Source organism: Cenococcum geophilum, assembly GCF_001692895.1.
Source record: "Cenococcum geophilum 1.58 unplaced genomic scaffold K441scaffold_5, whole genome shotgun sequence".
Classification (NCBI taxonomy): domain Eukaryota; kingdom Fungi; phylum Ascomycota; class Dothideomycetes; order Gloniales; family Gloniaceae; genus Cenococcum; species Cenococcum geophilum.
The window spans coordinates 1855435-1925190 of NW_027137563.1; the positions used below are offsets into that span (position 1 = coordinate 1855435).

At 41.0% G+C, this 69756-nt stretch overlaps 13 protein-coding genes across 13 annotated transcripts; 7 read left to right on the forward strand and 6 right to left on the reverse strand.

Annotated features, from left to right (window-relative positions):
- Positions 1-7954: 7954 nt before the first annotated feature.
- K441DRAFT_628302 (uncharacterized protein) lies at positions 7955-10379 on the reverse strand (the record flags this gene model as incomplete). Its single annotated transcript, XM_067646191.1, has 2 exons — positions 7955-10197; positions 10284-10379. 2 exons carry the CDS (start codon positions 10377-10379, stop codon positions 8314-8316), a joined length of 1980 nt encoding a protein of 659 aa, XP_067508504.1. The 3' UTR covers positions 7955-8313.
- A 533-nt stretch (positions 10380-10912) lies between these two features.
- K441DRAFT_684519 (mitochondrial 54S ribosomal protein uL14m) lies at positions 10913-11500 on the forward strand (the record flags this gene model as incomplete). The annotated part of the gene is made up of 3 exons (XM_067651788.1): positions 10913-10927; positions 10992-11076; positions 11193-11500. The coding sequence occupies 3 exons, from the start codon at positions 10913-10915 to the stop codon at positions 11498-11500; spliced, it is 408 nt and encodes a 135-aa protein (XP_067508505.1).
- Positions 11501-11999: 499 nt separating this feature from the next.
- K441DRAFT_540530 (uncharacterized protein) lies at positions 12000-12545 on the reverse strand (the record flags this gene model as incomplete). Its single annotated transcript, XM_067642600.1, has 2 exons — positions 12000-12405; positions 12466-12545. The coding sequence occupies 2 exons, from the start codon at positions 12543-12545 to the stop codon at positions 12000-12002; spliced, it is 486 nt and encodes a 161-aa protein (XP_067508506.1).
- Positions 12546-12774: 229 nt separating this feature from the next.
- On the forward strand, positions 12775-13880 carry K441DRAFT_653416 (peptidyl-prolyl cis/trans isomerase). The gene is made up of 4 exons (XM_067647538.1): positions 12775-13049; positions 13133-13536; positions 13614-13730; positions 13821-13880. Exons 1-4 carry the CDS (start codon positions 13047-13049, stop codon positions 13828-13830), a joined length of 534 nt encoding a protein of 177 aa, XP_067508507.1. The 5' UTR covers positions 12775-13046; the 3' UTR covers positions 13831-13880.
- A 961-nt stretch (positions 13881-14841) lies between these two features.
- K441DRAFT_673980 (uncharacterized protein) lies at positions 14842-15729 on the forward strand (the record flags this gene model as incomplete). Its single annotated transcript, XM_067650697.1, has 1 exon — positions 14842-15729. One exon carries the CDS (start codon positions 14842-14844, stop codon positions 15727-15729), a length of 888 nt encoding a protein of 295 aa, XP_067508508.1.
- A 226-nt stretch (positions 15730-15955) lies between these two features.
- On the forward strand, positions 15956-16663 carry K441DRAFT_255243 (uncharacterized protein). Its single transcript, XM_067640798.1, has one exon. It carries the CDS (start codon positions 16091-16093, stop codon positions 16484-16486), a length of 396 nt encoding a protein of 131 aa, XP_067508509.1. The 5' UTR covers positions 15956-16090; the 3' UTR covers positions 16487-16663.
- Positions 16664-16739: 76 nt separating this feature from the next.
- On the reverse strand, positions 16740-17865 carry K441DRAFT_653420 (uncharacterized protein). The gene is made up of 2 exons (XM_067647539.1): positions 17360-17865; positions 16740-17288 (listed from the first exon to the last, which is right to left on the reverse strand). Exons 1-2 carry the CDS (start codon positions 17503-17505, stop codon positions 17099-17101), a joined length of 336 nt encoding a protein of 111 aa, XP_067508510.1. The 5' UTR covers positions 17506-17865; the 3' UTR covers positions 16740-17098.
- K441DRAFT_255227 (uncharacterized protein) lies at positions 17760-18390 on the reverse strand. The gene has a single exon (XM_067640797.1). It carries the CDS (start codon positions 18208-18210, stop codon positions 17854-17856), a length of 357 nt encoding a protein of 118 aa, XP_067508511.1. The 5' UTR covers positions 18211-18390; the 3' UTR covers positions 17760-17853.
- Positions 18391-22527: 4137 nt separating this feature from the next.
- On the reverse strand, positions 22528-27275 carry K441DRAFT_673983 (DUF1709-domain-containing protein; the record flags this gene model as incomplete). The annotated part of the gene is made up of 4 exons (XM_067650698.1): positions 22528-23160; positions 23244-23974; positions 24026-27131; positions 27186-27275. The coding sequence occupies 4 exons, from the start codon at positions 27273-27275 to the stop codon at positions 22528-22530; spliced, it is 4560 nt and encodes a 1519-aa protein (XP_067508512.1).
- Positions 27276-27819: 544 nt separating this feature from the next.
- On the forward strand, positions 27820-30319 carry K441DRAFT_653423 (P-loop containing nucleoside triphosphate hydrolase protein). Its single transcript, XM_067647540.1, has one exon. The coding sequence runs from the start codon at positions 28061-28063 to the stop codon at positions 29822-29824; it is 1764 nt and encodes a 587-aa protein (XP_067508513.1). The 5' UTR covers positions 27820-28060; the 3' UTR covers positions 29825-30319.
- Positions 30320-31546: 1227 nt separating this feature from the next.
- On the forward strand, positions 31547-33188 carry K441DRAFT_603219 (uncharacterized protein). The gene is made up of 2 exons (XM_067645294.1): positions 31547-31986; positions 32061-33188. The coding sequence occupies exons 1-2, from the start codon at positions 31816-31818 to the stop codon at positions 32940-32942; spliced, it is 1053 nt and encodes a 350-aa protein (XP_067508514.1). The 5' UTR covers positions 31547-31815; the 3' UTR covers positions 32943-33188.
- Positions 33189-33804: 616 nt separating this feature from the next.
- Positions 33805-34592, forward strand: K441DRAFT_653425 (uncharacterized protein). The gene is made up of 2 exons (XM_067647541.1): positions 33805-34145; positions 34224-34592. The coding sequence occupies exon 2, from the start codon at positions 34248-34250 to the stop codon at positions 34467-34469; it is 222 nt and encodes a 73-aa protein (XP_067508515.1). The 5' UTR covers positions 33805-34145; positions 34224-34247; the 3' UTR covers positions 34470-34592.
- Positions 34593-46232: 11640 nt separating this feature from the next.
- K441DRAFT_540535 (uncharacterized protein) lies at positions 46233-46430 on the reverse strand (the record flags this gene model as incomplete). Its single annotated transcript, XM_067642601.1, has 1 exon — positions 46233-46430. A coding segment is annotated over one exon (198 nt), but the record flags the coding sequence as incomplete, so codon positions are not given.
- Positions 46431-69756: the final 23326 nt, after the last annotated feature.

Genomic DNA, 69756 nt, shown 5'->3' on the forward strand with positions numbered 1-69756 from the left:
AAAAGCAGCTTACTAGGAGCATATAGACCTCAGAGATATTATATAAGAGGTAGAGGATAATTCCACTATAAAATAGGGAATATTAGTAGGGATTAAGACCCCACTAGATACAATATCTATCGCTTTATAAGATATAAGAGAAGTAGGACAGCGAGCCACTTCGGCACTTAATAAAGGCAAAAGGCTAAAGGCTTAAGATTCTTAAGACAAAATAAGAGATAACTAAGATTCTTAAGGCGAGATAAGGCAAGCTTAAGGACCTATAATAGACGATAACCAATAGGGCAGAGTAATGGCTTAGTTTAGTAATATATAAATAAGCTCAGGACGAAGTTTCCTAAAGATATAAGACTCTTAAGATAAGATAAGTGAGATTTAAGACTTTTAAGATAAGATGAGAATACTATAAAAGCCTAGTTAAACTAAGGCTGGAGCTAAGCTTAAGATAGAAGTAGGTTTAGAATTAAGAATCTTATAGGACTAAAATTTTAGTAATAGAATAAGGACCATTAAAGAAATTGTGAGTAAGGCTTAGCAATAAAATTAGAAAATTAATACTAAGATCAAGAAGCAAGAAAACTTTAAGAATCTATTTATAAGACGCAAACCAAAAGAAACTATAAAAGAATTTAGATAAAGAATTATCGCATAGCAAGAATAGAAACTAGATAAGAGATTTAGTATATTAGGACGTATAAGGGATAGAGTACTAGTATAAAGAATTACTAATAGGCCTAGGGTAGGTACACTAAGAGCTAAGTGGCTTACTAAACTAGAAAATAAAGAGGATTTAGGAATCCCTACTAGATTTAAAGAACAATATATAAAGGGCTGTTATAATATAGTAATAAGAAGATACTTCCTTATGGATAAGCCGTATACACTTTAATAGCTATACTAAAAGTGGTATAGGCAGCGATACAATAATAAGTAGGAAGATTTTTATATATAGTTGGATAAACGAGTTATTTAAGACCACCTAATTATAGAGAAGGCTATAACTTATATTAAAGGAGCCTTAATTATAATGTTAAAGGATCTAGAGGAATAATTAGAGGACTAGAGAAGCGAAAGATATATCTTAGTACCTATAAATAAAGTTATAACGTTTAGATTAGCACGGTAAAGGTTTAAACTTAAAGATAAAAATAAGTTAAGAGTTAACCTAAAGCACCTAGTATACTATACGCTATTATAGATTGTATGCGTGGATAATATATATAAAATGCATAAGAATCTAAAGGAAAAAAATTAGAAGTACCCTATAAGAATATATTAGGCGCTAGATAAGTAATAGTATAGAAATACTAAGTATATATATAGCTAGCATCTAATAGAAGTATAAAAGTTAGGGGACTTAATACTTTAACTAGGAAGATTCCTTATAGAAGAATATTTAGATAAATAATAGTGGTGGGAATACCTAGAGAATATATAGAAGATAAAAAGCGAACTAGGTATTAGCTAAAAAAAAACGAGCTAAGCGCGATAGGATTAAGTAGCTAATAGTTAGGAACAGTAGAGGCCTACGAAACCAGAGGGAGCTAGTAGTAAAGCCTTAGACCCTTAAAGGAATTTAAGGACAATACCTAAATTTATAAGTTAATTAGTAAGATTAGTAGTTTAAAGCACTAATAAATAGTAAAGTAGCGCGGAACCATATCTTACTAGTAGTAGTTAAGAGAATAGGATTACCTTATAGATAGAAGGAATAACCTTACCTATTAGTTACAATTTTAGGAGATCTAATAGCCTATAGAGGAGGGATTATCAACCTTAAAATAAGACCTATTTAGATAACTATTAAAGGGAGATAAATTAAGATGTCTTTTAATATCCTACTATTAGGACAGGATAAGGCAGTATTAGGAATACCTTAGTTATAGGAATATAATCTAAAGATTAATTAGATTATAGGTTAAGTTAATATTAGAGATACTTAACGCTATAAGATATAATAGTAAACTAAGTTAATATAGTACTAAGTTAGAGTAATATATAAAGAGACTAAGCGAAGCTTAAGTTATATACTAAAGAGATACTATAAGTATGGTAAGAAACTATAGAGCCTAGAAAGTAAAAAGCTAGTAGATTATATAGTATAGGACTATAAGTTAGAGTTAGAACTAGGAATAAGTCTAAGGTTCTTTCTAACCTATAAGCTTACTAAAGAAGAATCTAGAGCACTTAAAGAGTTTGTCTAAGAAAACTTATAAAAGGGATATATTAAACTATTATAGTCATTAGTAGGTTATCCAGTACTATTTATACTAAAGAAAAACAGGAAATTTAGGTTATATATTAACTATAGGCAGTTAAATAGTATTACTTAAAAGGATAGGTATCCTTTACCCTTAATTAGCAAAATCTAGGATTAGATAGGCAATATATAAATCTTTATAAAGATAGATTTAAGATAGGCATACCATTAAATTAGAATTAAGGAAGGCAATAAATAGAAGGTAGCCTTTAGGTTAAGAGAAGAACTATATAAACTATTAGTTATATAATTTGGGTTAATAAATGCACTAGTAATATTTTAAAAACGAATTAATAGTATATTAAGAGAACACCTTAATGAGTTTATTATGGTATACCTTAACAATATTATTATCTACTTAATAACTAAGGAAGAATATAGGGAATACGTTAAATGGGTTTTAAAGAGACTATAGGAAGAATAGATGCTAGTAGCAATTAAGAAATATAAGTTCTTTATAAGGAAGACCAATTTTGTTAAATTTATTATTAAACTAGGTTATATTAGCATGGACCTAAAGAAGATTAAAGCTATAGTAAGTTGGTAAGACCTAGAGAATATAATATAGTTAAGGTTATTTCTAGGGTTTTATAACTACTACAGAAGGTTTATAGCATAATAGTTAAAGAATATTAAACCATTCACTAGGCTTATAAAGAAAGAGGAACTATAGGTATAGGGAAATAAGTAGAGGAAGCTATTTAAAGAACTTAAGGAGTTATTTACTTAGAAGCTAATCCTTAAGATCTACTAACTAGGACTAGACACGGTTGTAAAAACGGATATATTAGACTATATACTAGGAGTATACTTACTATAGAAGTATAAGGATATATGGCACCCAGTATTATATTATAGTAGAAAGATAACACTACTAGAGTTAAACTATAACGTCTATAATAAGGAGTTATTAGGTATAGTTATAGTACTTAAGGAATAGAGAGCATTCTTATAAGGCGTAGAGAAACTATTTATAGTTAAGATAGATTATAAGAACCTAATAGGGTTCCTAATAATAAAAGAACTTAATTATAAATAAGTTAGATAGGTAGAGATGCTTACAGAATACTATTTTAAGATTTAGTATATTAAAGGAACTAAGAATATAAGAGTAGATATACTTAGCAGAAAAGCTAAACTATAAAATAATAAGAAGCTATTAGGAGTAATGCTATATAGAGATAAGGATAGATAGATTAAATATAATTACCCTAAACTAGTAGTAATTTAAGAGGATAATAAACTAGAAAGAGTCTATAAGATACTAAAAAGCTTTTAGGTATAGAGAATTCTAAAAATATAGCTAGAAGATTTATAGATGGATATATATAAAAATTGAAAAGCGAAGTATATCCTAAAGAGCATAGTAGAGTATTTCGTAGAAGATTTCTATAAGGGAATAACTTAAGGACATAATGGAGCAATAGGCTTAGTATTAAGACTTTAGGAAGAATATATTATTAACGGAATTTAGAATATTATAAAAAAAAGTAATAAAAGAGTGTTTAGATTATTAAAAAAAATAAACTAATAAGGCATAAGCCATACGGAGGGCTATAACCTATTAAAATACTAGAAAGACTATAGGAAGTCATATTATAGGACTTTATTATTAAGTTACTAAAGTTAAGAGATCCTATTACTGGACAAGATTATAACGCAATCTTAGTAATAGTAGATAAGCTTATAAAGTAGGGCTACTTTATAGCATATATAGAAGAAATATTAGCAGAAGATATTACTAAAATTTATATTAAAGAAGTATTTGTAAAATATAGAGCACTAAGTAAAATTATATTAGACAGAGATCCAAGATTTATAGTAGTATTTTAGGAAGTATTCTTAGCAGAGTAAGGAGTTAGAGTAGTAACTTCTACCGTATATTACCCGCAGACAGACGGTTAAATAGAAAGATTAAATTAGACGCTAGAATAGTATCTAAGATATTATATTAATTACACATAGAATAATTAGGTATTGTTATTACTAATTATATAGTTTATATATAATATAACACTATAGGAAGGAATAGGCATATTACTATTTAAGGCAAATTATAAATATAAGCCAAGAATATCGTTGTTACTATAGTAAGTAAAGAAAATAAGTAGCATAGCTAAAGAAAGAATAAAGACGTTAATAAATCTTTATATAGACCTTATAGAATTAGCAAAGAAAGTATAAGAGAGAATAAAAAAGTACTATAATACTAAGAGATCTAAGGAACTAGATCTTAAGGAGGGAGATAAAGTATAGCTACTATACAAATTTTTTAAGAGTTAACGACTAAGTAAGAAGTTAAACTATATTAGACTAGGACCTTTCGAAATTATATAAAGGATTTCACTAGTTATATTTAAGTTAAACCTACCAGCTAAAATAAAGATTTACCCTATATAGTATATCGCGATACTAGAGCCAGTATATAGAAATATTAAGCTACTAGTCTATAAAGCAGATATATATAAAGAATAAGAGGAAGACAAATAGTAAGTTTTAAGGATTATTAGTTATAAGGACATTAATAATAAAATATAGTATAAGGTTAAGTAGATAGGCTACACTAAGACTACCTAGAAGCTACTAGAGAATCTAAAAAACGCTATAAGAAAGGTATAGGAGTATTAGAAGAAATTAGGTTAGGCAGTATTAATAAAAAAGGATTACTAAAGAATAAGTTACCTAAGAGGAACCTAAGAAGAGCAGTTACTAAACTACTTAGATCTATTTCCTTCTCTATTAGAAGAAAATCCGTTCTTTTATTACTAAGTTCCTATAAACCTTATTTTATAAGTTTCTACTCCTTAAAACAAACCTTCTTACAAACCTTCTTAAGATGGAGTAATTAAGTAGACGCCGTAATATAGGCTTTAAGGGCCTTCTGCTCTATATTATAAGAACATTCTAACTTAATAAGGGCTTAAGATAGTTTACTATCTAGCCACGCAGCAGTAGATTAAATATAAAACCCTAAAATAAATTAGTTAAGAAACTAGACAACTATTAAAAGTAATAGGTTATATATATTTAGCATTAGAGATAAAGCAAACGTCGTAGAACGAATAAATATTTACTTTAGTGCACTCTAAGTAAGAGGATAGTTATTGCAAGAATAGACTCGCTAACGTAATATAAACTAATTCCTCTTTTAAACAGCGAGAATACGGAGATAGTATAATCTCACTAAGAGATAATATCGCAGCAATAGTATAAGCACGATATTACGCTTATAAAGAAGAAGAAGCTTTAGGTATAATAAGCAATAATATTAACCAAATTAATTAGACAGATATTACACCTTTAGTAAACAACTTAGAGATATTAAGCGTCTTTAAGGACGAAGATAAAAAGGAGGGAGATAGTATTATGGACGCTTTAAGTACAATATTATAACTACTAGGAGAGGAGTTAAAAGAAGCTAGTTAGTTAATATAGGCACGGTCTAAAATAGAGCCAATAGAGCTATATAATAAGGAATAGTAACTAAGGTTATATAACGTTGTATATAGTATATATAGTGTATAAAGGGAACGTACGTATAATATGTATAATACGTACCTTACGTATAAAGGGGATTTCTTAGGAGTACGGTTATATATTTAAAGGACTATAATCCTTACCTAAATAGTTCTCTCCTTTATAGTAAATCTTAGAATATAATTAGAGTTAATTTATTAGGCAACCACTCCACTAGTTATGTTTACATTATTAACTATTCTATACCTATATACCCAGCCCATTAATAAGTCTACCGTAGTTCCTGCTATAAGGCTTCGTTATATAAAAGAGTATACGATACTATACGTATTTCGTGCCCCTAGATATAACTTACTTATATTATTAAGTTAATACAAATAGTAGAGTTCTACCGGCTCTAAATATTAAGTTAATTAAAATTTACTATTTTAGGAATAGAAAATCGCTATTAACTTAGTTAAAAATAGTAAGTATAATTAATATTACTATAAATTACTACTATATATATAGTTTTATTTTATATATAATATTTTTAAAAATCTCTTATAACTCCTTAGCCTCTTAGCTATATAACTTAAGATTTTATATATAGATAGCTCTAATCTTAATTAATATTATTAAAGCTAATATACTTTTATTAAAAATTAGATTATTAATTAAATAATAAATAAAAGGGTTTAGCTTATATAAATAGCTTTTTATATAGTATATTAAATATATATAAGCTTATATTATTTTTTAAAATTTTTAAAATTTAAAATTTTAGGCCTATAATTAAAATTAGCTTATTAACTATTTTAATTTAATACTTTTATAACGCATTTATATATTTAGTAGCATTAATTATTATTTATTGCTTAACGTCTAATTTAAATCACTATTAGGCCTATATAGACTACTCCTTATATATATAGGGAGAAACTCTATTTAAGAAAACCCTATATTATACTTAATTTAAAAAAATTATATATTAAATACCTATATAAATTGATTGTTATTATTATTATTAAAAAGCTATATTTTGCTTATATTATCGTATATTTTTTTTATTAATAGCTATTAAGGTAGTATATAAAAATAATACCTAATTTAAAAATTTATTTATATATTATAAAGAAGTAAAGGGTAAATTAAATTAAATTAAAAATTAAACTTTTTTATAATATATATAACCCTAAACCTTCTATATATAATAGGAAATAAACCAAAATAATTAAGGAGTGTTTAATACTACTATAGTAAAAGAAAATGCCTATAAAAAGTAAGACTATATATAAAGTGGTAAAAATTAATAAGGCAGCCTAACGTCATAAACAGCGAAAGGCCACTTAAGTCGAAACAGCAAGACGCCACCTCGCGTAGCGAGGTGGTTGATTAAGTTTCTAGTATTTTTGCCACGCCTTCGCCAAAATTTTAGATTGGTGGTGTGTCGAGTTATAAAAATCGGGTCAACAAATGGCAAGGGTGGCTGCGCCAACTAAACTAAAGCCACCGGCAACTTACACACTACTTGCTATGTTAAAAGTACTGTAGGTCGTGGGTATAGGTAAAGTGCAGTGCCAAGAGCTGCAGAAAGTCCGTGTGCTGAGAAAATCTCGGATGCGGAAAGCGGAAGCCGATATTGCAAGTCCCTGTAAAGTGACGTGCATGNCGCTAAACTAAAAGCAGATGCATTATTTCCAGACTCCTACGCAAACAAGCTTAGAATTCCACTTCAAGTTAGAATATCACGTGTGTTTGACTTGTTCACCCCATATCACGAAAACAACACCAAGCGCCCATACCTAAATCAACACCTCGCATTTGCCTTGCTCTTAAGAGCCTGTAATAGTAGAATGTCGTCGCGGTCGCGGATCGCATTGATAACTCTACTCGGCGGGAGCTCTCAGCATTCGAGCGAAATACTGCACTACCCGTGGGCGGGCGCGGGCGCGGGCATGTTCGTAGAGGCAATCCACAGACGTCAAATAGAGGCAGCAGCACTCAATCTAGTTCTTGCAGCGCCTCGTAGAGCACTCCGTAGTCCTACCAGTCAATATTGGACGATCTTGAAGGTACGTATTGCACTTCGATTTGCGCGATTTAGGTATAAACAAGTCAAACACACGTGATATTCTAACTTGAAGTGGAAGGATCAAGCTTGTTTGCGTAGGGGTGTATGATTAGTAGTGACCTATTTTAACACTCGTTGCTCATTCGTCGCAGAACGAGATAGCGCAGGGCAATTAAATTTTCGAAAAATTTCTAATGCGCATTATGTAGTTCTAAAAATACAAAGGCGTAAGATAAAATGACGGGGTTTGCAGCATGAAACCCAGTGACAGGCATGAGACGCCCATGCCGCCACGCTTGAGACCAGCTTAGACAGATTACCCAGAAGCACTATTTGAAATGCCGATGATGACGAATCAACACCACTAACGCCAGCCTAGACATGCATTATACGTGAAAAATAGACCCGCAGATAAATCGAGCCATAGCCTAATGAGACAAATAGAGAAAGCTCGCCTGAAGATTGTGTTCCATTCCGTCCCAATATTTCTATTAAACGCCAGTAAAGTACCTATATGAGCCTCTCACATTGTCATCCTCCCCCTCCGCTTGCTGGACCTTTGCCCTGGGCTCTCAACCTCCATGCTCATAGTGCGTTCCCTCTCCCTTTCTTCTGTCTCGCGCTTCAGCAGCAACTGCTCTCTCAACGCGCGCTTGCCCTTTCGAATGCTTCTCTCCTCTTCTGGTTCGACAAAACGATGAATAGTTCTGTGATCCAGGATCCGCTCTTCCTTATCATGTTTGCCCTCCTTATCAGTCTTTGGCCACGCGTATCCATAGAGTTTTGAGTGCCGCTCACAGCGCGGACACTCGCTGCGAGTAAGATACGCGTCTTCCTGCACGAAGTCGGCCTCGCATGTGCGACAAGCCACCCAGCGACTGTATTTCGCGGAGAGCAGAAGCGGAGTTAGGGTATAGTCACCTGGGCGTCGCTGATAGGTTGACGTGCCCGACTCAATAGAGTCGAGCGTAGTTGGGGTGACGTTGCCAAGGGTCTCCGATCTGCGGCTTTGAGAGCGCGTCGTGCGAGAGACTGGGGGTGTTCTAGATCGCTTGCGAGCGACAACTTGACGGAGCACGTCATCCAGCTCGTAGCTAGAAGATAGTTCAGAGATATCCGAGGAAGCGTCATCGACAAGAGACGTAATTGCTGGATTCACTATGGCTATTGTTGAGACCTCGCTTGTAGTATCTGTTACCATACAAGTGACTTCTTTTTTGGTGATCTGTTGTGTACCTGTCATAGTGGTGTCTCCGTCAACCGAGGTTGCCTCAGTTGATGGAATTGATTGAGGTGATCCATCAGCAGTAGATGAAAAAGGAGAAGTAGATCGCGATATTTCTGCTTCCTCTAATGTGACAGTAAGAAGTCCGTCGCGTTGTTGGTTTCTTATATCTCTTGTCGCCGTTGCAGTTGATGATACATTTACTGTAGGGTCTTCGATGCTCGATAGAGGTATTTCTTGTCTGAGTGAGGATGTACTGCGCTCCTTCTTAATACTTGTCAGCCGTCCGGGTCGTCCTAATCGTCTTGATTCGACTGAAAGTGACGAAGGCGCAACTTGAGCTTCATCAACCCGCTGCCGTTTCCGTTGGTCTGGCGACGATGGCGACGAAGGCCGCGACGGATTTTCACTTTCTGAGAGGTATTTCCTCTTTTTCCTAAATGAATATGGGCCTTCCTGTAGAGCTTCTTCAGGCACAGGCGTGCCGTCTTCGCTCCCGGCCTTCTCGCTGATAGGCACCCAGCCATTAATCTGTTGCTTTTCGCATGATGCACAGAGACATTCTTCATTATCATCACCGAAATAGCCTTCGCCATATGACACTGTTATTTCCTCGCCAATATCAATGTTCTTGACTGAAACGATCTGCATCCCGTGTGGTCCTTTTGTAGATAACCTTGCATTGGCGTCGCAATCATGATTCGCAAACCGCGCAGGCCCCAAGAATAGCGATCGAGTCTTCTTGCGGCTAGATACAACAATACTGAAGTCGCGTCTTGTGAGATCTAAATTTTCTTCTTCTTCTTCGGTCATGGCAACCTGGATGCCACTGAGGTATTTAATCTCTTCTCCCTTCCTGATCTCTTTTCTTGCCGTGACAGACGCTTCATGTGTAGTAATCGTATAACGGTTCGTAGTAGTGACTTCAAAAGGACAATCTGGCATATACATGTTCACGTACTTGCGCAAATGGCGTTGGAAGTGTTCTTTCTCGTCAGCAGTCGAAAGCCGCTGTACGTAGTTGCGCAATCCCTGCAGCTGGAGTAGCTGCGTAACTGCTTTCGCCGCATCTTTTTCGATAATGACGGTTTTTCGAATAATATCCGCTATCTCTTCTTCGTGAATGCCGCGCGAAGCTGAATAGCGCGCGCGATTCTTGCGAATAGTGGTCCAGTAATACACCTGCGTCAAAAAGAGTAGAGTCAGCGTAAGTGACCGCGCATGGGTTTCTGTCGGGAGCGACCCTCGAGGATGTGAGATTGACTCACTCGGTCAACAAGCGCATCAGTGATTAGGTCGTCATATGAAGCAAGTTGCGAGAAGGTCAAGCCGCCCTTTTTGGCAAGGGTTTCTCTCAAAGCCATGGTCTCTTCGGCGATTTTGTGGACCATGAGAATACAAGGAAACCGCTATACTCGCTGGTCGACAAGGCGAAGGTCTGACAATCTGTTCCTTTGGGCGCAAAAGGGGGAGGTTGGGGGGTGACGTAGGAAAGGGAACGAGATTTACAAGGGTTGTGGAAGAAAACAGAACGCCATGCAGAGAGAAAAACCTAAAAGAAAAACACAAAGAGAGACGTGGCGAAGGAGCGACTGTTGCTGCTTTATGCACAGCTGAAATGCTGAATTGACGCGGTGAAGAGAATGCGTGAGACGCAGGCTGAGTCGCGGATGGGCGGCGAACACCCTGGCTCGAGGATTTGTTCTGGGGGCGCGATTCGAGGCGAGGCGCGGAGGAGGCGCGGCTGGGATTTTTCACCCGCAGAACAACTCGCGGAATCTTCCATTTCCGCCTCACCCTTCGCAGAGACGACAGCGAACAAGCAAACAGCACCACCACTGCAAGGGGCCGACGGTCAGGAGGGCTTTAGCAACTTGAGTTGTGGTAGTCTAGCAGAATGATACAGCTCAAGGTATGAGGTCCATTTATACAGGGCTGTGTGACAAAAACCGGTCAACTGACTAGGACTGAGCTAGACCCTCATCAATTGCATCGACAACTCCGGCGCCGCAATAGTCGAGTGCGTAAATGTTTTGCGATCAAAGAGGCCTGCCAAAGTTGGTGCGTGGCCATACCTTATCTCAACTGCAAGAACTGTCGAGACTTCTATCCTACCATTCCCCTTGGCACCTGTGCTCCATTATAAACTCGGCCTTTCGTTGACACGCCACCTCTAGGAGACCGCATAGTAGTGGTAGTTCAGAAACAGCGTAATTTCGGGCCTGAGTCTGGTCCAGGAGGCAGCGTCTCTATCGGCGCAGCGCACAAAGTACGGCGAGGTGATATACGGCATGCTGTTGTTGTTCGGACCGCGAAAAAATACCAACGGCCAGACGGAAGCGTGGTGAAATTTGACGACAATGCATGTGTGTTGATAAATAAGGCCGGGGAACCCATTGGTTCCAGGTTGAACGGTATTGTCGCATCGGAGTTACGGGATAAGAAGTGGTCCAAGATTTTGTCATTGGCACCGATGCATTTATAGGCGTGGAAATCTTTATGGGAAATGTTCAACTGTAGAAATAGTGTATTATGCTTTTGTATAGCATGTCTATGGATATCAAGACCCAAAATCGCTAGAGCACCAAGCAATAAAATTAATCATAATGAACCCTAAACTCCGTCTCAATGCCATATATTCCATATTGGACCGTTTGCGCCGGAGATGCTGAACGTTAAGGATACGTCTAGACTTGCCTATTGCCAAACATTTCCGCAGGCGCAACACACGTAGTAGAGTTTCTGATAGCCATAGCGTGGGTTAACTATGCTTGAATGAATATAAGAAAAGAGACAGGTAAACTCTCACCATTCCTGTTTCAGCAGTTCGCTGCTGTGATTGGAAGAAAACCGCCTCGTTCTCGCCACAAGTTGGACAGGGTTTTTGAATCCTGGGCAGCTATACGCAAGAAAAGACGACATAAGTTAGCCAAGCATAGCCCAAAGATGAGCGCAACAAGCGACGAAACAACGTGCGAGCACGCTCAGGTCTTTGAAAAGTGCTTGTTCTCCTGTTGAGGGGTTGAACTGTGATGTGGAGTGGAGGAGCGAGTAATGGGACCATAAAGAGCAGACTCTTCGTCGTCAGCTTCGATGTAGAAGCCATTTTCTGTCTCCTGGCCGCATATCTCGCAGAAGACCTCCTGTCCACACATTGTACAAAAGTCGGGAAGGGGGCCGGAAAGAGATGTGTCGGAAAGAGAGTCGGAAAGACCAACCGTTGGGTCCTGGCCGACGTCCTGGGTGATGCCGGCGGTGTCTCCAACCGTCGATGCTATCTCATGGCGCATAACACAGGCAGATGGGGCGGGCTCTGTAAAAGAGCAAGTGCGGCATGCGAAGAGCAGCTGACTGTTTTCCTTGTCTTCCTTAGGGAAGAGGAGGTTGGAACTGTTTTGGAGAGTTTAATTAGTAAATGCGCATAAAGATAGAATGATGCGGTTGACTCACCATTCTGAACAGAAGCGAAACAGAATCTTCTTGGGCGCCGCTTCTGCCGCAGTCTCAGAGGCTTCTGGTGATGCAGACATACTTTACGGCTGCTGAATGGGGAGTGACGAGTGCTTGGTGTTGCGGTGAGTGTGGAGGGTGCGGGGTTGGCGGGTAGCAGCAGAGGTTAGCGTTTGGGAATGCGGGCCTACACTTGTCGTATTAAAAGGGTTGGGAGTCGGTGCTGAGAAACTGAAGAAACTAAGAGGACGATGCGCGTGAGACAGCTTCTTGAAGAGGCTGTGAATGGCTTCAGAGTCATTTGGCGCTAGCAGCCGCAATCAGAATTAATTACGACACCTGACTCATCTACCCTTGGCGTGTAACTAATCACCTGGGCAGCGGAAGTGCCACTCGTGCCGCTCAACACCCCGCGAGCACAGACGAGGCTCACTGCGGCGAACCGTCCCACGAGTATTTGACAGCTCGAGTTCCACCGCTAGTCAAGTCGCCGCGGTTACGGCTTCATTGCACCGCTATCTCATCGAAGAGTCCTTTCCACACCTGTCCCCTTCCCTGACGAAAGAAATCGCATAGCTATGATGGTACGTCCCTACGCCTTTTTCCGATTAGTATCGTCTACTTGCCGCTCCAGTCATCAATTGTTGACTCACATCTCTTGTCGCAGGAGGAATCAGGTCTTCCATCAGGCTGGGAAGTCCGCCGCTCAAATACGAAGAACCTACCATACTACTTCTGCCCTGGAACCAAAGAGTCGAGATGGGAACCCCCAGCAGATACAGATCCAGAGAAGCTGAAGGTCTACATGGCGAAATTTCATAGCTCTAAAGGCCTGAATGCGGAAGGCCCCGGTAACCATGATGGAAAAATTCGATGCGCACACTTATTGATAAAGCATTACGGCAGTCGTCGACCTGCTAGTTGGCGTGAGGCTAAAATCACCCGCTCCAAGGAAGAGGCCATGAGCATTATTCTGGCTCACGAAGCGCGGATTCGAGCGGGAACGACAAGTTTGGGAGACCTTGCCATTACCGAATCTGACTGCAGTAGTGCGCGGAAGAGAGGTGACCTGTAAGTTGGGCCAGCGCCAGCGGGTCTGGCATATATTGATATAGGTTGGGCAGCACTCACTAACGAACTCGTGATAGGGGCTTCTTCGGTAGAGGTGATATGCAAAAGGAGTTTGAAGATGCTTCATTTGCACTCAAACCCGGTGAGGTTAGTAGGGTGGTGGAAACAGCCTCGGGATTGCACTTGATCGAGAGGTAAGCTTTTCTCTGCACGTTCGGAAGCTTTATCACCACTCGTCCACGTGGCATCACAGCTACTAATTTAAAAAACTTTGCTCTACTTAGACTTGAGTAGGTGTTCATGGTGCCGTCTTCGGCGTTTGGATTATGCTATGCGGTCGTCCAAATGGGTGTATGGAGCAATGCCAGTGGCACAAATATAACGCACCTTTCTTGCCCACGAGGTCCCAAGGGTTGGTTGGCGTGGTTCGGAGAGATAAGCCCATAAATGGCATAAACATTTTGGGGGCATGGGTCGTCATGAGGACATTGAAACCAAGTAATTACACGTGTTACTACGGAATCTACAACCTCTATCACGCAGTTTGTCAAACGATGCACCTCCTGTCTATTTTTGCTTATCCACCTACCACGCTATCATATGACTACTAACCAGGCGTCTAGCCTCCCCAGACTAAGGGTTTTTACGGAATGCAGATGCCGGTAGAGACTAAAAGGTATATCAATACCAAAGGCCCTCCCAACCAAGCGACGAGGAGCAGAAGATTTTTGCACCAACACAACGGGGCATCTTAGCCCAACACCAAGTATCAATTCTGCAGCGTAGATCCTGCAACGCCATTCCCTCTCGTGGCGTTCCCGGGATCGATTTACCCACCCGAGACAACCCGATCCTCGCCACGGCATCAAAAAGTCGGACAGACCAATTGTGTCTGACACTCCCGGTACCTGCTTTGCAAGACCATCACAACTCGAAAGATGGCCTAGACTCAACTCCGCCAAGTGCCACCCCGCATTGGCCCGTCACATCACGCCAGCCCTGCCTCTCCCGCTTGCAGCCGCTCTTCCAAAGGGTTTGGGCTTTCGGGTCCACGCATCGCCCTCCGATTCGGTCAGATCATCCTGACCAACGAGTTGCGTCAGGTTACTATCCACCCCGGAGCTGCGATAGAGTTTCCTAAAACCTTCATTTACCGCAAGACTCCCCCGCCACGACTGTTCTTCATCCCGCAGCAGCCCGCTAAGATCGCCCTCACGCCCCGATCGTCCTCACCACCTAGGCAACACCAATTGAGTCTCCGCCATCATCTCCGCCTCTGACAAAATTATTACTACCTGACCGGTCATGGCCGTCGCTCCTGCGTCTCCCTCTCATGGGAAACCCATCTATGCTTCTCCGACCAGCAGGAATCCCAATCACCAACGCCGCCCATCTGTGCGTCGTTCCTTCTCCGCTACATCCCCGATTCCGTCCACTCCCAAAATCGAGACTCCCCGGACTCCATGCCCTAGGGATGGAGATGCTTTCAGCTATAACCCAGCTCATCTCCCGGCGTGGTACATGCCACAAGACCTTTGGGCTTGCCTTCCCCGCCAACTTCTCGCAAGCTTAGCTGCCATGCAGCATGCCGGAGCTGCCGTCCTTACTGGCTTTGAGCGGCTTGAAAATCTGAGCGGGTCTCTAAATTCTGTGCCCGAGGAGAAATCTCAATTAGGCGGACCCGAGCTTGGAGATCGCTTCGCTACTACTATCGTCAAACCGCGCACTGCAAGCAACGCTAGCAGCGCGCGACACGACTCTGGCTTCTCCTCGCCAATATCAGCATCGCCACCTTCATCCGTCTCCTCTTCTCCTCTCCTCTCCTACAACCATCCAATCGCATCCATCTCTCCCCTATCGCTCTCTCCGACCATGANTGCTGCTGCCCAAACCAGTCATCATCACCGCCGCGCCTTCACTACTCCTCTCAACCCACACAATGCTTACTATGCTGCCGAGCTATCCTACTTGCGCACCGACTCGCTTCCACGCCTCCGACATTCCGCTCGCAGAGTCGAGACGGAATGGGCGGAGTGCAAGCGTGCTGACCGTGCGTTTGCAGACTCGGGCGCAGAGTTCGAGGCATGGTGGGTTGGGAAGAAGGAATTGGTCGGCAGTTTGGACGACAAGGGCAAGAGACTCAGCATGTCGGTGGGTGTCGGAGTGATGAGCATGGGGTGGTGGGGTGCATGAGTGCTAGTGAGGTGGTTTGTGGCAGTGAACCAAAATGCCCAGAGACGGAAGGGGGAACGCAGGCTAGAGTGGGTGGAGCTGATAGTGGTTAAGATACACGCATAGGGCAGGTGGGAAGGGGAAAAGTGCTGCGGGTCGAGGCTGTTTGGCGCTGCATGATGGGAGTATGACGAAAGAGAAAAGTTTAGATTTCCTACGTAATTTCTTGGGGCTTGTGTGACGATATTCCTTCTTCCATTCTTCATGACATCTATCTGGGCTTTAGTAAAGTAGCCGTGATGATTCTCTTTGTTTTAGTATCAGGATTGACTGAAGCTCGCGCTATGGAATATTTCCTTAACACTATCTTAAGAGCCTTAAGATGCCTTTCGTGCAACCACATGTCCTACTAAGCTCGTGCCCTGTGCTACTGATAGCTCTTTGCCCCTCATCCCTGACGGGAGCTGCCGCTGCCCCTTCATTCGACCCTCAAAAAGCAAGCCGAAATCCCAGCTATCTACTCGACCGTTGGGACGGGAAGAAAAAGAAAAGCTGGTGGCCTAAGATGCTCCATGTGGATGGTCAGCGACGTGGAAAGCTTGGCTCCGCATCAGGCGTGCTCAGACCATCAGGCGTGCTCAGACCATCAGGCGTGCTCAGACCATCAGGCGTGCTCAGACCATCAGTTCATATCGAAAGACACACTGCTTGCCCATCTGAGCCGCATACCCGTCTATCTCCTCGTGGATCGACGGAATTAACTTGTGGAGCCTACTAGGTATGTACATGCGACCTAAGATCTAGACAGTACCGGGACGAAGGAATTGGTTTTGTTTAATACAGCTTAGAGCGTAAGAAGTGGGGTAAATCTTAGGGTAAGATGAAGCTATGCTGCAGTATACAGTTTTGGGCCTGAAACCGTTCCAAGTTTCCCAAGCGATCGCTTTTCGTTTGCCAATGGGTGAGTACCATGGTCTTGGATCTAAGTGGACTGAAACGCTGCTTTGATATCTTTTTATCCACGTGGTCGTCTCCGAGCAGTGCTATTCTTCCTGCATTCAATCTAGGAGGAGCTATGCACGATCATACTTTTGCCCTTCCCTCTTCCATGCAATGCAGTGCAATGCGATGCAATGCAATGTCTCCGTGCGTTCCACCCTTCCATGACTTCCGAGGTTCCTTCATTTGCTTCACACGTTCGCTATTCAGTCTTCAACACCAACACTAATCACTCAGCGCTTCTAATCTCACGAAACCCGAAACTGCCCCAGTCACGCAAACTCCACCCCATGTCCATCCCGCTCCACAAGCCCGCAGGCCGCAGCGGCCCAACCCGCCTCCTGCACAGCCGTCCCAAAAAAGATTCCAACCCAACCTCACTACTGCATCGCTACCGTACTTCATAAGCCTCGAGCGCCTTCTCCATATCCGCTAGGCTCATGCGATCGCCATACGCGTCCATCAAGGCGGCATTGCGATCGCTCTTCTCGCTCTCGGCGGGGCTAGGCGAGCTGTGCAGGGGCGAGAGCGGTGTCGTGCTGAGGACGCCTAATACGACCAGGGAGGCTGCCAGAGCGGTGCTGAGGGGCGTGTTAGTTTGGCAGTTCAGGATTGGTTTGGGGTACGAGGAATGAGGGAAGGGGGTAAGTACATTTTTCCTGCTCGGCCGCCGGCTTTAGGAATGTTGGGCGTGGTTGGTGGTTTGGAGGTGTGGAATTGGGGCGGTGCGGGATAAACACGGGCAGCGGTGGAGAAGTGACGCGGTGGAAGAGGTGCGTTTTGAAGCATCGTGACCATGGTGGCGGCGGTGCGTGTCTTTGGATGGGTTTAGAGAACTGAGAAGGTTGGAATTATATTTGATATGTGCGGGCTGTCCTTGACATTCCCGATATAGAAATATCCGAGGTGAGGTAATTCTAGCACAAGCGCTTGACAATGCCAGGCACAGGTGAAAGTTTTTCACGAAATATCCCTCATGAAATTAGCCCTTAAGCTCTGAAAAGTCGTCGCTGTATGTGCCAGCAGCGTATATACGCAGCTCAAAGCTGCGGTCGCGTCATATGACATAGCTCTGTGCGGGGCGAACAGGTGACCCTCACACCATCATCTGAAGTCTCGCCTAATCCCGTAACGCTCTCCCGTAGATCAGAGCCTCACCGGCGGGTTAACGATCCTTAACCGGCCGATTTCGCACTGCAGCCTTGCCAAACGTGCGCGCATTGCACTGCGCCCACGTTGCACCGCGCCGCTGAGTTCAGTGCAGATAACGATGCGGCAGAGCGCTCTCATACGCGGAGCATTGGAACTGCGTAGGCTAATCCCGGGAGCTTGGTCTGCTGTGATGCTGGGCTTCGCGCGAGTTGGGCGCGTGCTGGGGGGACCTAGGGAGCGTTGGGCGATGGGGTCAGAAGGGGTGAAGTTGGAATGTTCCGGTTTCTGCCGAGAAGGCTTTTCCGGGAATGTCGGGAGCTGGTTCGCCAGCCCATCACAGACTACTTTCATTTTAATTCAGGATTGCATTGGTTTTGGGTTTAAGACGGACTTAACATTGCTGTTCGGGGGCTGAACAACCTGTTTGTATTGCTGGTGATAAGTATTACTAAGTGACTTTCGGAAAAGACCTTTATCCCTTGAACCGTCAATTATCGTCCTACGTTATCGATAAGGATTTGGCCAATCAGGACGCATAGATTTTTAGTGTTTTATGCACGGGCAATATCCTTATCGATAACGTAGTTCACTGACGGTTCAAGGGACAGTTTAGGGTTTCAATATAGGCTTTGCTGTAGCTGCTGAGAACATCAAGCCGTGCAGAGCATCTGACTAACAATCTAGTTGTAATCGAGCTTATGGCAGTAATATGCCCAGATATTTCCTCTACCGATTTAATATCAAATGGTATCTTTGGGAGAAGATGCAATTATGATATGCTCCTGTATCGTATTGTCGATCCAGGTCGGATTTTGGTGATTACCCCGTTCCCGTTCTAGTTGCCTATCACCTTATGATTTCATACTATTTCTATTACCTTTCTATTACCTATTACCCGATGTCGATTAAGTGGCAATGAGGTAACAGTTTCAAATCAACGTCAGTGTCGACGTCAGCCTTTGACACCTACTTAGTGTATATAATGAGGCTCTAGAGCCCCTTGCAATAAGACATAATTATCATTCTTTTTATCTTTTGGTCTTCCGATCGACACGTATAAACTAACAATCCTGGAAGCTGCCCGACCTAAAAATAGCTAGAGAACCCCCTGCAATACAAATAATTTTGGAGGCTATTCAGGGGGCACGGCAATCCCTCACTATGAAAAGCAAAACAAAACCCAATTTCCACGGTTCTAAATCGATACATAGTCGACCAAATAGGCACGTAGTGATTGAAAAGGGTTTCTAAGTCGATAGTTTTCTGATTCGCCTCGGCCAGTCACAGGGATGCGCAGCTATCCCTTACAGGCACATAAAAAATCTCTGTCATTTGCAGATGACAGCCAAAAAGGCGTAGACCCACTGGGGATCGAACCCAGGACCTTTCGCGCTTTGAAAGCTAATCACCCAGATGTGAAGCGAACGCTAGCGAATATTAGATAGAACATAAGGGGATGTTGGATGCAACATACTCATACCACTAGACCATGAGTCTTTATATTGAGGCAGAGATTCAGAAATTTTAATAAGTTCTTATATAGAAAAGCATTTTTGGACAAGAGCGTCTTGTAGGACTTCGAGGGAGGATTAGACTCTTCAAAGCAATTCCGACGTCGGGACGGAAAATCTTTATAGCTGTTCTTGCACCCTCAACGACTCCCCCACTCTCTACTCTCCTAAGTGCACATAACACCGCCATATGTTTTATTCAATTCTTCGCTAAGTGTGTGAGCTGAAGGTTGGGCGTACGACTAGGTTTCTGCGCCCATAATCTGTTTCCGTTACCTGAGATTCGGACTTTCCTTCAAGCTCTATTTGGCTGGCATTTTGGTTGTTTTACTAACGGCCTTTGTTCGACACTTATTGCAACTGCGAGTTGGGAGAAATGCTATGCTCCGTGTCTTATTCGATGATATAGTTTGTGACATATGCGAGGATTTCTTGTTCGAAGGTGGCGTTTGGACTTGTTGGCTTCCGTAGGCTATCATTAGCCTGTCAGAGCCGGAATGTCTTACGCTTTATCTCGGTTGGGTTGCTTTGCCTCGTAACCCAACGTATTGCTGGAGGCACTGCCATTGCTGGCGGTTCTGAAAGCATTACTTTCAGAAAGGCAATTTCTAATTTATCGGCAAGTTCATCCCATTCAGAGTATACGCTTCTTTACATTTGATTATTGATATTGTGTATTCATGACACCTCGCACCGCTTCTCATTTATAGTAAGCCAACCTAGCAACCCTGCTAGTGCATGCCTTACTAAATAGATGTTACTTTAAACCCCGAAAACCGCAATCATATGATAAAGTTCCAAAGCAATTCTACAAAGCTCTTTAATATCAAATAGACTCGGATGCATCCTCTGTATACGCATTCCTTAGTGGCACACCTCCGCGTTGAACCCTGCTCTGGGTACTCTGATGTCGAGAAGGCCCTGGTCTACGTGGTCTTCCTGGAGGACTCGCTCTCCGGTGCTGCGGTAATTCAGCGTGAACTGATTCAGTCAATACAAACGTAAAAATTGTTGTCTTTTTTCATGNAGCAGTGGCCCAATTACTTACTAGAACCTACGTCTATGTCAGTCCAATTATCATTGGGCTCGGGATCGGCATCGTTCAGACCGCCGTCGAGATCATGGGGCATGCTGTTCCTGCCACCATGCATTGTGAATTGAGAGTCGTCTTCGTATCCCCCTCCAGGCATAGGATTCCTCAGTATTTTCCCACCAGGTATATGACGGCCACCTCTTCTTCCTCCTCTTCCGTTTCTTTCTCTAGACTGCGTGCCGTTACCTCTTGTTCTCTCCATACCGCCGTAGGCGCCGTACGCAGGCATTTCGGAAGAGTCAAAAAGGTTCGAACCATTTCTAACCATGCCAAGCCGTTGTAAGCTGTATCCAGGACCCCTGCCAAAGATCCTGGCTCCTCTAGGGTCCCGTCGATTTGATGGTCTAATTCCCCCGGGGTCATCGTCACCATAAGACTTATTGTCATTGAAGGCGCCTCCAAGGCCCCCTCCTTGGTATTGCCTTCCTCGACCATTCCCACCTCTTTGAATCGCCTGAGACAACTGGCCTAACCCACCACTAATATGCCCTAACCCATCAGTAATATGATTCAACCGGTCATCCACCCCCCTCAACCCTTTATTCAACTTTCTACCCAATTTCTGAACTCTGATAGTTGCCTTTCGGGACCCATCATCCCCATCATCGTCGCTATCATCCCCACCCCTACCCCTACTCCCTCTCCTCCCATTCCCCCTCTTCCCTTTACCCTTACCCTCTTTACTTCTTCCCTTTCTACCGTCATCGCCGCACATTCCATTCCCATCACAATTCCTCCCCACCTCCTCCTTCAGCACATACCTATGCTCGCCATCCTCAGTTCTACCGTCCCCATACCGCGTGCGAAACAGCACCTGATTCCCCTTACGGCACCTACACTCGCGCGTGCAGAAACACGCATCCAGGAACGGATCCCCGGGGAACTGCTCCACCGGCCGCAGTGGCGGGTAGCCCCGGTGGTCATGTCCCAGCTCGCGGAAATCAGGAACTCGTTCTGCGCGCGGCGAGGCCATGCGTCGGGGGGGTCGAGCGGCGTGGCGGCGGGCGGGCGTGGCTGGGGCTGGGGCGTATATTGGGGCTACGCGTGGCGAGCGCGGGGGCGTTGGGGTATAGTAGCGGTTCGGGAGGATGTAGTAAGTGCCATCTCTGCCGTGGCGGTTGTTGTAGCGGTCGCCCCCGTCGGGATAGAGGGTGTGGGCGGGGACGAGGGCGTATGAGTAGGGCGGTTGGGCTTTTATAAGGGGGGCCAGGGGTTGGCAGGAGAAGGCGTTTCCCATGCCCGCCTGCTGGTCGTGAATTGGAGCAGAGCGGGAAGAGCAAGATTTGGGAGCTTGTTGGTAGAGTCGAGGCGTGTGCGCTGCGACTGAGTGGAAATTGACGTCCTGAAGTTCTGAGGCCAGACAAGTGGCAGTGTTAGGATGCTTAGGCACCAAACAATTTCATTGAATGGAAATCCGTGGACAACAGTATTAAGTAATATCGTTGCAGTCAGGAAAACAGAAAGATTTGCAAGTGGATAAAGAAACAGACGGGCTTGGTGTCTGTAATGCGGCATTATGTATGTGCTGGACCGTTTGCAGCTGAGGCAGACTAAGCCAGAAGGAAGACTTCAATGTAGGCTGCGGATCGATGTTGGGAATGCTGGGTAGAGGCTGTTTGTGAAGCAGTATGTTGAATGTTTGCTCTAGTATAGGGGTTGCACGAACGACACAACCTAAGCATTAAAGTCAGCAGAAGCTGCGACAATGCTATCAGGCAGATAGGCAAACTTTCATAACAGAGTAGCATATCAAATCACGAGAGACAGCTGCTCCAAGTATTATGAAGTAGTTTTGACAATGTATTGTTCATCCCCTGCATCATGTCTCATCCATTACACAGAGATCTCGTGAAACAGCCACCCGTCAGAACGCCCAAGATCCAAGACAAACAATAACAAGAATGGAAGGGGATTTGAAAATAAGAGAAGGGAAGCTGTACAGCCAAGACGTGTAAGACCAATTGCCAATAGAAACAATATGAATAGTAGTCCCAATGTTCAAACACTGCCGCGCAGCGACGTGTCCAAAAGGAAAGAAAGAGAAGAAGTGCGTTGAATGCCAGCTTAGAAGATCATTGACCGAACTTGATCCCTCCTCGCAGTTCTCCTAGGACTCGCATGCCGCGGACTCTTCTCTATGGGTGGTGGCGGCTGCTGTGTCTCCCGTTGATTCCATTTTTGCGGACTTGACGGCGCACTCTTGCTGCTCGCTCGCTCGTTCGGCTGAGGTTGAGATCGTGGACGATGCTGTCCGGCGTTCGCATTCGCGTGTTCTCTGAGTGCCTTTGCCTTTGCTTGTGCTAATTGCGGTGCCTGGTTCTTCTCTTTTCGTTCCTTCTCAAGAACCATCTCGGTCCAAGCCTTACTACCGCTAGCATCCTTACCCACTGTTTCAGAGAGCACCTTCATCCAACCCTCTTTTTGTTCTGCGTTATCAGCGTAGAAGTCGATGACCTCGCCATTGGCAAAGCGGATCCTGAAGCCTTCCTCAACGAACATGTAGCCCTCCTCTTCCTCAGCAAATGCTGATTTTCGACGGCCACCATTCTTGGAGGATGAAGGTTGTGTAAGCGCACTTCGATCATCAATGAGTTTACTAGCTTTGGCGAGATTAATCGTTGCGCGTGGCTGATGCGTGGCCTCGTGGTAGGCGGTGAGCTTTGTGCCGTTGAGACGGAAGAAACGGCGACGCCAATACTGCGCGAACGTCAGTATTATTCCGCATGAAGCGTCTTACTCATCTATGCAAAGTTACGCAGGACGCATAATCAGGTACTTACCGGACAATCGCCACCCTGCTGACTTAGGTGTCCCTCCCATGACCTCTCCTTGACCTCCTCTGCTTCTTTTAGCTGGCGTATGCAAGCATTCATGCTCTTAGGCATAGCCTCGTCCTTAGCACCCTTAGGCTTGGGAATATAAAGTAGCTGCAGTCTTAGTTTGGCAACACGGTACGGTGGTCGCCGCACAACGCCGCCGCGCTTACTCTTGACGCTACTGACGCCAGAATCATCCACAGCCCATTCGTTGAAACAGGGCACATCAACCTCAAAAGGACGGCCATATGCTTGATTTTCGTGGGTCTTGAGACAGACATAGGCACGAGCGAAAGAGCCATCTGGACCCACGAGATCGTGCAATAGGTCCCAAGCTGTCGGCTGCTGACTTGCACGTTTGGCCTGGAGCTCTTGTTGATGTCTCTGAGCGGCGCGTTCATTCTCTTCTTGCTGCTTACGTTCCTGCTCCTTACGCTTCCTAGGTGATGCAAGAAGGCGACTGAATGCGGAAGCCGATTTCTTGTGGTTGACAATCCTGGCCGGGGAAGTATGGACAAGCTGCGGTTGTGGGGGAGCCTCGAGTTTTGTTTGTAGAGTAAGTTGAAATTCGAGGTCGTTGAGAACGACCAGTTCGAATTCTTGACCGATAGGAGCGTTGCGGCCTAACTCAAGCCAGGATGTCGTTACGCAGTGCAAGCCGTTGTCGAGGGTAAGTTGAAACCATGTTTGCTCGGCTGTATTTTTGTTAGCAACCATGTTTCCACAAGTGCGGTAAAGATACTTACTTCTAGGCAAAGGCATTTCAAGATCCTTGACTCCAACAACTTTGACAAAAAGCCTACCTCGCTCTGTGCCTTCATCTGCGTCTTCCCCAACCATCTGCTGGCCTTCAACGAGCGTGCTTAGGCCAGCCTGAACATTGCTTTCTTGGCCGGGTAAAGGAGGGGCTGGACCGTTTGCTGCCCTTCTTGGGCCATTAGAGGCCTGACGGACGCTCTTTCGTCTGACCTTACTATTCCAAGGCTCGGTGGTCCAAGCAGGCTTGCGCTCAGCACTACCCTTCCGCGGGCTACTACCCGCAGATCTGGTACCTCTCGCAGCGGGGGTTGGGCCTTCACTCGTTGGCGACATAGGCGGCTGCTCATCGCTGAACTGCCGACTACTTGCAACAACAACCTTTGTGTTTTGCCTCATTAGATATCCTTTCTGCGTGCGTGTGTACTCGTTAGTGGAACTGTTCTGATAAGAGAAACCTTGTCCACAGATATATTCTGCTCCTGAATGACTCGAAGAAGCCGCTGCGGATGAAGTAGGGAATTGGCAATAAGAGGGAATTGGAAAGAGGTCTACCTTCTGGGCCTCAATGACACGATCAAACTCCTTGTCCAAACCGAAGCTCAGGTCATCAGATATCCCGCTGACTGAAATATCGAGCTTCATTCTATTACTCTCTCGACGCTTGAGGTTTTCCTTATTTGAGCCATCATTGTTCTCCTCGCCGGACTCGATTTCTGATCCATTAGAAATCTCCAGACTCATCGAAAGGCGGTTTGGGCTTCGCTCTGGAATAGGTGGTGGATGCTCGCCGCTGACTTGACGTCTCGCGGCTGCCATGCTAGCTGTGTCAGAGGGAGCCAGAGATGCACGAGTCTTCAATCCTGCACCAGGGGCTTTGATAGTTGCGATTGGCTCTGGAACAGACGGAGAATCTCGCTCTGGGGGCTCAATAACTGGATGGCAGATTACTGAATCAGGAGTCCCTGACTCTTCTTCTTCATCCGACCCTTGACCAGGGAACTTTGGAAGACGAAGCTGCTCCTTGGGAGTACTTGGTCGCTGAAGAAACTCTCGCATAGCTCCAATATGCTGCTCTGACTCGTTGGACGTAAGCTTTGGTACACTTGTAGTAGATGGGGTCATGTATGACTCAAGCTTGAGGTTGAAGTCGTCGTCTCCAAGGAATGACCCGAAATCGGGCAAGGTGTTGTGCTTCTGCTCGATCTCTTCTTTGATATCAGATTTGGGAGTTAGATAAATCTCAGGCTTGGGCGTTGGAGGACCATCGGATTCTGTGGTGCTATTGGATTTATGTTGATCTTCTTCCTCTTCGACTTGCTGTGCTGAGTATTGACTGGCACCATCGTCTTCCTGTTCGGACTCCTCATCTAGCTTATGGTGAATAACTGATGTTTCCCGATCATAGTCATCCATCCGAGAAAGAGACCTTTCTGGGCTATATATTTCTGTCATCGAATAAGCATCCAAAACGCTGTCAGCGTCGCTATCAGCCTTTGTTGGGGCATCTGGAACCTCAGTGTCAAAGTTTGAAGACGCCTCTCTAGAGGGAATTGGAACATCAGGATCAAGATCTGCAAGGTCTCCATAGCTACGTTCAGGGCTTGAAGCATGAGAAGAGTAATCGTAATCATATTCGTCAAAGTTGCGGCTCTTCACCCTCCGCAAGATGGACTCGCGTGAAATCCGTGGCGCTTTATAGTCTTCAAGCTCAGACGTATCAACATCATCCGCAGGATCTTCATGCACTTGAATGCCAAGACCAAGCTCCTTCTTTGGAGACTTCGAAGCAGCGTACGATTCGTTGTGGCTTTCCTGAGTTGGGGTGTCGGTGTTACGGTCTTCTAGCCCCATGAGACGAAGCCGGTCCTCAAGCGACATCGATGTATCTCGCATGTTCAGAATGCCTGATTTAGAAACTCCGGCAGCACGCGGGAGCAGCGGAAGCGACCGCTGAGCAGCACTGAAGTGTTCGGCAGTATCAGAGAGACCGACGCTCGAGCCGCGCTTACTGCTACTGCTTGATGACAGCATGCCAGGCAGTGGTGGTAGCGGCCGAGATTCACCCTCTGAATTGGCTGAACCGTGTCGTGCGTCTGTCTTCGCAGCCCCATTAGGTCTGGCATTTGGCATAGGACTGCTCTCCTTTCCGTCGAATGGATCTTCGAAAGTGTTCGCCAAGGAAGTATTGGCCACTTCAGGGCTCATATGCCGCCAATCTTCAGGAAGAACAACCGGTGTCTTGTCTGTGTCCTCCAAGGAGGCATCGAAGCTATCATCCCGATCCATTGAGGATCCGCGATCAAAGCTCTCATCGAACTCGTCGCCCGAGTCATAGCTGCCCTCTCGGGAACCGGAGGCCACCGATGACGGGTCTGGTGTTACCATCTCATATTCGTTGATTGTCGGCGGGGCAGCATCAAAGGTAACGCTCTTCGCATGACGGCGTAATGGGCGAGGTGTCTGGTGCTTGAACTGCTCTTCATCCTCTGACCAGACACTGGACTCGGGGTCATAAGCCTGTCCAATGGAACTGAAGCGTCCATTACTCGAGAGGGATGATTTCGTAGGTGATGGTTGCTCTCTACTAGGAGATGCCTGTTCTTTCGTGGGTGAGGCTGATGCTTGTTCTCGGGTAGGTGAGGAAGATAGAGATGGGGCAACAGGCGTTTTTGCGGGGGACTTGCTTGGACTGAGAAGAGGTATCTTGCTCAAACTCTCACCCCGCCGGTGTCCCTTGAAGTCTTCGTTATGTTTTCGAAGGCCATCCAATCCACGTCCACTGAAAGCGTTACCTTGAACTTGGACATTGAGAGGTCGGCCTGCAGCAAGCGGACGCTCGACAACTGGTACTGAAGTAGGATCATATTCATTCTTCTGTTCGCGTGCGAACATGCTGCTATTCTTAACACGCGACGCTTTCTTCAGATTCTCGATTGATGAGCGCTTAGGCGAAAGGGTATGATCCCGATCAAAGTCGTTCTCTGAACCAAAGCGACTTGGAGAAGTAGGGTCTCGCTCTTTCCAAAACAGGCGCGGGGAGTTGTTGAATACCGGAGAATCAAATGGGGATGAGTCACGAGTGAGCATCATTTTCTGGTGCTACGTTAGTCGGACAGCCCAAGGCTAAGGGATGCGGACCGGCAATACCTTCGTTGTTTGGTTGAAGCTGGGGGAGTTCCTTCTGCGCTCTGTGGAGCCAATCTCTGAAAGTGGACGCTGGAAGGCGCTTCCAGACATTTTGGATGGCGACACTGATGGCGTTGTTTTGTTTATGCGAAGAGGGAGTACCTTTGCAACAACACATATACATTAATCTTCAATGAAAACACATTAATTTTCATGAAGGACTTACTCCTTCAGAAGGCATATCCTTCGCTCAACAGGCCCGGTAAGGGTTGGCCACGTAAATCCAATCTCAATGCAACGACTGGAATGTGAGTGAAGAATGCGCGCGATCTTCTTCGAGGAGGTTTGGCGAAAGAGTGGTTGCTCGATAGATGCGCGCAATAAATGATGAGTAGTAAAGTGAGGGTAAATGAAGCCTGAAGGCAAGCCTACGGCGTAGTTGGAGGTTGAAAGAGATAGAGGTTGAGAATGTGTAGGTGTGAGTGGTGGGAGAGGACTTAACTGGCTTGATCCGCGCGCGGCCACCAAAACAACTTCGATTGCGGGTGTTGCTTGAGCAACGAGCCACTTTTTCTTCAGCCACAGTTTTAGCCCCATCTTGGCACATCGTCTCGGATTTTCTCCTGCCGTGTTCGCAAACTTCTTGACATCATCCATCTTATATAATATCTCTTGTTACGATTCCCCCGTTTTTGTACACTCGTTATAGGTGTCTAATTGCTTCTGTCCCTTCATTGTACAAAAGCATATAGACAAACATGCTCCGCCCATCCACCCGAATCTGTCCCTTCTGCGAAGTACGATCACTCTTTCATACCAGGCAATCAAGTATAATTCCAGCATCATGGCAACAATCGCGATCTTACGCTCAACTTGAGAGGCGAAGGCCATCCAGGATGGTCCTCTCCTCTAACGTTGCTCGTTCTTCGCCCAGGACCGCCCCGGATGGTAAACCGCCGAGAAGGAAATCCAGGGACCCATTCGCGGGTCTAAACCAGACTGAAGCGCGTATACCATTCCTCACAGAGAGGATATCACGGGGTGAACACCAGCGCCCGTCAGGAGGAAGGGAGCAGCGACCAGCAAGGAAGCGATCGACAGAACCTTTCAAGGCTTTGAAGATGCAGCGCTCATTGGCTGCAGTCCCTTACGGAACGCGATCTTCAATCAAGAGCAAGATCAGCGAGATTGATTCATTTGAGCAGTTCCCGCTTCTTCCGACCATCAAACAAGCAATTGAGGATGTTCTGCCAGGTCTGGGAGACGTCACGCCCACCCCAGCGCAACGGGTTGCGATACCAACTTTGCTAGGAGTAGAGAGTGAACGAATGCGTCGAAGAAATCCAGTGGAAAACAGCGGGATGGAACAATTCTTATTAGCAGCTGAGACCGGTTCGGGCAAAACGCTGGCGTACATGCTTCCCATCTTGGACGCTATCAAGCGAGCTGAGACGGCCGAAGCCGAGGAAGAGGTGCGAGAGAAGGCAGCAAAGGAGGCGGCTGGTGCGGAGAAGAAGAAGGATAGTATGTTTGAATTGGAGCCTCCTCCGCTATCAAATGAACCCCACCCCACCAGTGCACGACCGCGTGCCATCATACTAGTCCCCACTGCAGAACTAGTCGCACAAGTGGGCACAATCGCAAAATCTCTGTCTCACATTGTCAAGTTCAAGACCGCTCCTATATCCGCGGCCAAAACCGCAACAGTTATTCGGAACCTTCTTTTTTCCCCGAGGGGTGTGGATTTGGTGGTCAGTACTCCACACTTGCTAGCGAGCATTGCGGAGAGCAATCCGAACATTCTCAGCAGAGTGACCCACCTAGTTATCGACGAAGCTGATTCCCTCCTGGATCGATCCTTCTCTCCATTAACCTCCGAAATCATCGATAAATCTACCCCATCCCTCCGCCAACTAATTCTCTGCTCGGCCACCATTCCTCGTGGCCTAGACTCCTTTCTCCAAAAGCGCTTCCCTGACATCAAGCGGCTAGTAACACCAAATCTTCACGCTATTCCCCGCCGTGTCCAACTCGGTGTTGTTGACGTGAACAAAGAACCCTATCGCGGTAATAAAGATCTTGCCTGCGCAGACACCATCTGGGCCATTGGACGTGCGGCAGCCGAGTATGTTTCCGAAGGGAAGGAACGAATTGATATAAAGCGCATCATTGTCTTCGTCAATGAGCGTGAGAAAGCTCCCGAGGTAGCTGAATATCTAGTAACGAAAGGCATTGATGCCGTCGCCCTAAATCGCGACACATCAAGCGAGCGCCAATCGCGCATCTTAGCTTCATTCAAGGGCCTTGCAAAGGATGAAGAGATGCCAACTCTCGATCCTGCACAGACCGTACAGCCAAACTATATCCCTGCAAGCAAAACTGCTTCCAATTCCTCTGCCTCACCACGCCGCCGCCAACTGCTGAACACGAAAGTCATCGTGACAACAGACCTTGGCTCTCGCGGTATTGACACTCTTGCCGTACGCCATGTGATTCTCTATGACGTACCGCATACGACCATTGACTTTATTCACCGCCTCGGCCGCACAGGTCGCATGGGAAGACGAGGCAGGGGGATCGTGTTAGTCGGGCGAGGCGACCGGACGGACGTCGTGAAGGAGGTTCGGGAGGGGATGTTCAAGGGACAAGCACTAATCTAACCAAGGATTAACCAATGTAAAAGTATGTAGGATAGATGTGCAAATGTACATGATACAGAGCAACAGTACGATACCAGCGTCTTTATTATTCAAAAATAAATAAGCCCTTCTCTATCATCTTGTCGTAACCTACTCGGAGTTCTGTGTCTGGGTTCGTTGATTCAAACCCGCAGCTCCCCGCAACAAAGACATTGAGATATTTGCCTTCAGGTCAGAGGGCCTCATGGCTCAGATTTTTGTCTTCAGTGGCTCCGGCAAAAATTGCATGGCGGTACTTAACTTAGAAGAGCAATATACGTGGGGTTTTAGTGGGGTTTCAGAGGCCTACACAGCTTTCAGAATGATGACAGGCGTTGAGACTGTCAACGGTGAAACTGTTTTTGTCACTCTTTCTTTGTGCTACAGTGATCCTTATCTAAGTCAAGACTAGCTCTCGCCTCATGTTTCTATGTCAATTATTCCTCACCTTTGTATTCTTGCGACTTGATTCCAGCCAGTCCAGCCTCAGGTTTTTCTTTCCTATCTTCAGATGCGAGGTTTTTTAGTTTTGCGGATGACCCTAATGTCACCAGAAGGTTCGCTCAAAATTAGGACTAGACAAGCAGGACGGGAATTCGCGAGGCGGCGTGCAACGCTTCTAACGCTCTCTTTCCAAAACCAACTCAATAAATATTGGACAGCGGTAGAGGGACACCTCCCACTGATTGAGTTTAGTTCCTTCCTGATTAAGAGCCTTTTATATCCCTTGACCCGTCAATTCGCGTCCAACGGTTATCAATAAGAACTAGCCAATCAATCGAGCTGAATTTAACACCCGTACTGAGGAATATAAAGCTTTTGATTATATAGTAATTTGATATACACGCCTAATTTTGGGAGTTAAGTCGCTCGATATGAGGTTTCTAGCACCTATCTTTCCTGTAGAACCGTATTTTGCATTGTAGTAGGTAATTAATTGATGGAATCTATATAGATACACGCGTTGTTTAAAACTGGTATTTGCGCACGGACCACCTACTCATTGGACGCTGACGGGTCGAGGGATAGGAGTTAGTTGCTGCAAGTATTAGTGTATAATATATTGTAGCTTTTTGCCATTCAATTAATCGCTAAAAGTTAATGGAGGGACGCCGTACGCGCGCGCGGCTTCTGAACCAAATTAGCAGGAGCATTTTGTAAATTCTGCTCCTTTTGATCCATATTGAACGGGTGGTTGTGTATCCCGTCAGGGTACTACGTTATCGATAAAATTTTGGCCAATCAGAAAGCATAGATGAGTACGGTTCCTTGGTGTTATACGCACGGGCCATACTCTTATCGATAACATAGTGCCCTGATGGGTGATGGGTATCTGACTTTCGGTGTTCCCCCTGTGCGCGCAACACACAGCATTTTCGCTACGCACTAGAGAATTTCAAGCTTAACTCTTGTAATTAAGCTTAAAAAATTAAAGGCTTTGCCTTCCTTGCGGGTGCTCAGCTCTTTTGGCAAGCGCACAGTATCTACGCTGAATGGTTGTGTGACTAGCGATCACCGAAATTGCCGTGTGTGTTGCGCGCGCAAACAGGGGGGAAGGTCGGATACCCTATAGAAAATGTGGAGGCAAATTGGTGGCCGGGTTCAGGGGGTAGGTAACGTGGCGACAGCGCCCCTGCAGCCCTGGACGCGCAGGTACGAGCGCAGTCCGTCCATTAAAGTGCCACCCTCCATCTAAAACACCGCGTCCAAAACCTTATTCCTCAGACAGTTGCTCGGGAATCGGATGTCCCTCCCCGCAAACGCCATTTTCCAAACCATCAGCTGTCACTATAATGGACCAGGGGACCGCTCAGCCGGCTGCTCTCCAGATAATTGAGGGCAGCAGCTCCTCTTCTTCACATCTGCTGTAACTCGAGCTATCTTCAACCGTACGAGCGGGTTTGACGGGCCCCTTATCTCCATTCACGCCCACGCCCTTTGGGACTCTCTTCAATGGCTTATGACACGAAANCATGACGTCGTCAACAAAGGTGTCACCCTACGCTCGCGAACTTGCCATTACTCTTGCCGGCACAACTGCCGTCCTGCTTCCTCTATGCCTCGTAATGCTCTGCGCCCGGATATCCGTAAGGTATAAACAAGCAAACTTCGGATGGGGGGATGGATTTGTTATCGCTGGCTTCGTAAGGCGCTCCTAGTGAGGCGGTTGGGGAAGGCCAGGGACAACGTTTCGCTGACATGTATATGTATTTTGTAGACGCTTACAATCGTCGTCTGCATCTTACAGTTCAACCAGTACGCGTACTGCTTTAACAACGGCTTCACCCAGCCAGCAACGCTGTCACGCAGCGCGAAGGTATCCTTAGCTGGCGTCCTAGTCTGGGCTAGCGCCATGTTCTGCATCAAGACGAGCGTCGTGCTTTTACTCCTACGCTTTCAGCAGGCCTGTTGTTGGAGGGCTGTCCTCTGGGCAGTGGTCGCGTTGCAGGCGGCCACCGCGACTAGTAGCATCTTTTTCAGCTTAGTGCGGTGTCGGCCGCTGCAGGCGTTGTGGAAGCCGAATATTCCTGGCGCCAAGTGCGTACCGTTCAGTACAGTTTTGATTTTTACGAGTGTTAATGGGAGCGTCAACATCTTAGTTGACTTGACGCTGTCCTTGGCTCCACTATCCTTCATCGCTAAGCTTCAGAGGCCAGTTCCGGAGAAGGTCTTGCTGGCCGTCCTAATGGGGATGGGGCTGCTCGCCTCGGCTGCGTCAATACAAAAGACGATGCTGATAAAGGACTTAGCCAGCTCAAAAGATATTCTTACGCTGTCCCTTTTGCTTACCATCTACGGTAACGTCGAGCTTTTCGTCGGTACAATGGCCGCCTGCCTGCCCTACACGAAGCCAGCTGTCCAGCGGGTGCTGACCCGCGTCGGGGTTAACTTTTCCGTCCAGAACTCCTTCAGGCTTACACGGTGCATGCCGGGAACAGGCCCGAGATCAGACGGCAACCGCGGGCACGCGTCCGCGCCGTCCAGCCACCAGACCATCCTGGCTCAGAGCGAGGCTGGTGTTAGCGTTGGAAAGTCTCTGAGCGACACCGAGCCTGGCAGTTCGGGAGAATCTGCACGTACCATGCACGTCACCATATAGTGAGAGCGTCTAGCGTTGGGCAGGGAATCTAGTCCTTTCCTGGCTCTCGGTCATTTTCTTTCGGCCATTCAGCGGCCAGATTTGTACAGCTGCTCATGATGCTAAAGGTCCTTCAGGCTAAATCACTGTAAATAGCGGGTAGCGCACTCCTTTTCCATTTTCCTTTTCTTAAACTTTTGGTGGGAGCCAAGATAGTACTCTTTAATAAAGCGAATAAGAATACCGCAAAACGTAAGGAGTTGTGTCGACCCATAGATCTTTAGAAGTCGCATCACTGATGTTTGAGGCTCTAACTAATTAACCAAATACGTCTTAAATCAGACGATGCTGACGACGACTTCTTGATGTATCCCTTAGCACGTCAATTCGGGTCCAACTGTTATCGATAAGATCCAGCCAATCAATTGAACTGCATTGAACGCCCGTACTCAGGAATACGAAGCCCTTGATAGAGGCCAAACCCCATAGTATTTAATATATAAGCTTATTCCTTGAAGTTGAGTCGCTCAATGTGAGGTTACTAGCACTTATCCTTTCTGCAGAAATTCTAGCACGATTAGAAGGCATTGCGGTAGGTATTTGATTGCTGAAATCTATATACAGCGTCTCTTCAATTCCGGTGGTTAGCGCTTACTATTAAGCCACCAACTAACCCGAATTCAGTGATTCCGTCTTGGCAGCTGAATATCAAAAAGAGACTGCCGAACAACCTCACCTGATAGTCAATTTAAAGCTTTTCGACGCCTTTGCCAGCCGCATCGTGATTAGGTGTATTGGTGAACTCCACGCGGTAAGGAACCTGACTTAGGAAGTCTCTACTAATTAACAATACGTCTTCTAGTTTCCTACCCCTCTTCTAAGCCACCGACGCGTTATTTGTGATAATTCTTAACTTCCTTAAGCCTCTATTACGACCTTCCTTAAGCCTCTATTACGACCTTTATCTTATTCTTCTATTCTAGCATCCGGATAACCTTTTTGGTAGTAATAAAGTTTAAAAATGGCTTGCTTTTGTCCCGGGTGACTTATAGAAGTTAGAAATAGGCCCTTAGATGTGTTGATTACGCTGTTAAAACGGATATTAATGGCGGTAGTTATAGGTGAGGTTTCTGAGTTTGGATGAATATTAGGTCTTAGCGCGATTATAAGGGACTTTAGATGGCTTTGCAGATTTAAGTATAAAGACGTTTATCTGCGCCTATTGTAAGTTAATACCATCTATAGCACTTTTTATACTAAATTTGTATATTCCTATAATAAGTTCTAACTAAAATCTTTCAGATTCTATTCTTAAAGGTATCCACTATGCCATTTCCTGGGTATGATCCTTCCCGTACGGAAGGAACTCTAGAACCTACTTTACCTGATCCTTTTAGAGCTCTACTACGCCTTCCTAGCTTCTTTAGCTTCTTTAACTTCTTTAGTAATATAACTGTGCCAAATACTCCCTTTGCTGTTACGGACGCTTTAAGTACGATGTTACGACTACTTGGGGAAGAGTCGGAAGAAGCTAGTTGGTTAATATAAGCACGGTCCAGGATGGAACCCGTGGAACCATGTAATAAGGAATAGTAGCCGAAGTCACATAAGGTACTACGTAAGGAACGTAAGGAACAAAGGGAACTCACGTACCTTATGTATAAGACGTACATCACGTATAAGAAGGATTTCTTAGGAGTACGGTTGTGTATTTAAGGACCCTTAGTCCCTACCTAGATAGTTCCTTCNTNNTAGTNATTCTTAGAATACAATTANAGTTAATCTNTTGGGCAACNACTCCNCCAGTTNTTATTACNNTNTTAACTACTGTCTTTGCATTTCCTATATACCTAGCCTATTAATAGAACCCATTGTAGTTCCTGCTATAAGGTTCTGTTATATAATTACTACCTAGTTACGGTATTAAATACAGAAAGTTAAATAGTATGCCACTAAAAGCAGCCACTATAACGCCATTGACGGCGGTAACTACTTTAAGGTTAGGGGGTAACACTAGTATAGCGGACACTAACTCGCAACAACCTATAACGGTAGGACAATTATAAGAAATAGTGATTGATTAATAGAAAACAATATAATACTTAAAAATAGGCTTAATGGAATTGGAGCAGCAAAGGTTAAGTTACCATTAATTAAATAATTCTTAGGAGAGAGATTGAAGCTTAAAGGATTTCTAACGCAGATGCATTTTAAAGTTATATAAAAAGGGGCCAAGTTAGCTATAATAATGGATTAGATAGCCTACGCAGGACTATTCCTAACGGGTTGGGCACTTAAATGGTTTAAACCCTACTTAACAGAAATACAGACTAATGGAATAACTACTACTAATTAAAAGGTATGATTTGTATTTTCTAGCTAGGTAGGATTTGCGGAGCAATTAACATAGATATTTAGGGACCCAGAAGCAATGGTTATAGTAAAAAGGAAGCTTTAGGACCTAATATAGCGAACTTTAGCAATTAAGTATATAATATAGTTTTAAATACTTATAATATAAGTTAAGTAGAATAATAAGGCACTTATAGCATAGTATAAATAAGGACTTAAGGCTAAAGTCTAAGACGTAATTATTCTAATAGAAGATACGGACACCTTAAGGAAATTAATAGATTAAGCAATTAAGATTAATAATAGGATCTTCTAAAGGGAACAGGCTAAGAGAGGCTAAGATAGAGTTTTATAGTTGTATAAAACGCAGAGCACGCAACAACTAAAGCTAAATTAGAAACTATGGTATGGCGCAGAGCTAATAGACCTAAGTAGTACTAAAGAAGCCTATAAAAGATAGAGTAGGAAACTATAGAAACCTAAAGGTTAAGAATTTAGTGATTATAGGACTAAGGAGTAGAGGCCAAACCAGGGATCTTAATAGTAGAAGATGTTTAGGCGGACTCTATAACAAAGTTAATAGTTTAGAAACGGAGCTTATATAAATTGCGGAAAATAGGGTTACTTTATAAGGGATTATAAAGATAGTTAGAGTTACTATATAATAAAGGGAACTAGACTAATAGTATGTAACATATACGTATAGAGGGATAATAGTGTACTGCGAGAAATAAAAGAGTATTTAATTAACAGTTTTGCGTTTTGTTATAATAACGCATGCCAAATTTATAAAGACGCTAAATACGGTGTAAGCTATTGGCTATAAGAGCCAGAGTTAAAAGGACTTAGAGGAACTAAAAAGTTAAATAAAGAATAAGATTAACTCTATAAGCTAGATTAAGATATTACAGTAATATATGGATAATAATTAGTAATAATAATAATAGAGTTGGAGTACTTATTAATTAACAGTAATGAGGGTAGTAAAGGAACTAACTAGGGGTATCTAAACCTTAATAACGCAATAAAAGTAGAGACTAAGACCGCTATAGAGCAAGGTTTAGTAACGGGTATTATAACACCATTAGATACGGCATCTATCGCTTTATAAGACGGACGGAGTAATATCTAGAGATAATTAAGTAAGTAGACGACTGCTAGTGCTAGCTTACCACTTAATAAAGGCAAAAGGCTAAAGGCTTAAGATTCTTAAGACGAGATAAGAGATAACTAAGATTCTTAAGACGAGATAAGGCAAGCTTAAAGACCTATAATAGATAGAAACCGATAGAGCAGAGCAGTAGCTTAGTTTAAAGATATACGAATGAGCTCGGGATAAGAATTCCCAACGGCATAAGACTCTTAAGACAAGATAAGTAAGATTTAGAACTCTTAAGATAAGATAAGGACACTAGTTAAGCCTAGTTGGACTAAGGCTAAAGCTAAGCTTAAGTTAGAAGTAAGCTTAGGATTAAAGAATCTAAGGGGTTAAGAATTTGGAGCGTAAATTAGGACACCTATAAGCAAGAGGTAAGAAGCTTTTTTATAGATTAGAGAATCTATAGCGCAAATAGTAATTAGACTAGGAGACAGATATATAGACCTAAAGGACTTACTAGGGGAATATAGTATTTAGCCTAAAGATTAAAAAGTTAATACTAAGATTAAGAAGTATAAAGACTTTAGGGATCTACTTATAAGACGCGACGTAAAAGAAACTATAAAGGAATTTAAAGTAAGAATTACCTTATAGCAAGAATAGAAACTAGATAAGAGATCTAGTATATTAGGACGTATAAAGGATAGAGCGCTAGTATAAAGAATTACTAATAGGCCTAAGGTAGGCATACTAAGAGCTAAGTAGCTTACTAAACTAGAACAAGAAGAGGATCTAGGGATTCCTACTAGGTTTAAAGAATGACACACTAAAGGCTATTATAACGCAGTAATAAAGAGATATTTCCTTACGGACAAGCCATATATACTTAAGCAGCTATACTAAAAGTAGTATAGGCAACGACATAACGATAAGTAGGAAGATTTCTATATGTGGTTAAACGAAAAAGTTATTTAAGACCACCCAATTACAGAGAAGGCTATAACTTATATTAAGGGGGCCTTAATTATAATATTAAAGGATCTAGAGGAGTAATTAGAGGACTAGAGAAGCGAAAGACGAATCTTAGTACCCGCGAATAAAGTTATAACGCTTAGATTAACATAAGAAAGGTTTAAACTTAAGGACGAAGACAAGCCAAGAGTTAACCTAAGACATTAAGCATATTATACACTATCGTGGATAGTATACGTAGATAATGCGTGTAACATGCATAAAGCACTAAAGGATAAAAATTAAAAGTATCTAATAAGGATATATTAGATGACGAATAAGGCGAAGTATTAAAACGCCAAGTATATGCATAGTTAGCACTTAGTAGAAGTTTAAGAATAAGGGGACTTAATACTTTAACTAGGAAGATTCCTTACGGAAGAATACCTAAATAAATAATAATGGTGGGAATGTTTAGAGAACACCTATCTATAGTACATTAAAGATAAAAAGCGAACTAAGTATTAGCCTAAGTTAGACCAAGTATAAATAGGATCTAGTAGCCAGTAGTTAGGAAAAGTAGAGGCCTATAGGACTAGAGGGAGCTAGTAATAGAGCCTTAGACCCTTAAAGGAATTTAAGAACAACACCTAAATTTATAAGTTAAATAGCAAGATTAATAGTTTAAGGCATTAATAGATAGTAGAGTAATAAGGAACCATATCTCACTAGTAATAGTTAAAAGAATAGGATTACCGCATAGATAGAAGGAATGTCCTTACCTATTAGTGATAATTTTAGGAGATCTAATAGCCTACGGAGAAGGTATTATTAATCTTAAAATAGGACCTATTTAGTTAACTATTAAAGGAAGACAAGTTAAGATATCTTTCGATATATTACTATTAGGAAATAATAAGGCAGTATTAAGAATGCCTTAGTTATAGGAATACAACCCAAGGATTAATTGGATTACAGGTTAGGTTAATATTAGGGATACTTAATGCCGTAAAATATAATAATAAGCTAAGTTAGTATGGTACTAAGTAGGAGCAACCTATAAAGAAACGGAAAAAGGACTAAGCTATATACTAAAGAAATACCGTAAGTATGGTAAGAAACTATAGTTACCTAAGAGTAAAAAGCTATTAGAGTATATAGTATAGGACTATAAAATAGAATTAGAACTAGGAATAAGTCTAAGATTCTTTCTAATCTATAAGCTTACTAAAGAAGAAGGTAGAGTACTAAAAGAGTTTATTTAAGAGAACTTATAAAAGGGATACATTAGACTATTACAGTTATTAGCAGGTTATCCAGTACTATTTATACCAAAAAAAATAGTAAACTAAGGCTGTGTATCAACTATAGATAGTTAAATAGTATTACTAGAAAGGATAGGTATCCTTTACCCTTAATTAGCGAAATCTAAGATAGGATTGGTAATGCGTAAATCTTTACGAAGATAGATCTAAGATAGGCGTACTATTAGATTAAGATTAAGGAAGGCGATAAATAGAAGGCAGCCTTTAGGTTAAAGGAAGGACTATATAAACCATTAGTTATGTAATTTAGGCTTATAAACGCACTAGTAATATTCTAGAAGCGTATTAATAATATATTAAGAGAACATTTAGATAAATTTATTATAGTATACCTTAATGATATTATTATCTACTTAATAAATAAGGAAGAGTACGGAGAATACGTTAAATGGGTTTTAAAGAGACTATAAGAAGAATAAATGCTAGTAGTAATTAAGAAATGCGAGTTCTTTATTAGAAAGACTAATTTCGTTAAATTTATTATTAAACTAGGCTAATTTAGCATAGATCCAAAAAAGATTAAGGCTATAGTGAATTGGCAAGAACTAGAGAATATTACGCAATTAAGATTATTCCTAAGGTTTTGTAATTACTATAGAAGGTTTATAGCGCAATAGTTAAAGGATATTAAACTATTTACGTAATTAATAAAAAAGGAAGAACTATAGGCATAGGGAGAGGAACAGCGAGAACTCTTTAAAAAAGTTAAAGAGTTGTTTACCTAGGAGCTAGTTCTTAAAATCTATTAACTAGGACTAGAGACGGTTATAGAAATAGATATATTAGACTTTATACTAGGAGCATATTTTATATAGAGGTATCTAGATAAATAGCATCTAGTAGTATATTATAGTCGGAAGATAATACCACTAGAGTTAAACTATAACATCTATAATAAGGAGTTGTTAGGTATAGTTATAGCACTAAAGAAATAGAGAGTATTCTTATAAGGTATAGAAAAACTATTTATAGTTAAAACGGATTATAAGAACCTAATAGGATTCCTAATAATAAAGGAACTTAACTAAAAATAGGTTAGATGGGTAGAGATACTTGCAGAATACTATTTTAAGATTTAGTATATTAAGGGTATAGACAACACGTAAGCCGATATGTTAAGTTAAAAGGCTAAACTATAAAATAACGATAAGCCATTAGGGGCTTTACTGCGAAAAGATATAGATGGACTAATTAGGTATAATTATCTAAAAATTATAATAACTTAAGAGAATAAGTTAGGAAAAGTCTATAAAATACTAGAAAGCTTTTAGGTATAAAGAATTCTAGAAGCACAGCTAGAAGATCTATAATTAGATATATACGAAAATTAAAAGGTAAAGTATATCCTAAGAAGCATAGCAGAGTAGTTTATAGAGGACTTCTATAAGGGACTAACTTAAGAATATAATGGAGCTATGGGCTTAGTGTTAAGACTCTAAGAGGAGTATATTATTAATAAAATCTAAAGGATAGCTAGGAAGGTCACTAAGGAGTATTTAAATTACTAAAGGAATAAACTAATAAGGTATAAGCCGTATAGGGGGCTATAACCTATTAAAACACTAGAGAGACTATAGGAGGTCATATTATAGAACTTTATTATTAATTTACTAAAATTAAGAGATCCTATTACCGGATGAGATTATAACGCAATCTTAGTAATAGTAGATAAGCTTATAAAGTAGGGATACTTTATAGCCTATACGGAAGAAATATTAGTAGAAGATATCGCTAGAATCTATATTAAAGAAGTATTTGCAAGATATGGAGCACTAAGTAAGATTATATCGGATAGAGATCTAAGATTTATAGTAGTATTTTAGGAGGTATTTTTAGTGGAATAAGGAGTTTAAGTAGTAACTTCCACCGCATATTATCCGCAGACAGACGGTTAAACGGAAAGATTAAATTAGATACTAGAGCAGTATCTAAAATATTATATTAATTACGCACAGAATAATTAGGTATCGCTATTACCAGTTACACAGTTTATATATAATGTAACACTATAAGAAGGAATGGGTACGTTACTATTTAAGGCGAATTATGGATATAAGCTAAGAATATTATTATTGCTATGCTAAGTAAAGAAAACGAGTAGTAAAGCTAAGTAAAGAATAGAGACTTTAATAAATCTTTATATAAACCTTACGGAAATAGCTAAGGTGGTACAGCAAAGAATGAAAAAATACTATAATGCTAAGAGATCTAAGGGACCAGATTTTAAGGAGGGAGATAAAGTATAGCTACTATATAAAAATTTTAAAAGTTAATAACTAAGTAAGAAGTTAGACCATATTAGACTAGGACCTTTTAAAATTATATAGAGGATTTCACCGATTATATTTAAGTTAAACCTACTAGCTAAAATAAAGATCTACCCTATATAGCATATTGCAATACTAGAGCCAGTATATAGGAATATTAAGCTACTAGTCTATAAGGCAGACACGTATAGAGGACAGGAAGAAGATAAATGGCAAGTTTTAAGGATTATTAGTTATAAGGACATTAACAACAAAATATAGTATAAAGTAAAGTAGATAGGCTATACCAAGACTACCTAGGAGCTACTAGAGAATTTAAAGAATGCTATAGGAAAGGTATAGAAGTATTGGAAGAAAATAGGTTAGGCAATATTAATAAAGAAGGATTATTAAAGAATAAGTTACCTAAGGGGGACCCAGGAAGAGCGACTGCTAAACTACTTAGAGTTGTTCCCCTTACTATAGGAAGAAAGTTAGTTCTCTTATTACCTAGTTCCTACAGACCCTATTCTATAAGTTTTTACTTCTTAAAATAAACCTTCTTACGCACCTTCTTAAGACGAAGTAGACGGGCAGACGCCGCAATGTAAGTATTTAGGGCCTTCTATTCCGTATCCTAAGAACGCTTAAGCTTAGCAAGGGCCTATACTAGGTTACTATTAAGCTTTGCAGCAGTAGATTAAACACGAAACCCTATAACAAATTACTTAGGGAACTTAAAAACTATTAAGAGTTATAGGACGCGTATACTTAGCGTTAGAAGTAGAGCGAATATTGTAAGACGATTAAACGTTTGCTTTAGTGCACTCTAAATAAAAGGAAGGTTGCTAAGATAAAGGACTTACTAACGTAATATATACTAACCCCTCTTTTAAGCAACAAGAACATAGAGATAGTATTATTTTACTAAGCGATAATATTGCAGCAATAGTGCAAGCACGACGTTGCGTGTGTAAAGAAGAAGAAGCTTTAGGTATTATAAGTAACAATATTAACCAAATTAATTAGACAGATATTACACCTCTAGTAAATAACTTAGAGATATTAGGTATCTTTAAGAATGAAGATAAAAAGGAGGGAGATGGTGTTACGGACGCTTTAAGTACAATATTATAACTACTTAGGGAAGAGTTAAAAGAAGCTAGTTAGTTAATATAAGCATAGTCTAAAATAGAACCCATAGAACTATATAATAAGGAATAGTAGCCGAAGTTATATAAGGTGCTACGTAAGGAACGTAAGGAATAAAGGGAACTTATGTACCTTATATATAAGACGTACATCACGTATAAGAAGGATTTTTTAGGAGTACGGTTGTATATTTAAGGACCCTTAATCCCTACCTAGATAGTTCCTTCCTTGTAGTAATTCTTAGAATATAATTAGAGTTAATCTGTTGGGCAACCACTCCGCTAGTTGTTATTACACTGTTAACTACTGTCTTTGCATTTCCTATATACCTAGCCCATTGACAGAACCCATCGTAGTTCCTACTACAAGGTTCCGTTACATTTGCTCGCTCTACTGTATCTAATCCTACTTTAACGCCTACTACCCTAAACCGTCGCATTTGTTAAGCAATTGCTTGTTTTAATCAACGGGAAAGACGCAAGGAATAGGAATGGGAGGAGCGAGCTGTAGAATGTATTTAATGTCGCTAATAGCTTAAGGAAAGCAACGCTTGAGCGCTTGTTCCTTACTCCCTAAGATATATAATTAAAGGCCTCTATCGCTACCTTTGGGAACCTATCTCTCGTATTACTGCATTAGTTAAGTAACCATATTCTACTGTCTACCGTATTGTTAATAAAGCGCATACTTTAACGCGTAGAGGCTACCGCAACGCCCTTATATACGGCTCGCCAATTTAACGTCGTCTAGTTAATTTCCTAGAGTTGAATACTTGGGCGCGTCGTCTTACCTACTTGGAGCTTTCCTTCTACGTAGGAGTACCTTGTTCTGATTCTATAGTTGCTTAATATCTTAAGAAGGAAGGCTTCTAATAATACGTCGCCTAAGCCAAACCCTGGCTTACTATAGCTCACTACCGCGCCCAATTGGCGTTTGCATTGGCTTACCATTACTTTTAAGTTAAGAATTGGTAGAGAGTTATATAGATAGATAAGGCAGCTATATACCGCAGTAGCTACTAGCGACTCTATGTTATTAGAAGACCTAATGAATAATTTAATCCTACCTGCCTTTGTCCTAAATTTAGTAATATACCTTATATAATAGTATAGGCTGCATTTTACGGTGTAGAAAAGGGCCCTCTACTATTCTAGAATAAGGAAGAATAGGGTAATATTACCGCTTAAGGCTTTCTAGATTATATCTATCTAAAGCTTAAAAAGTTCTATAACTTCTATAATATTAAGTACGCTGTATATTTCCCTAATTACAAATTTGGAACTACTCCAACAATTATATAAATAGATAACGCTCCCTGCTATAAAGCTTGTATTACCATTGCTTAATTCTAGGAAGACGATATTAAGTTACTTAAGTGGCTAGCAAACAGCCTAGATCTTAACCCAATTAAGGGCGTTTGGAATTAGATAAAGGCTTAAATAGCTTAGTAGAAGCCTCGCCTAACCTTAAAAGAAGTAATGTAGGCAGTAATTTAATCTATATAGGAGAACCTAGAGGCTTACTACTTTGAGAACCTAGTTGCTTCTATACCTACACGCCTATAGGCAGTAATTAAAGTAGAAGGGGGACCTACTAAGTAGTAGAAGATAGGAGAAAGCTTAGAGGAAGATTAGGGGCTTAGAGGAGACATTTAGACACTCGTTTAATTGCTAAGCGTTGATTTAAACACTCATTTGGCTACTGTGACTTTAGAAATATTCGTATATAGGTAATCTACCATACAATTATTGATTTTAAAAAGCTTCACATATTTTTGATATTAAGGTATTATGAAGCTCGCTGCCAAGACGGGGAACCTCATACTAATCCGTATGAGGGTCTCCGCCCGAGAGGCGTCACTAGTAAGGCGCTAACCACCGGATGCGCCTGGGTGCTGTAGATGTGCGTTGTTTTCAAAGCGGTGTTCCCGCACGGACTTACTCGGTGGATCCTGACGTGCCACGCGAGTGACAAAAAAATTGAGAATGCAAGCGAGAGGAACGTGGTTAACGGGGTTTTGACCGCTCCCTAGTTACAGTGATGTGCACGACCAGCTTCACCCCCCCTCCTTAGCGAGTTGCAGATTCGGTACGCGCATCCAATTTCGTCTGGTTGCCACCAGCTGTACATAGTAATTGTAGCGAAGCCGTATGCTTGGCTACAAGAACATTACTTCTGGCGGCCTTCCTCCGCAGTGTCGTGATCTTTGTCAAATATCGTGAGGCTTCCACCCGTACGATATTGCCAAATTTCGTCAACCTCTCTGCAGAGACAGCGTTGTATTCGCGTTTTGGCGGGCATAATGGAGGCATAGTTAAAGGGGAGAAGAGGAAGCGTCGTCTTCTTAATTCTCCTGGCCAACCAAGGCGATTCTCCAGGGCAACCAAAAAGGACCTTGCGTGCAGCCACAGCCGTTCGCTACAATTACTATGTACAGCTGGTGGCAACCAGGCGAAATTGGATGCGCGTACCGAATCTGCAACTGCCCCCTTTGGCGAGCGCTCCAAAATTTTAAATTCGGTACGCGCATCCAATCTCGCCTGGTTGCCACCAACTGTACATAGTAATTGTAGCGAAGCCTATATCTAGTGGATAGAGTAGAATACTGTTAATATTCGATAAATGTTCGACTCATTTAAGCCGTATGCTTGGCTGCAAGAACCTTCGCAATCCCGCAGTGTCGTGATCTTCATCAAATATCGTGAGGCTTCCACCTGTATGATATTGCCAAATTTCATCGACCTCTCTGCAGAGACAGCGTTGTATTCGCATTTTGGCGGCCACAAGGGAGGCGTAGTTACGGGGGAGAAGGGGGAGAAGAGGAAGCGTACGTCTTCAATTTGATTCCCCTGGCCAACCAAGGCGAATCTCCAGGGCAACCAAAAGGGTCCTTGCGCGTAGCTACAGCCGTTCGCTACAATTACAAGCGAGACTGGATACGCGTAGCGAATTTGAAATTTTACTGATGACCGATTTGAAAAAAAAAATTATTTCGCTTCGGTACGCGGGCTCGCTAGCAATCGTAGCGAACGCCCATGCTTGGCTGCAAGAACTTTACTTCTGGCAGACTTCGCGATCGGCTTTCCTCTGCAGTGTCGTGATCTTTGTTAAATATCGTGAGGTTCCCACCAGTACGATATCACCAAATTTCATCAGCAACTGCAGGAACAGCTTTGTATTCGCGTTTTGGCGGCACAGCGGGGGGGGCGCAGTTAAGGGGGAGGGGAGGGCGCGTGCGTCCTCAGGTTGGTTCTCCTGGCCAACCAAGGTGATTCTCCAGGGCAACCAAAAAGGTCCTTGCGTGCAGGCACATGCGTTCGCTACAATTACTATATACAGTTGGTGGCGATTTAGCGAGCCCGCATACCGAAGCGAAATAATAATTTTTCCAGAGGGGGGGTGGAAGCTGGTCGTGCACATCACTGTACAGTAAAACCTCGCTACACCGTTCAGCTCGGGAGTAGGGGGTTTGAACGTTATGCCGTATGGAAACATTATATTGCGAGCTCACTTATTAATCGCTGCAAGGGGCTAAATCAAGTCTTCTCTCTATCCATAACTACTTAAAGAAGCTTGTGATACTCGTCTGCTTTACTTACGTAACTTAACGGCCTCGAATTACTCTCTCTACCTTTATAAGAGCTGTAATTAGAGTCTTATTACCCTCCTCTTACTGCCCCTTATAGAGCTTAAGGCGCTCTAGTGCATCTAAAGCCTTATTAAGCTTAATAACTTATGGCTTAACCTTATTATCGCTTTCCTTGTCATCTGGCGCATTATATAAAGCTATAATTAAGGCCTTAATTACTTTCTGTAATAAGGAGGCCTTAGGCTCTATTAAAGCGTCCTCCTTATCCAGATTAATAAAGTCACTAATAGCCATTAATTAACTAATTTGCCCTGCCTGGCTAAGCCGCTGTAAATACGCCTCTAATTTAGCCTTAAGCTAAGGCTTGCTATACCCGCTTAGCGTACTTTAGGGGCCCTCGCGGGGTCCAAAGATTGTTAAATATATAAAGCAATTTATCATGGTTTAAGGGCTAATCTTATACTATGCTGCAATAGCCCATTAAACGGCCCTAAGTACGTTTATTATCTTAAGGGGGTTCCTATCTTGCTCCACCTAATCTACTATATAGGACAGCTAGTAGCGGCGGTAATAGGCTTTAAAGGTTTAAATTATACCCTAATCTAAAGGCTGATAGAGAGAGGTAACGTTTTTAGGCAGAAATTTAACCCTAGTGTTAAGCAAGCTAGCGTGCTCTAATACCGTAAGCATACCCCCAGTATGGCTAGGAGCGGAATTAATAAGTAGGAGGACCTTTCTACCGCCTATTAGGCCGTTAAACCACCTAATATAATTAAGGAATATTAACGCCGTTATCTATGCCTTCTTATTAAACCTTTAGGCGAAGTTAAGGCCCCTTAGGTTGCTACGCTGCGTCCTAAAACATTAAGGATTTTTCGCTCTTCTAATAATCTATAGGGGTACAATATAGCTACCGTCTGCGTTGCTGCAGTAAACGGTTATAATACGCTCCTTCTACTTTTTAGTGCCTAATTACCCTATAGTTGTAAGTCCTATATCTAGCGTGGCCTTATAGAAAAGCCCTGCCTTATCTATATTGTAAACGTCTTAATTTAGGTACGCATCTATAATAACCCTAAGCTCCTATATGCGCTCCTTAGCGCCTTCTATATCTACTAACCTAGCCTCGCCGTATAGCTTCCGTCTTAATATTTAATTCCTTTTCTTAAAGTTATTAACCTAACCGCTTAAGAAGCTAGGCTATTATTAACCCTAATAACACGCTATTATATTTTAAAGCTTTATTGCTATAGCCTATATAAGGTCGCCGGTAACAAGTATATTAACAGCCTACATCCACTGTTGCCATTTAAATAGTGCTTCTTTAAGCTTAGGGTTATTAGGTGTTACGAAGTAAGTATAAGCGACGATAATATATAGCAAAGTAGATATTATTAAGCTATGTACATAAACTGTGTAATAAGGTTAAGACATTATATAAGGAGAGAAGGTAGGAGATTGGGAAGAAAGGGCATATATTACTAACTTGGTTGCTTAGTTAACACGTATATAGGGCAGAATAGGGTTTAGGTTGTAGTCTTAGCAGAACTTAGCAGAATTTGGTGGAACTTGGTAGAATTTAGTGGAACTTAGCAGAATATGGCAGAATGCCGTAGATTGCCGTTAGATTACCGTTAGATTACCATTTTACAGTTAGTCTCTAATTGCTAAGTCAGTAAAAATAGGTGGATGTGTGTAAGGTGTTACGGGGGTATCCCGTGACAGTACCCCCCCTTTAAACTCAAGCTTCTGCGAAATAGGGCTGCGGTAGTTCTAGGTGGAGTTTGTAAAAGTCTTCTACGGCTTATATAAGTCCTATAGAGTTAACGGGTTCCTATAAGGACTTAGTAAAGCCTCTCCATTTTATAAAATATATATATTAGCGTTTCCGTTTATCGTACTTAATATTATTAATTCTTTTAATAAAGTTCTCGTTCTTACCATCTACTTTAACTGGTAGGGGAGGGTCCTATATCTGTCTAGGCAGGGCGTCTAATATAGGGGTAGTAGGACGGAGGACTGACGTATAGAATATAGGGTGGATTTTAACCGTATTAGGGAGCTTTAGTTGGTACAAGTAAGAGGAAACGACCTTCTTAACCTTATAAGGGCCAGCGTTCTTCTAATTAAGTTTCTTAGCAGGTTGTTTCGTGTTTAGATTTCTTATATCTAGCTAGATAAAGTCACTAACTTAATAGGCCGGTGCTAGGGTTTGTTTCTTATTCGTAGCGGCTTTATAGATAGATTAGGCCCATATTATTTTATTAGTAAGAAACTGTTATAGTTCCTCTATCTTTTCTATAAATTTGTTTACTTCTGTAACCTATAAGGCTTAAAAAGTGGGGCGAGGAACGTTGCTGAAGGGTTTAAAGCCTATTTAAGGATACTAGCCGTAGTTAGCCAGGAATGGGGAGACCTTTATAGTTTCTAAGACGGAATTATTTACCATAAACTTAGTAAATATAAGCTAGTTAATCCAGTTATCTTATAAGTATAACGTATATATCCGAATATACTATTCTATTATAGTATTTACACGTTCCGTTTAACTATCTATTTCTAGGTAGTATACTATAAATAATAGTGCTTTAATATAGAGTTGGGTAGTTAGTTCTTCCTAGAATATAGAGATAAGCTAGCTACCTTTATTAGAGATAATCGTTTTAGGGGGTCTGTGGAGTTTCTATATATAATCCAGGAATAGTTAGGCGATAGCAGGTATTAATATATTAGGGCAGGCAATTAAGTGTCTTATTTTAGATAGTCGGTCTATAACTACTATAATATTTATATAGCCTTTACTTATAGGGAGATCAATAATAAAGTTAATTAAAATGTTCTTCCATCTTCGGTCTAGAATAGGTAGTGGCTTTAGAAGGCCATTATACGTCTTATATAAAGCTTTAGCTCGTTAATAGATATAGCAGCTAGAGACGTACCTTTATATTATATTATGCATATTCGGCCAATAGTATTCTTATTAAAGCAGTTTTAGGGTTTTTCCTTAACCTAGGTGGCCAGCTACTAGTAGGTTATATATATGTTTAAGGATTTGCTTTAAAAAGCCGCTACAGCAGCAGAACACGCCTACCACCTACCTAATAAAGAAATAACCATCTCCAATCAAATTTACGGCATATTATGCCCTAGAACTAATGTATACAGCACAGCCGGAAAGCCTACGCAACCCTAGGGGGTCGCAGCAAACTTAAAGGGGAGGCGCCGCATAGGAAAACGCGACGCAACAATAAATACAATAAAGGGCGACACAACCATAATAACTAAAGGACACCAACTAGAAATGGCAGAAACTCATAGACATCCTAAAAGATATTAAAGAAAATCTAGGGAAGGGAGAAAATAAATACCTACGTATAGGGGTAGCGTATATGGCTTAAGAAGTAGGCCAAATCGCCCAGGAACTCTAGATAAAGCATAATAGGAACTAGAATATAGTAGAGGATAGGATTAGGCGCATTAAAGACGCTATAAAAGAGTAGAAACTACTAATAACGCAAGTAGCAAAACCATTATAGGCTAACATCGTAGCAGGCGCCTAACCGGCGACCCTCCCTTGCCTACCCAGCGTAGCACCAGTAAGAGCCACAGTTAGGGTTTATATACTAATAGCAGTAGGAACAGACCCGGAACAGATCCTTATATTAATTAAAGTATACATACTAAAGGCAGTGGCGGTAAGGGTTCTATATAGTGGCGACGTAAAGGTTATACTCCCTAACCAGGAGGTAAAGGACTAGACCCTTACCTAGGGAGACACCCCTAAGTGTAAGATTCTCCGCTAGGATTTCCCAGTTAAAATAATTAGGGTACCTTTTACTACATAAGTGGAAAATAGGAAAGGCGCTGTAAATATATAGATTATTTAAAGGATTACGGAGGCTACCAAAAAACTAGTCTTAGGGATTACTATAACCAGAATCGCATAGCTATATAAAAAAGAGCGTATAATATATATAGGGGAGACACCAGGGCCTTAAAGGATTAAAACACGCAGTACTCTAATAATTAACCTACTAACCTAAGAAATGCAGGCTATAGTAGCCCGTAAAGGAGTAGTTATAGATAGCCTCTAGTATAAAGCCCGACTATACTACTACGCGGTAGAAGTTTGATAATGCTTTAAATGCCAATAGTAGGGGCACACCTAAAGTAGATGCGGAAAGGACGCAAGGTACGGGATATGCGCTAACGCATACGACACTAAGGACTGCCGTAAGGACAAGGGAGACAGATATGTAAACTGCGGAAAAAGATATAGAGTATAGCAGAAGACGGCGTATAAAACCTACTAGGTGTATCTAGAAGCTACTATAATAAAACATATTAAACTATACCGGAATATAGCTACGGTATAGGGAAACACTTATAAGGAGAAGGAGATAAGTAGGGTAAATAACGCAAACAACGGAACCTAATCAACCGCATAGTAAAAGAGATTTAGGTTACCTACCCTAATAGAAGCACCCTCTACCTAACTAGTAGCAAAACGGGCTATAGAACGCTTATAAGGCAGCACTAACGCCGCCAGAGACCCGTCCTAGTAGAGAATCCTAATTATAACAATCCTAAATAGGACACCCTAGATATAAAGGAAAGGCGCCAATAAGTTACTAAACCAATTACCACTATAAAATTAATAACAATAGTTTAATATAACTGCGGACACTTAAACTACAGAGCTACGCGCCCTTTATTTAATAGTCTAGACCTAGAGGAATACCAGATAATTATAATATAGGAACTAGTATTTAATAAGCAAACCTAAAAAACATACTAACTAAAAGGATACTACCTCCTATATAAACCAGACCCGGCTACCTACACGTGCTTTTTAATTAGTAAACACATTAATATATAGGCGTGGAGCTACCGCTCTATTAGCCCTAATATAGCTAAACTATAAATAGCTATAGAGAGGGGCCAAATTAGTATAATTAATGTCTATAACCTAAGTGATAACAGACCCTAGATAACTACGTGGGGCCTACTCTAACAAACTATTAACTTAGCAGAAGGCGAGATAATAGTCCTAGGGGACTTTAATATACACTATACGGCATAGGGAGGACTATAGGCTACAGTAGAAGCATAAGCGACTTACCTGCTTAACGAACTAGTAATATAAGACATTATCTTAATTACCTTAACTGGTAAACCTATATGGAAAAGAGGAACCTAAGAGAGTATAATCGACCTTATATTTATATAAGAAGCGCTCGCAGACTAACTAGGATTCTGCGGACTAGAAGATATATAGGCACTAACCGCAGACCATATACCTATATAGATAGCTCTTAACGTTACTGTCCCAGCGCCATAAACTTACTAGAGATACGCCATTAAAAAACTTAATTAGGAAAAATACTCCTAGGAAATTAATAATAGACTAGCAGCGACCCCTAAAGTAACGCTAGAGGACATCTAGAGGACCATAAGTAACTACCTAGAGGAATACTACCTAAAGGCCAGGCCTAACAAATATGCTTAGCGCGAGTGGTTGCTAGAGGCAGCACAGCTACTTATAGGCTTAAGGAGGGCGAGGCAATAGTATAGCATAATAGGCGAGGCCTACCACTAATAAAGCTATAAGGCCCTAAAGAATAGGCTTAAGAAGATAATGCGGAAGGAAAGCAGAAATAGCTAGCGTTAATTCCTAGAGGAAATTACCTTAGATATTACTAAACCATATAACCAAGGCCTCTGGCGCATATTAAAGTGGAGTAAAAAAGTAGTCAGTAAAATGCTAGAAGACCCCCATCTACCTATACTCTATAGGACAGAACAGGATCAATATATAAATGATAACGGGGAAAAAACAAAAATACTAGCAGAGAGGTTCTTCTCTAGCATAGTCTAAGCGGACCTATAGGACACTAGCAGTTAAGAAGACCCTATACCTCTAGAGATAAGCCAGATGGTTATAATAAAGGAGATAAAGGACGCTATATGGAAGCTCCCTAATGGGAAAGCAGTAGGACTAGATAGGATCCCAAATAAGGCAATTAAAGCTGCATTAGAAGCTCTAATAATACCACTAGCTAATATTATAACTACCTACCTACACAAAGGCAAGCTATTAGAATGCTGTAAAGCAACAACTATAGTTGTCCTATAAAAGGCAAATAAAAAGGACTACTCTCTACCAGGAAGCTACCGACTAATCGCCCTTAAAAACACGCTAGGAAAGCTCCTAGAAAAAATAGTCGCAGAGCGCATGCAAGAAGCCACAGAAGCACATAAGCTACTACTACGGATATAAATAGGCGCAAGGAAGAAGCGATTAACCCTATTAGCTATCTCCCTAATTACTTCCAGCGTCCAGGCAGCGTGGCAAGCTAGGCTAGGCTGTATAGTATCTATGCTAAGCCTAGACATAAGCGGAGCCTTTAACCATGTATCGCATAAGAGGCTCCTATAGATCCTAAGAAAGAAGGGCCTCCTAAAATAGATAATTAAGTTTACCTAATCCTTCTTAATAGGGCGCAATACTAAAATAGTATTTAAGGGATATAAAAGTGAAACAATACTAATACGCACAGGAATCCCATAGGGATCACCCCTATCGCCAATCCTGTTCCTATTTTTTATATCTAAGCTACTAAAGACATTTAATAACGACCAGAAAATAGTAGCCCTAGGCTTTATAGACGACACAAACCTTATTACATGGGGAAACATAATAGTAGAAAACTGTACTAGGCTAAATCAGGCATATAACAGGTATATCGCATAGGCAAAACAATATGGTGCCAAATTTGCACTAGACAAATACTAGCTTATCCATTTTATAAGGAAAAGGAGGGTAAATAACGACCTAGCGTTAACGGTGAGTATCTAGGGATATAAAGCAAAGCCGGAAGCCATACTTAAGGTCCTAGGGGTCTAGGTAGACACTAAACTAAACTAGAATGCACACATTATAAAGGCGACTACTAGGGGTGCAGCAGCATTCGCAGCAGCATTATGAATTACAGCCTCGACCTGGGGACCATCATTTAGACGTACACGACTACTATATACGGTAGTAGTAAGACTAATAATGCTATACGGAGCCTAGATCTGGGGCCTTAAACTAAACAGTAAGCTAATAGCAAAAAGCTCCCTAGCGCTATTAGAAAAACTATAGAACTAATGCCTACGTAGAATTACAGGAGCCTATAAGCGGACACCACGTACCGCAATAGAACGCGAAGCAGTAGTACTACTACTTAATGTCTATATAGACACAACTGCTATATAAAGAGCAGCCATAGTATAAGGACACCCGGTAGAGAAAGATATATACTAAGTACTAGAACGCATATATAAAGTAAGGCCTTACTAGAGAGAAGCAAGGTCCTACCGGAGGCGTAATATACCCAAGTATATAAGCTAGGAGGCCCTACGCCTATAAGCAGTAGAGAGAGAATAAGAAATATGGGAGCTACTATAACACTAAGCAGAGACCCGGCGCCACGCCAGTAGAGCACCACTACGGCAATAGAGGATAGGAGGCCACTAATATAGGTGGAGATCGACTATATATATCGCAAAATAGGCAGATATAGAGTGGAAGCGACGCTGGAAGAAGGCGGCGAAGACACAGAGAGCAGCTACGTGGAATACCCTATGGATAATACTGACTCTCCCCCTATACAAAGGATAGACGAAGGTAGAATCTACAGCTAGCTTTCTACTACGGATAAAGGTAATAGGGCTAAACGCATGGCTAGCAAGCATCTATATCCTATAAACTACACCACACTATATATATAGATGGCCCACACAATTAGTACGCTATGTACTACTCTTTTATAACTACCATATAGCTAGAGACTAGCTATTTACCAGGGCGGGCACAAATGATATTACCCGAATGCTCTCTACTAGTAGAGGCCTATATATAACGGTAAAATGGCTAATAAGCTAAGGAGTCCTTTAGCAATTCCAGATAGCATATAAGATCTAATAGGAGGATACTGGAGGATACGCCCCCTTCCAGCCCCTTAGGGACTGGACACCCCTACCTAGTCGAAGGCAATACGCAGGCGAACCACCCAACCCTCCTACTACCCCCTAGATCTTCCAAGATACCCTAAAAGTATAGTACGAAAGGCAAATAAACTACAAAGATATACAGGCTAGGCGAAGGTGGAGCGCGTAAGACTAGCTAAAAGGATACACCTAGGTTTTCCCCTAATTAGGGATTTTTCCTATATAGAAGGTAGAAGCCTACATGGACCTAAAATAGGGACCAAATCGGGCGATAAATAGAATTAATAATAATAATATATGTGTTTGAGGAGCTTAAGCTTAAGTTTATTATAATTAGGGATAACTAGACGGTTTTAGTAATATAAGCGGTTTCCGCGAGCTTTATATTTACTTAGAGAGATCTTCTTAGAGCGTCTAACGCCGTCATAGATTAGCTTAAGCGTCTCTTAGATAAGCTCGTTATTTAGGTATTTATTAATTATAAAAATAGAGTTTTCTCCCCACATGTAAATAAGGAGTAGTCCGCGTAGGCCCAATAGGGATCCGAATCGGACGTTAAGCAATGAATTATTATTATTATTATTATTATTAATTATAATCTATTTAATCAATTAATTAGTTATTTTAAGAATATATACTATAAGATCTTCTATAGGAGGGTTAAATAGTTTAGGGCGAAGTAGGGTTTAATTTTAGTAAGAGCGCGCTTCTTTTAGGGCTGGCGCGTTTTGTAAGCGTTGGGTTAGGGCATTAGGCTTTTAACCTTAGACGCCTAAGCGGTATATAATTAAGAATTGGAAGCGTAATAGATATTCTGACCAGCGGGCCTAACGATGACTTAGCTGTTTTGTGGTTATGAAGTATTATAGGTTCTTATAGTCGCTAAAGACCTTAATTGGAAATCCGGCGCCTTTTAGTTCAGGTCGCCATTACTTAAAGTATCTAATAATAGCTAGCAATTCTTTATCGTAGATCTTGTAATTATATTTAGTAGGGCTTAGTTGCTTTAAGAAGTATGCTATAGGGTGTAATACCCCTTCTTTGTTATATTAAGACAGAATGCCTTTAGTAATATAATTAGATAAGTCGGCTTTTATAATACTTATTTGCTCTAGGTTAAAGTGTTAAAGTATAGGTATAGTAGTAAATATAACCTTTAGATAAGTAAAGGCCTTCTTATATTCCTTATTGAAGACAAAAGCTTTATTCTTTTAGGTTAGAGTAATAAGGGGTAAAACTAGGGCGGAGAAGTTGTTAATAAACCGTTAGTAGAAATTGATAAATTCTATAAAGGCTTTTATATCCTTAATGTTCTCGGGTTCTTACTAGTTTATAATTACTTTGACTTTCTTTAGGTCTATTTATATACCGTTTATAGAAATAAGAAGCCTAAGGTATAGAACTTCCGTTTTATAAAACTTATATTTATCTATATTTAATTATAAACTAGCTCTATATAGGGCTTATAGGATAAGGTTAATATATTTCCAATATTTGGTTAGATTATTACTATATATTAGAATGTTGTTAATATAAGTAGTATAGAAGATATCTAGGTAGGGACGCAGGGTGTTATTTATATAATGTTAAAACGAGCTTAGAGCGTTTGTGAGGCCGAAGGGTATTACTAAGTACTTAAATAGTCTATATCGGGCACGAAATGCAGTAAGCCATTTATCTCCCTTTATAATGCGTAGACGGTTAAATATAGAGATAATATTAAGCTTTGTGTAGTAACGAGCTTTACTTAGTCGGATTAGCATTTTTTGTATCAATAGGATCGGATATTAGTTCTTAACGGTAACAGCGTTAAGAGCTTAGTAGTCTACATAGAAGTATAGACCGCCGCCGGGTTTCTTAACGAAAATCACTAGTGCGGCTATAGGTGACGAGCTTACTCTAATAAATTCTTTGCTTAGGTTCTCGTCTAAATACTTTCGTAGTACTTGGAGTTTATTTTAGGACGTCCTATATAGGGGTCTAAATCCAGGCTGCTTTCCTTCTTCAAGTATAATCTTATGGTCGTACAATCGGTGTTCCGGTAGCTTATCGGCTTCCTTCTATAAAAATACCTTTAGGCGGTTGTGGTACTCTACTAGTACCTTTATAGTAGGGTTGGTGTACTTCTTTAGTGCTAAGGCCTTCTTAATATCGGCTATAGTGACAGCAAAGATCGTATACTCGGGTTTCTTAGTAAGTCGCGCTAGCGGGGTAGCTCTAATTATGCGGATATCTAGGGTGCTAAGCTCGCTCGGATTGTCTATAGCTCCTTATTTAGGTTTAGGTTTAGTATTAGGTACGGAGTTAGTGTTAGATTTAGGTTTGGGTTTTTTAAGTATTCTTTTTATTATAGAGTACTAGTTTTTCTAGTAGTTTTATATGCTAAGCTTAAGCTTCTGCTTAGTTCGGGGTAGTGTAATACTTGGTAATAACTTATAGAGTTTAGTGGAGTTTTCGGATCTTTGGTGGATATTAGTGGAATTCTTATATTAGTGGGATTTAGTAGAATTCTTATGCTGGTGGAATCTGGTGGATTTTTTAGATTTTAGTTCTAGGTCTAAGCAGCAAGTTATAAGGCACTTCTGCTTATAACGGGAGGCAGTAAATAGAAGCTTAAGGTTGTCCTAATTAATAGTCACCTTATATAGCTTTATCTAGGGTTGTTTAAGGATTACTAGGTAACCCAGGGTAGTAACGAAAAGTTTAATTAATTCTTCGTGGTTTAGGTATTAGAGTCTTAGGAATACTATATAGGTAATACGGCCTAAGACGGTGCGTTTACCATTAAATCTAAATACGTTAATATGCCGGTTAAGGGGTGTTAGGGTAAAACTACTATCTTATATAAAGATTTTATTAATAAATCCTATACCGCTAGCTCCTATATCAATTAGGATTTAAGCATTAGCCTATTAACTATTCTGCTAAAGGTGGTAGTTAATAGTTATGCTACGGTCCTAAGAGTTAGAGTTTGTAATATTAAATGCGTTTAATAAAATCCTATAGTAGAGCCGTCCTAGAGAGCGACTTAGCTCCGGGACCTTCCTTTTAGAGGTAATTAGGGTAGGGTTCTTATAGGACGTTAGTTAGAGCTTTGTTCTCGTAAATAGTACTTATTAATTATTAAGCTAAAGCCAGATAAAGATTGGGGACGGTGGCTAGAGGATTAGGGCGGTAGGCTACTAGCGTTAACTATTTATAGATCTTTTTAAAAAGGGGTGGAGCAGTAGTTAGAGAGGTAGGAGTTACTTCTATATTTAAAGCAGAGGCCTAGCTTAATACGTCGTTCTCATTTAGAGGACCCTAGTGGGGTATATCTTAGGGTCCTAGTGTTAATATCTATGGCGTCGGGGTGCTTAGGCTAAGACAATAACTTAGTAGACATTTATGGGGTTGCCGTATTGTATTAAGGGGCGTGTTTTGGTGTTAGGCGTAGTATATTATTGTACCGTTTATTAATAACGTTTACGTAGGTATTAAGGGCTCCTAGTAGGTCTACGCCTATTAGGGAGGTTTTTAGTTTGAGGCTTAATAATTTAATAAGGCTGTTAATTAGTACGGAATCGTTCCAGCCTATTTCCCTTACGTAATAGTTAAATTTAGAGAAGTATACTAGGAAGCTCTTTGTTCCCTAAGCTATATAGTTTATCTTTCTCTAAGTGGTGGCTTAGTGGTTTGGGTTACTATATATAGCTTTAAGAAGTATAACTAGGCTTTATACTAAGTTCGGCTAAAGGGGTTTAATAAGGTTAGCTGCCTCTCCTCCTAGTTAACTTAGGGCGTAATAGAGTTGGTTGGCTTTAGTTAGGTAGCGATTAGCATTTTTAGTTAGTTTATTCTTAAGCTGGCTTAGAAATAATCGGAGTTCTTATTGTTTACTAGTAAATATTAGGGGGTTAGGTAACTGTTCGGATTATTATAGTGCGGTAGTTAGTTTAGGGTGGACAGCTACTATAGACTTAGGGCTCGCGTTTTATATATAAGCCTCTAGTAATAGTATTCGGTCTTAAGGTTCTAGCGTAGGCATCTTAAAGGTACGGACTTCCTCTTAGAGGGCTTCTATTGTTTTCTAATACCGTACTTCTTACTTAGCTTACTATTAGGTTAGGGCAACTTGTTATTATTTAAGGGCCTCTATAAAGGACTTCTATATACTTGCCATTTATTCTTAGAGGATAGATATAATATTAGTGGCCGTTACGGGGGCTTTAGGTGCGTTTTCTATTTCGGGCGGTAGTATAAGTAGTTAACGTAATATAGTGTTACGGAGTAAGTATAAGCGACGATAATATATAGTAAAGTAGATATTATTAAGCTATATATATAAACTGTATAATAAGGTTAAGACGTTACGTAAGGAGAGAAGGTAGAAGATTAGGAAGAAAGGGTATATATTACTAACTTGGTTGCTTAGTTAACGCGTATATAGGGCAGAATAGGGTTTAGGTTGTAGTCCTAGTAAAACTTAGCAGAATTTGGTGGAACTTAGTAGAATATAGCAGAATACCGTAGATTGCTATTAGATTACCGTTAGATTGCCATTTTACGGTTAGTCTTTAATTGCTAAGTTAGTGGAAATAGGTAAACGTGTGTAAGGTATTATAGGGGTGTCCTATAACATTAGGAGCTCTACGCCTCTTAAAGCCCTCCTAGCCGCGTTAAAGGATAAGTAAATTAAGGTACTTATATTTAGGCTTTAAGGAGTCTAATATAATAGACTGTTAAATAGGGCGTTAAAATTAATCGGTAAAAAAGCGAGTAGTGTCTCTTTAAGGTTTTTTAGGGTTTTTATAGTAGTATACCTAGATCTGCTACCTCTTATGCTCTAAAACACTATAGCGGCGAAGGCGCTTAAGGTCCTTAGACTTCGCCATTATATAGATAGGGCAAGAGGGGTATTAAATTAATGAATATTAATGGCAGTAGTGCTAGTTTATAGGCTTAAGAGTAAGGGGTTAATATATAGCGCTAAATTGCGCCTAGTGGAGATGGAATTTAAACCACCCCTATAATAATCTATAGATATACATTTACCAGTCGGTTAAACTATAGATTAATAAAACAAATATATACAGTTAACCTCCATTAAGAATTAAGTAATTCCGTTAAAGAATAGTTATTCCTGATCCTCCAGGGCAATTAACCTCCTATATACGCAGCTCTAAAAATAGGGTTTCCAACACCACAATAGCTCGCGCTATACCGTTCTTATATAAGAGAGCTTTAAACGTAATAGCGTATCAAATTTGAACGTAAAGCCTTATACGCCTTATAGTAAAATCAACTGTTCCTGGCTATTGACCGGTATACCGTAGATAAACGGTGTACCAAGATAACGTTAAAGCGCGGCTTTACTATAGTTGTTTACCACCAAATTAGCATTTCGGCTAATTTTGATTTTCCAATCGGTTATAATCCAGGGAGCGGTCAAACCCCATTAACCACGTTACCCCAAAACCCCCCCCTGTCACGGCACTGACCTGACGCATACTGTTTTATACTGTTTCGTACTGTCTCGTACTATTTCCTACTGTTGGCTGGCCCACCACTAGCGCCTTGGCGGCTGGCCCTACTATTTATATACGATACCCCCTTTCACCTTCTTCTCCTCTTTATACCACAACGTAGTTATTTAGTCTACTTTATTGCAGCACTGTGACAGTTTGTAGTATCCCTAATTGCGCCTTATTATAACCTTAATTTTTTCCTAGTCTATTATTTCCGTTTTCCCAGTATGATTACGACCTGGCGCGATCGATAATACCATACTATAAGTCCTAAACAACCCTAGTACAGTTATAGACAATCTTAATACTACAGCCAGCCTTATAGACTTTAATTGCCTTATACAGATCCCCTAAAATAGGCGACTATAATATAGATAATACCCCATTAATAAATATACGTAAAGCACTTACCTACCTTTTTAATACCTTCTATACCTATATTGCCTAGGCAATTAGGAGTAGCCTAGAGTACCCTAAAGACCTTAACGTGGTAGGAACCTTTTAGCACCTTTTTATATATATAACTTTCCTAACTAGCGTTAAGAGTGGTCTTTAAGCCATTTATAATAAAGGCTAAACTATAAAGTCCTAACTGGCTATATAAACTATAGAGAACGACTGAAGCTCTTGCTGCACCTAGCCCAAAAAGACCAAAACCAACCAAAAGAACCCTGAGAAACACCTAGAGAATCCCCCTGAGATGCATACATCACAGGGGAGGCACACGTCGAGCGACGGTGGTGCGCACCCACGCGCGACCGTCAGATCCACGCCTAGCAATGGCCCTCCACAATAAAGACGGGCGAATACCACACCATAAAACGGATATACCTCTATTAAGAAGGCATCTAACAAAATATAAAGCCTATTAGACGCGTCTAGTATGCAGAATTATAGGGGAGTAACCGTTAGCTATAATAAACTTATACAGCTAGTAGAATGGCTACGCTAGTCTAGCGAACCTTAGGCGCCCCTCTAGTAAACCCTTAATTAAATCCTCTAACGGCTAAGCTAAATTAAAAATAAATAAAAATCCCCCTTACCGGCGAACCGCACCTGGGCAGCTATAGCCGCGCTTTTATAGTATAGGGAACCTACCCCCCTTAAAATAACAACTGGGTATATAATTATAATATAACTAAATATAGATAAAGTAAAGGGGCTTAAGGGATAATTAGAAATAGAAGTCCTTATAAAGATCTATAAAGAGGTCTATAACGCTATTATAGTCCAATACCTTAAAAGTAGAGATATTAGAGTTACCTTAAAGGACTAATAGGTAAAGGAATAAGCTATAAGGGTAGGGGATAGGCTAGAAGAATATATTAGCATAAAAGTGCTCTATAAAGATTACTTAGTTAAAGTCCTAGCGGTTCCTATAAGCCTTAGGGTAGAAAAGAGACGCTAGGTAGATAACACAGTAACTATATAAAAGATAGTAAAATAAACGGAACGCCTTATACCAGGTCTTAAGATTACTTAAATCTAATAGCTTTAACAGGAAAATGTAAACTAAGTATATAATAAGAACAATAAGATGACATAAGGGTTGCTAAAAACTCGCTAGGGAGACGCCAGATAAACGTATAGCTCCCTTATTATCAGTATATACACACTAAGAATGCAAAAACTTCTTATTTAAAAAGGAATAATTATAAATGGCCTTATATATAATATAAGGCTATATAACTATAGACTACGCCTAGAATAATACTACTGCTATATATAATAGGGACACACCTAATCTATATACGCTGTATAGGTATACTGCGGCTATTATATAGGCCCCCACGATATAAGACATTACTTAAATTAAAACTAAATAAAATACGTAAACTGCCACAGAAGTATATATAAGGCGTAGAAGAGAGAAGATTGTATTAAATATAGGAGACGGAAGGTAAGGGCTTAACAGCTGCGGGAATAGCTGTATACTAGGTTATATAAATAAAAATAATAGGTAATAAGCCAGAGGGACGCAGGTGTCTTCCTAGCGTTTCCTACCTTTAATACTAGGGGGCTAGGCTAGCTATCTTAAGCCTTAACGGGCCAAAAGCGACGCCGCGTAATATTACCAGACTAAATAGGAACATAAGGGTTACAGGGGACACGAGGGAGAGGATGCCTTATAGGAAGACCTCTATAGACAGCTATAGCAAGCTTAAGACTAGGGCAATTAAGAATTAAACTTAACGCGGAAAATATAACATTCGCAGCTAACCTATAAAGGGTATATAGCTAACTAGTAAAATTAGGGGAAGAACTAGAAATAATAATAGACTTAGATTTAGAAGGGCTAATAAAAACATAAAATATGGGAATAAAAAGCTCTATATAAAATAAGTAGTAACTAGGGTGTAGATATAAGAGATAGAAATCCTAAATATTCTAGAGAAAGTAGAAATAAAAAAAGCGAGGAATAAAGGAAAGGCAAAGGACCCTTGCTAGGGGTCCGCCACCTATCTATTATATAGTATAATTGCGGTAACACAAACTACCGTCTTATAAGGCCCCTTCTAGACAGTCTAGATCTAGAGAAATACTATATCCTTACTTTATAAGAGCTATACTACAATTCCTATATATAATTAATATACTGCCCCTAAGGATTCTAGCTCCTATATAAACCAAAAGTAGCTATACGCGTATGCTTTATAATTAGCAAGGCTATTAGCCTATCTTTATAGTTATAGAAAGCAGTTAACCTAGATATTATAGTAGTAATAATCTAGATATATAGGGGACCGGTATAAATTATTAATATATATAACCCTAGCGTTATAGGGGTCCTATAAATAGAGAATATTATATTAGTAATAAGCTTATTAGAAACTAAAGGTATAGAGTCTATCCTATTAGGAGATATAAACCTCTACTACCCGCGGTAGGGGGGTATCTATATCGCTGCTAATTAACAGGTAGACTACTTACTAAAAGCTATAGACATCTAGGGCCTTAAGCTAGCTACCCCCCTAGAAGCAATTATATGGTAATAAGGCACCGCTAGAAGTATAATTAACCTCACACTTATAGACAAAGGCCTATACCAGAGACTTAAAAGATGTAACCCTAAAAAAGAATGGGCACTTACTTTAAACTATATCCCTATTTAGATATAACTAGACCTAGATATTAAGGCGCAACTAAATAGTAAAAGATACGCAATAAGGAAGCTTAAGATAGATAGTTTCCTTAATATAGTTAAACAATAACTTTAAGACCTAGAAGAAATCCACCTAATTCTAAATAAGCGAGGCTTAGTAGCTACCCCTAAGGAAATCGACTAAAGACTAGAAAGGATCCAGGTAGCAATTAAAGATAGGCTAAAAGAGCACTGCCTAATCTCAAAACCAGGCCCCTACGCGCGACACGTATAGTCCGCATAATACGCGGTTCTTATTACCAGCTAATAATAAGTAAGAAGGAAATATATAAATAGCCATAACCCTAAAGATAAGAGACGATATAAAGATATAAGAAACCAGTTAAAGAATACCCTAAAAAAAAGCAAGGAATAACTAGAGACGGTTTATAAACGAGTATACTTCTAACCTAAGCCTCCCCTATAATAAGAGCCTTTAGGCTATAGCAAAATAGATAAAGAAAAAGGCAGAGCGCCTAGTAGAAGACCTATACCTACTACCCCTATAAAGAGTAGGGGAGTTATAGGCCACTAATAACAATAATAAGAAGGTAAAGATCCTTATAAAAAGGTTCTTCCCCTAACCAGCTCTAGCAGACCTTAGTAATATCACGGTAAAACACTAGTGACTCGCCTATAGGTCGACAGCGATATAATAACAAAGGAAATGGCTAGAACTATTAGCCGCTTCTTAAATAATATAGCACTAGGACTAGATAGGATTTTAAATAAGGCCTTAAAGACCTGTAGACCACTTATAGCACCTTAGCTTATAGATATAGCTAGAGCATACTTTACTATAGGCTACTACCTATAACTCGGAAGATCTATAACAACGGTTATCTTATAAAAAGAAGGTAAAGTAGATTACTTAATCCTAGAAAGCTACCGCCCTATTGCCCTAAAAAACACCCTTAGCAAAATTTTAAAAAAGGTAATAGCGGACCGCATAGCAGACACGGCGGAGGAACACGCCCTACTACTATAAAGCTAAATAGGGGCAAGAAAGAACCGCTTAACACTATTAGCACTTACGCTACTTGCTACTACTATTAAATCTATATAGGCGATGCGAAGGGACTTTATGGTATTAATGCTTAGCCTAAATATTAGTAGCGCCTATAACAACGTACCCTATAAGCGCCTCCTATATATCCTTAGGTTAAAGGGCTTCCTAAAATGGATTATTTAATTTATTTAAGGGTTTATAGGCCAGAAAGAAATATTACTGGTCTTTAGCGGATACTAGAGCCCCTATATTATAGTTATAACAGGAATACTATAAGGATCTCCCCTCTTGCCTATACTCTTCCTTTTCTTTATAAGCAACCTACTTAGTACTTTTAAGGAAGGGGCGACCTAGGGGATAGGCTTCGTTAACGATACAAACCTAATTATATATGGGCTAATAGCTGTAGAGAATTGCAGAGCACTAGAGAAAGCCTATAACACCTATATAAAATAGGCAAGACGATATAGAGTCTAATTCTCACTAGAGAAATACTAGCTAATCCACTTTATAAGAAAACGCAACCAATTTACAGATCTCTAGCATATAATTTATATTTAAGGCTTTAAGGGCCAACTAGTTTAAGGCCTAAGGGTATTAGGAGTATAGGTAAATAGCAAGCTTTAGTAAAGCGTATATATATTATAAGCAGCCCGTAAGGGCTAAGTATAGTATACCGTAATATCTAGGATCGTCAATTCTATATGGGGTCTATGCTTTTAGAGGTCACGCCTACTATATATAGCAGTTATCCGGCCAACTATAATATATAGATCCAGTATTTGGGCCATAGGAGAAACTAAAAAGGGTTCCCCTAAATCACTCCTTAAATTACTTTAAAAGGTATAAACAGCCTATATCTGGAGTATTATAGGCGAGTATAAGCAAACGGCCACAGTACTACTTAAGAAGGAAGCTAATATCCCCCCCCTATAATTATATATCGAAGCCGCTGTAATATAAAGGGTATAGAAGGAGCGTAACTCTAATGTTATAAAGTATATTAAGACACGCTTAGAGAAACTATAGAGGGACCCTAGGGTGCCCCATAGGAGAACAGCCTAATAACCCTAAAGTAGGGAAGATATATTAGAGAAATAGGTAAAGAAAGTAAAAGAAGAATAGTGCCGCGTTAGGGCCCAGGCTTATATAAAGGAGGAAGGGAGACGCGTAAGAGGTTAGTAAAGATAACAGTAAGAGAGAGATAGGAGCTAAAGTAGAGCATAAAAGAATACTAGGAAACTATCTACCGCGATATAATACTAGTTAGATTAACACTAGAGAGGCGTATAGGAGTTAAAGGTACAGAAGTTAAATTAGGTAAGAGGAACCTAAGCTATAGTATAGTTAACGCTATAGGGGGTAAATACCTAAGGGCTCTAAGAAGGCCTAATAAAGGCAGAAAATATAATAGCAACACTCTTAAGAACAGGAATAATAGGACTAAAAGATTGGCTCTACTGGGTAGGTATCCTAGTAGGTAGCCTAAGATACAAATATAGATGGCCGAGACAGACTCTAAAGCACGTAATACTGCTCTGCCCCTTACGCACCAATTAAGAGGCAATGCTCTTAGTAGCTGGCATAGAAAACTATAATACACTACTCTTAACATAGAAAGGTCTTAAGGCGGTCACCTAGTAGCTTATTAGCTAAAATGTATTAAACCAGTTCCAGGTTATAAAAGAAATAGTAATAAAAGGCAGAGGGGCGAGTAATAGGTGCCCCCTAATGACTCTACAGTAGTAGAGTAAAGTTTGCAATACTAGCGCGTCCGTAGGCTTGTTACGGCAGCAGTGGTTCCTAAGGAGGTTAATAAGTAGGGTAGTAGAGCACTATAGGTAACTCGTAGGCGCCTTATAGGCGAGTCCCTAAAGGCGAGGAGATAGATTACGGGGTTTTCTTAAATGGAGTTTTCTCCCTATATATAAATAAGGAGTAGTCTGCGTGGGCCTAATAGGGATCTAAATCGGACGTTAAGTAATAAATAATAATAATAATAAATAATAATATAAAGTCCTAACTTAAAGAAGCTTAGTATAGAATTAACTTTCTTAAGACGCTTAAACTACGTATATAATAATACAAACAGCAAGCCTTTATAAATACTTAGACTATATAAAGTCTAAGCCTTTAGATTACTATACTTACCTAGACTATTACTAATAAAAACACCGCTACTAGCTGTAACGGAGCCTTATAGTAGGAACTACGGTAGACTCGTTAATGGGCTAGGTATATAGGTATTGCCGGAAGTTAACAACGTAATAACAACTGGTGGAGTAGTTGCCCAATAAATTAACTCTAATTGTATTCTGAGAATTACTATAAGGAAGGAACTATCTAGGTAGGGACTAAGGGTCCTTAAATATACAACCGTACTCCTATAAAATCCTTTTTATACGTAATATACGTGTTATATATAAGGTATATAAGTTCCTTTTATTCCTCTTATTTAATATATAGCACGTTATAAAACCTTAGCTACTATTTCTTATTACATAGTTCCACGGGTTCTATTCTAGACCGTGCTTATATTAACTAACTAGCTTCTTCCAACTCTTCTCTAAGTAGTCGTAATATTATACTTAAAGCGTCCGTAATACTATCCCCCTCCTCTTTATTTTCGTCCTTAAAGATACCTAGCATCTCTAAGTCGTTTACTAGAGGTGTAATATCTATCTAATTAATTTAGTTAACGTTGTTACTTATAATACCTAAAGCTTCTTCTTCTTCACACGCGCAACGTTATACTTATACTATTGCTATAATACTATTGCTTAGTAAAATAATGCTATCTCCGTGTTCTTGCTGCTCGAAAAAGGGGTTAGTATATATCGCGCTAGCGAGTCCTTTATCCTAATAACCCTCTTCTTACTCAGAGTACACTAAAGCAAACGTTTAATTATCCTATAACGTTCGCTCTACTTCTAACGCTAAATATATGCGTCCTATAACTCTTAATAGTCTCTAAGTTCCCTAAGTAATTTGTTATAGAGTCTTGTGTTTAATCCACTACTATAAAGCTTAATAGTAACCTGGCGCAAGCCCTAACTAAACTTAAGCGTTCTTATAATGCGGAATAGAAGGCCCTAGATACTTATATTACGGCGTCTACTTGTTTACTTTATTTTAAGAAAGTGCGTAAGAAGGTTTATTTAAAGAAGTAGAAACTTATTTAACAAGGTCTGTAGGAGCTTAATAATAAAAAAACGGATTCTCTTCTAATAGAGAAGGAAACAACTCTAAGTAGTTCGGCAGTCGCTCTTCCTAGGTCCCCTTTAGGTAACTCGTTCTTTAGTAATTCTTTATTAATATTACTTAACCTTTTTTCTTCTAATACTTCTATACCTTTCCTATAGCATTCTTTAGGTTCTCTAGTGGCTCCTAGGTAGTCTTATTATAGCTTATCCACTTTACTTTATACTATATTTCATTGTCTATATCCTTATAACTAACGATCTTTAAAACTTACTATTCGTCTTCCTCTTACCCTTTATATATATCTGCTTTATAAACTGGTGGCTTAATATTCCTATATACTAGCTCTAGCATTACAATATGCTGTATAGGGTAGATCTTCATCCTAGCTAGTAGGTTTAACTTAAATATAACTAATGAAATTCTTTATATAATTTCGAAAGGTCCTAGTCTGACATAGTCTAACTTCTTACTTAGTTATTAACTTTTAAAATTTTTGTATAGTAGCTACACTTTATCCCCCTCCTTAAGATCTAGTCCCTTAGATCTCTTAGTATTATAGTACTTTTTTATTCTTTACTATACTACCTTAGCTATTTCTATAAGGTCTATATAAAGATTTATTAAACTCTTTATTCTTTACTTAGCTATACTACTTATCTTCTTTACTTAACGTAGCGATAATAAGGTCCTTGGCTTATATCCGTAATTCGCCTTAAATAGTAATATGCCTATTCCTTTTTATAGTGTTATATTGTATATAAACTATATAACTAGTAATAGCGATACCTAATTATTCTATACGTAATTAATATAATACCTTAGATACTGCTCTAGTGTCTAGTTTAATCTTTCTATTTAACCGTCTATCTGTGGATAATATGCGGTAGAAGTTGCTACTTAAACTTCTTACTCTGCTAAGAATACTTCCTAAAATGCTGCTACGAATCTTAGATCTCTATCCGATATAATCTTGCTTAGTGCTCTATATCTTATAAATACTTCTTTAATATAGATTCTAGCGACATCTTCTNCTNATATTTCTTCTANANATGCTATNAAGTATCCCNACTTTATAAGCTTATCTANTATTACTAAGATNNNNTTATANTCTTATCCGGTAATAGGGTCTTTTAACTTTAGTAACTTAATAATAAAGTCCTATAATATAACCTCCTATAGTCTCTTTAGTATTTCAATAGATTATAGCTCTCTATATAGCTTATACCTCGTTAGTTTATTCCTTTAGTAATCTAAATATTCTTTTATAACTTACCTAGCTAGTCCCTAGATTCTATTGTGGTGGTGTAGATTGGACGTCGCCTACTGTCTTGGCATTTTTCCTATATTTATAGAGCCTTCGGCTTCCTTCCTTCTTCCCTCTATCATATATACAGATATATCACGACCTTACCAGTTACCAGAAATACACTCTTTTCTTTCTTTCTTTCTAACTGATTATGACTAACTAACTGACTGACTGACTGACTAACCAACTGACCGACCGACCGACCGACAGACTAACAGACTGACGGCACTGTGACTTTCCTATCTTAGAGAGGTCGTACCCTCCCACATATTTTATGGCATTCCACGTGGGGACGACGGCAAGCTCTTTAGATTAGAAGTCTGGCACTCTATACACAACTCTATACACAGGAGACACGCAGGAACATACTACGACTACAGAAGAACCGCCAGCTGCAGAAGAACGACCAGCTGCAGAAGAACCGCCAGCCAGACAGACGAGACAGCAGAAGCAGAGAACCAGGCAGTATCGGACAGCAAGGGGAACCAGGCAGTCCCTAAACAGAAAGACAGCGGAAAAGACGGACATTAGACTCGACGCACAGGCCAAAGAGTGGCAACGGTCTCGGAAAGTTACGTACAAGGACGTCAAGCGAACCAACGAGCCAATCAGACGACGTCGACTGGCAGTCGGAGTTACCCGATATCTCACCACCTGCGCGCGCACGAGCATGGCCAGAGCTTTGTTGAGGATGCAGAGACAACAAGCCAAGAGCCAATCAATCAGATGGAAACGAGATCTAAGGCATCTAGCGGCAGAGGAAGTCAGCACTGCCCTTCAGGAACAGAAGAGAGAATACCAGCCAAGGTCGCAAGCACACGAGATCGGATCTGTCCTTGAAAGCTTCCTATTCTGGCTTAGCTTTATCCTCTTTCGAGTCATCCGGATTATGTCAGCAGCAGCTCTAGAGGCGTTCCGTGAAGAAGTAGATGTAAGTAAAAGTAAAAGGCTTAGCAGCACCCTACCGCGTGGAACGACGACAGGCCAAAACAGATGGACGTACCGAGACCCGGTGGCAGTAGGTGATGAAGATTCCGTGCTCTCCCAGGAAGACCCCCCCTCAGGCATCAAGAAGCAGGTGCCTTCCGTTAGGGATATGGCTATACAAGTAGACCAGCCGCAGCATGTACCTATCAAGGTCCCGCCAGGACAGCCATCTGGGACACCCTCTGTCAAGACCACGGCCATGCAAGCAGACCTACCGCAGCGTTCACCCGTGACACCTAGGACCGATGACCCTTAGTAGACGAAGGATGAGAGCCGCAAAGACCACCTACAAACTCCCAAGGAAGCTCTAGATGCACGCAATTAGCAGTTAACGGCTTAAAACAAGATCTACGTTGTGACCCAGCCTATGCCAGCCCCAGGAACTATTGGAACTCCGTACTTTATAGGACAGGACGTGTCATAGTTTATTGAGCAGTACGAACGACTATGCGCCCGATATCACGTCACGAGCAAGGAGAAGCACCAGGGTCTTCCTAAGTACTGCGATTACTGGATAGGGATGTAGATCCGAAGCCTGCCTAAATTTACAGCTGGTGACTGGATAAAGCTTATAAGAAAGCTTAGGGCAGAATACCGAGGAAGCGACTACTTTCGACAAATGGAAATAGTAGAATTCTTAGAGGCCTACGTACTATAGTGTAGGAGTAGCCTACCTGGCGTGCGCGAGTACTGTAAGCAGTTTACACTAATCTCCCAAAGGGTTACGGAGGCAGGCAATCTAGGGAACGCTTAGCGAGGGTACTGGTTTGTAAAAGAACTTCCGCTTAAATATTAAAGATATACTATAGCCAAGACGGGAGCTGATCCCGATAGACAAGAGTCCTTTGACTTCTATCAGCTATAGAGGGCCGTAGAGGACAGGCTTAGTTTATATAAGGGCGCAGATCGTCTGCCGAAAATAGACCCTAAGGAGCAGAGCCTTCGTTAGCTGGTTTAACAATTCCGCAATC

What these genes read in the sequence shown, in the direction of transcription:
- K441DRAFT_653416 (XM_067647538.1), top strand. An exon ending in GCGCGGAAGAGAGGTGACCT is followed by an intron (nt 13,537 to 13,613) that starts GTAAGTTGGGCC and finishes AACTCGTGATAG; the next exon opens with GGGCTTCTTCGGTAGAGGTG.
- K441DRAFT_255243 (XM_067640798.1), top strand. Translation starts at nt 16,091, where the DNA reads ATGCCTTTCGTGCAACCACATGTCCTACTAAGCTCGTGCCCTGTGCTA.
- K441DRAFT_653420 (XM_067647539.1), bottom strand. Translation starts at nt 17,505, where the DNA reads ATGGTCACGATGCTTCAAAACGCACCTCTTCCACCGCGTCACTTCTCC. An exon ending in GGCGGCCGAGCAGGAAAAAT is followed by an intron (nt 17,289 to 17,359) that starts GTACTTACCCCC and finishes CACGCCCCTCAG; the next exon opens with CACCGCTCTGGCAGCCTCCC.
- K441DRAFT_255227 (XM_067640797.1), bottom strand. Translation starts at nt 18,210, where the DNA reads ATGAAAGTAGTCTGTGATGGGCTGGCGAACCAGCTCCCGACATTCCCG.
- K441DRAFT_653423 (XM_067647540.1), top strand. Translation starts at nt 28,061, where the DNA reads ATGGTCCTCTCCTCTAACGTTGCTCGTTCTTCGCCCAGGACCGCCCCG.
- K441DRAFT_603219 (XM_067645294.1), top strand. Translation starts at nt 31,816, where the DNA reads ATGACGTCGTCAACAAAGGTGTCACCCTACGCTCGCGAACTTGCCATT. An exon ending in GATTTGTTATCGCTGGCTTC is followed by an intron (nt 31,987 to 32,060) that starts GTAAGGCGCTCC and finishes TGTATTTTGTAG; the next exon opens with ACGCTTACAATCGTCGTCTG.
- K441DRAFT_653425 (XM_067647541.1), top strand. Translation starts at nt 34,248, where the DNA reads ATGCCATTTCCTGGGTATGATCCTTCCCGTACGGAAGGAACTCTAGAA.